General features: G+C 39.6%; 1 protein-coding gene across 1 annotated transcript; it reads left to right on the top strand.

Moving 5' to 3' along the window:
• Positions 1–18,297: 18,297 nt before the first annotated feature.
• On the top strand, positions 18,298–69,541 carry HTR4 (5-hydroxytryptamine receptor 4). Its single transcript, XM_060146373.1, has 7 exons — positions 18,298–18,392; positions 19,488–19,613; positions 20,891–21,091; positions 44,642–44,795; positions 45,726–45,767; positions 48,414–48,982; positions 69,451–69,541. The coding sequence occupies exons 1-7, from the start codon at positions 18,298–18,300 to the stop codon at positions 69,539–69,541; spliced, it is 1,278 nt and encodes a 425-aa protein (XP_060002356.1).
• The last annotated feature ends 2,548 nt before the right edge of the window (positions 69,542–72,089 follow it).

The raw sequence follows: 72,089 nt of genomic DNA, 5'->3' as shown, positions 1-72,089 counted from the left end.
CATTCTCAGTAACCTTCTCAATATAGCATTTCAGCTATACAAGTGGATTAAACTTGTAATATGAGAAAAAAAAAGAATTTGTCATTTTGTCTTTGGATGAGTTGAATTCTACCGTCCAGTGTTTTCCCTCACTGGTCCCAGTCACACTTTTTAGAGCTACTTGACAGTATTTCAGAGACTAGAGTTAGGTACCCCAGCACCTTTGAGTCTTTTGGTCCTTAGGCTGAAATCCCCATTTCCTCAGCTGCTCTGCTTGTAATGCTGGGAATAATTCGAAGGGCTTTTTAAAATTCTGGTAAACTTTGTCTAGATATTTTTGTATCTATGAATAATTATTATCCAGGACAGTTCTCAGGGTAGCCTTAGACTTCTAGCAACTTTAGCATGCATATCTTTAAGATCCCATAACCTGCCTGGGGTGTGTCATGTTCTAAGGTAAGAAGGGTGAGGGCTAGTGAAAAAGTGTTAGGATCAGTGGATTGACTATCCTGAAAGACTGAAAGAATTGCTAGAGTCAGACTGCTGAAGGAATGAGTTCTAAAGATAGGAAATGATGGTTGGAGAGTGAGATATTTGAAATTGAGATTGTTGGGAGTTACAGCTATTGGTAATGACAAGTTCAAGGTTTGAACATTGGAGTGAGTAACTGAGGAAGTATGGAACACAGCTTACTGAAGAACAGGTTTAGAAACTTGTAGTTCTCAAAGGAGTTTCCAAAACATTATTTAAGAGGTAGCATTTATATTCATCTGTATTCCAGACTATGTATTTTAACTTTTAGATTATCTTCATAAATTTTGCCACTGATTATGAAATTTTCTCTAACATATTGGAACATTTATCCTAGTACATCATAGGTTCTGGAGTTAGATCTACATTCAAATCTTGAATTTACTGTTTACTGGTTGTATGACTTTGGGCACATCAATTCAAATCTTTGAGCTTCAGCTTCTTCATCTGAAAATTGGATAGAGTAGTAATACCCATCTCTGTAGACTTGTTGTGACAATAGAATGAGTTAATGCATGAAAAAGAGCATTCTTGCTGGCACGTGGTGGCACTCAGGTAATGATAATAACTATTCTTTACCCCATTATTATTAAAGCAGAGAGGCCAAAGAGGCCTGAAGGATTGGAAAGCTGCCACAGTCAACCATAAGGGAATATCCTAATTATATTACATTACATTATGTTACATTACATATTACAGCCTAGCATTTATTTTCAAGCTAACCAAAAAATTAATTTTTCTATCTAAGAAGTTTCTAGCATGGAAGCGTTCCTACCCCATAAATTATTGAGAATGAATAACACACACACACACACACCAGAATTCCACAAACTTGATTTGCAAATATTGTCAAATTAGATATTTATAAGATAATGAAATACAGCTTTTTACAGAAGATGTGTATTACAGCTGTTAAAAATCCTTCAGGACTATGAATGAGAAAAGCTTGAAGCTAGAACTTTCTAATTTTCTTGATAGACAAGTGGTATGCTGCCTCTGCCCCTGCTCTTTTATTTCCAACCTTTGACATTCACTGATCTTCTTTAACTGCATATTTCCAGGATTGATAAATCAGGAATACTTCAGTGCTTTCATTTAGACAAGACACCTGAAGTTCAAGAGAACAAAACAGCCAAGCTCTTGAAAGTCATTACACTTTGCTAGACCAGTGATTCTTGACCATATCAGGTCAGGCACTACTCTGCCCTTTTTTAAACAAATATTTTGTAATACCCCTTGACTATACTGAAATGAGATCCATGAGTAATATAACCTGTCTATTCACAATTAAATTATGCACATACTTCCTTAACTGCAATACAAAATAGCAATAAAGCAAAAGTTATTTATAATATAGTATTTGTTTCATTATAAATCCTCAGACTTGTCTACAGTAGGAAACATAATAAAGTAGTCAGATATGTGTGGCTTGTACATTAAATCACTGTGAATGCAACAACTACTAATGAAGTCCAGCACAGGTGTGTTGGGTTGTCAACTCTAATACGAGTACCACGAGTGGCATCACTGTTGGTGACATTTAGAGAATCCCTGTTCTGAACAAAATGAAAGTGTAATTCTCCTTCATTTAGTGTATATAAATTACCATGCAAAAAATTATTTATGTTTATATGTAAAAGGAGTTAAGTGCTAAATTGGGTAACTATAAACAAATTTTTCACTTATACAGATGGCTGATAGGACATTCTAAAATCATGGAGAATGTGGGATGTGATTTTTTAAATGAGAGATTGTCCTTCATATTGTAATGTCACCTGTCCTCTCACTAAATGCCTATAGTGTTCCCCAATCATAACCACAACCCACGGCCCCACAAGTATCTCAGAGAACCTCTGGGGGTGTTACCACTTCTACTGAGAATCATGTTCTAGGTATGTTGACTGGAGTACATATAATTAAAAGGTTTTAAAATTTCTAAGGCCAAAGTCCATCCAAATATAACTCACAGTTGTCCCTCTACACTCTAGACATGTCAAAATGTAAATCTGATCATGTCATCCTTAATGCCAACCTTCTTTAAACAATTTGTGACTCCCCACTGAACTCATAATGAAGACCTAAATACTTAGCGCAGCCTGTGGTCCCCTCCTGATCTGACCCTTGTTGGCCCCAAGTGCTGGTGGCTCTCCTGGCTCCCAGCACTACAGTTATGTTGGTCTTCTTTCAGCTGCTGGAATAAATCACATCGTTTTCACCACTGCACTTTCAGCCCTGGCCCCTGACATTTCATACTTTTTTTCAGTCAACTCTTGCACTTCCTTGAAATTGCAGCTCAATGATCACACCCTCAGAAGAGTGTTTGCTGATCTCAAAACAGGGTTAGCACCACCACGTATACCTCTTCTCATAGCCTCCACAGCAGGGGTAATTTTACGTATATGTATAGTTGGATTCATGTCTGTCTGCTCTGGTAGCCTTTGAGCTTACTGAGGGAAGGAACCATGCCTGCTGTCTCTTCTCAGTGACTGAAATACTTAGCCCCTCACATATTCCATTGAGTGCATACACAGATGACTGAGTAGACAAAGGGATGGTTGAATGAAAAAATGAGCAAACATATGCCTATAGCTAAGCTGACATTCCTGGGTCAAGCCTAGTTGGGTCAGTGAGTTTGTTTTCTAATCACAGCAGAGCTCACACCCAACTGCTTAGAGAAATTAATGCTCTCATGTATGACTTATTTGGCAAGAACAATATGTTAACCTTCTAGTGTGAAGTGAGAAGGGGTGTGGTTGAGAAGTGCAAGGGAAGATGAGATTCACAGCAGAGGGAGTAGTACTTCTGTATTCTTCAGCTGAATAAGTAATAAATAAATCTATTCTTGTCATTTCAAATTCCGATAATACCCTGAATGAAAAAGTTTCCCATTATCTTCTAGTCCTCTGCCCAAAACATTTATGATTAACAATTGGTTGTACATTCTAATGGCCATAACCTCTGAATTTAATTATATATATATATGGATAGATGCAGACATAGCTCTCCTTCTCTCCCTGTTTTAATTTTCCTTCAAATATAATTTTATTTGGATATAAAATATGTAAAGTCTTGTGGAAAAGATAGCATGTTCGATTTGTAAAGTAGATGACTAAAGTACCTGAAAGCAGTACTTTGGTCAAAATAAATAACGACATGTTATTTGTTATAGATGAATTGTGCCTCCCTCCCACTCATATGTTGAAGCCCTAACCCCCAGTGTAGTGGCATTTGGAGATGAGACCTTTGGGAACTAATGATAATTGGATTTAGAAGAGGCCCTCATGGTGGGATTAGTGCCCTTATAAGAAGAGATACCAGAGCGCTTGCTCTCCCTCCACTGTGTAAAGACACAGAGAGAAGGCAGCCTTTTGCAAGTTAGTAAGAGAGCTTTCACCAGGAACTGATCTGCCAGCATCTGGATCTTGCACTTTCCAGCCTCCAGAACTATGAGAGAATAAATTTTTGTTGTTAAATTTTTGTTGTTTAAGTCACCCAGCCTGTGGTATTTTGTTATGGCAGCCTGAGTGGACTAAAGCATTATTGTAGCAGGTGATATAACCATAATTTCCAGGATAATCTAATGGCATCATTTATTCCTTAATTTAAACAAATATTTGTTGAGTACCTACTATGTGCCAAGAAAACAAAGGCTCTGCTTTCATGATGCTAACAGTCTATTGGAGAGTAGGGGTGAAGGGGTTGGGAGATGCATTCAGTAGACACTAAAAAGCAAAGAAACATATGCTAGATAAATGCCATGAAGAAAAATAAAGCACTGGAAGGAATTTTACAAAATTCAGATGTAAGAAATGCCAGATTTCTTTTAATCTCTAAATTAGTAAACTTTTTAATGAACCTTCAAATGGGTTTCAAGGGGAAATTTAATCTCAGACATTTTGTGGACTTCTTCCAGTTTCTGGGACAAGCTGGACCTTTTTTTTTTTAGTCCACTCTGATTACCACACCAGGCTAGTTGTCCACTTTTACCTGGTCCAAGGAAGAAAGGAGGTTTTGCTGCTTCCATATCAAGCTTGACACTGGGGCCTTTGATTATAGCGGTTGGTCTCTATGGGTGCCGAGAGGGAGTGTGGTGTTCCCTTTTGCTGTTCTTGGAATCTGCAAACCCCTGCTTTCTCCTTGTTATAGCTCTACAGATCTCCCTCCCTCCTTAGTTAGCTACTTCTGCCTTTAGGTCAGGTGACTATGCTCTGGTGCCAGAAACTGCTGCCTTCAGCTCTGCAACTTGAAAAACCCATAACCAATGTTGCTGATAACTCAAAACACAAATTTTAGTTATCTTCTTACAAGAGAGAAGAAAGATAACCATTCATTCCTCCTAGTCTTTTTTTTGTGTGGTTTTAATAAAACGGTCACAAGTTAAATCTCTCAACAGTTATTTTCCTGGACCTTTATGTAAATACACATTTTTATAAAAAGTTGAACTTGTGATTTACTGTTTCATACCTGCTTTTAGCACTGAGCAATACTTATGAGAACTTTCCCCTGTTGTTAAATATTCTTTTCAAACCTGGATTTCAGTGGCTGTGTAAATATTAAATAAATATGAAATTGTTGATACCCAAATTTAGACAATTAGGTTATCTCCAGTTTTCCTAATTAGAAGCAATATGGTTGTGAGTTATAATATATATATATATATATATATATATATATAAATCTTTAAGAGCAGCTCTAATAATTTATTTCTTTAGGATAAATTCTTAGAAGTGGAATTATTGGAGCATGAATGTTTTTAAGATTCTTTTTACATTTGTCATAAGCATAGTCTGGACATGCATTTATGAACTGTAATACAATACAGTTCTTAGATTTGCCAGGTGGGAATGCTCCAGCAGTCATTTTTGTTTGTTTGATTTTTTGTTTTGTTTTTGTTTGTTTTAACATCTTTATCGGAGTATAATTGCTTTACAATGTTTTGTTAGTTTCTGCTGTATAACAAAGTGAGTCAGCTATACGTACACATATATCCCCATATCCCCTCCCTCTTGCGTCTCCCTCCCACCCCTCTAGGTGTTCACAAAGCACCAAGCTGATCTCCCTGTGTGATGCAGCTGCTTCTCACAGCTATCTGTTTTACATTTGATAGTGTATATATGTCAATGCTACTCTCTCACTTCGTCCCAGCTTACCCTTCCCCCTCCTCGTGTCCTCAAGTCCATTCTCTACGTCTGTGTCTTTATTCCTTTCCTGCCCCTAGGTTCTTCAGAACCATTTTTTTTTTAAAGGTTCCATATATATGTGCCATATAGTAGGAGCTTAATCAATATCACAGTCTCCCCACTTCCAAGGAGGAAGTTTTAAACCTAGAAGCAAAGAAAGTAATTTGCAATGGAGAAATGAGGGTTAGGGTAAAGGGCATCTTTCAAAGTGCTGTAGGTCAACTGGTCTTCAAAATTGTAGTCCCAGACTAGCTGCATCAGCGTCACCTAGAAACTTGTTAGAAATGCAGATTTGGGGACTCACTCCAGATGTACTGAATCAGAAACTGTTGGCGGGCCCAGTGCTCTGTGTTTTAATCAAGCTTTCCAGGTAATTTTGGTGCTCCCTTGTGATTCTGGAACACCACTGCTTTGAAGCTCTTATTATGAAAATGTTTTATATGAATTATTTAATTTAGTCCTTCTGTTTTTTTAAAAAAAGCATTTTTAAGAAGAGAAGCATACTGTTAAAAAAAAAAAGTTAACTGGGCCACCTGAAAAGTTATTAAAAACCCAACGTAACATAAGCCAAATAATAAGAAATTCTTTCTCCCTCAGAAAAGACTTCTACCTAATTTGAAAATATAGGATTCCAGGTAAGTGTACATCTAGAGCATATCTGGAATGTGGAAACAAAGATCACACGAATCAGAACAGAGGCTATTTATCCAGAGCTTGCTATAGCAAGTCAGCCATCATCACTTGCATTTAGCAAAGACTCAAAGTCAGGAGGCGGAGTAGAAAAGATTATAGTGAAAAAAACAGGGCTTCAGCTGTGCTCTAACCAGAGGTTGTTGACCTAGGAAAGCAGGAGGTGCACAAACAAGAAGTGGGACATCTAATGTAGTTGCTTTGGGGAGCATATTTGGCTTTCTGTGGTTAGTCTTGAGCTGGAAGCAGGCAGGAGGAGAAAAATAAGGAAGCTAGCAGTCATTGAACAAGTCCTGACCTTCCTGGGCTGGTTGCCACAGAGATTGTCAGCGTTTTATTGTTATTTATAGGGTCTGGCTATTGTTTGTATGTCAGTCTCTCAAGAAACCTAGAAAGAAAGGGCACATATATAAAGGAATGATGTATGCTTTAAAAAGGTTACAGTTACATTATTTATCAAGTTTTTTGGTTATAGGGAAAAACAGTTAACATACTCATGGACCCTACTATTTCTGTTTTGATTAACAAGGCATTTTGAACATTAATTTATATAAGAAATAGTGCCAATCCAAATATTATCCGAATTTAACTTTCCTACGTGTATTCCAACTGTCACGGATTTTGTTCATGGGGAGTAATAGAGGTAATGAAGACAATACATGCATGACATAATTAGTGGTAAAAAAACAACATATTCTGTCAAAGCAAAAATTGCACTGGACAAAGTTAACAGGTAAGGATGACTTCTTTCAAAGCTATTGCAATAGAGAGAGAGCCCAGAATATAATCTGAGCTCAGTTTCACTGAAATGACAGTCAGGAGAGGCTTTCAGAAATGGAGTGGGGGGCAGGGACCCTAAGCCATCTGTGTTTGCTAATTGACCTTTCCCAAAGGAAAGAGGAGGTAGTTTTACAACTTGGAGCAATGTGCCCACAGAAGGTAGGAAGATAGGCTTCTACCCTTTTATAGAGACTGGAGATGGGGGCTTTCTCTTCCTTGATGATTACATTTCAAAGGGATGGTTACCAGACCCTTGCAGAAGAAGACATCCTAGCTTGGAAAACTGGCAAGAGGCTTTTAAAAAGATTTACATCCCAGGGCTTCCCTAGTGGCACAGTGGTTGAGAGTCCGCCTGCCGATGCAGGGGACATGGGTTCGTGCCCCGGTCCGGGAAGATCCCACATGCCGCGGAGCGGCTGGGCCCGTGAGCCACGGCCGCTAAGCCTGCGCGTCCGAAGCCTGTGCTCCGCAACGGGAGAGGCCACAACAGTGAGAGGCCCGCGTACCGCAAAAAAAAAAAAAAAAAAAAAAAAAGATTTACATCCCAAAGGGTCAGAGAAAGAATTTACAATTACAAGTTTTCTGAAGTATAACGCTCTAAGAAAAGGGAAGCCAGAGCCTAGAGTCAGGAAGAATTCTATCTAAAGTTTAGTCAAGCTGAGTGAAAAGTTAAGGCCCTCTTGTTCAACACCCAGTCTTTTATTGCTATAGAAAACACCAGGGACCTTACACTTAAGCTTAATAAAATTCACACTGAGAAGAAAACATCCAGTTTTAGTCAGACTCTCATTTAATTCAGAGTGTTTTTGCATTCTTTGTGCTGACTGTTGATTGGTAAGAAAATGAACACTGTTTGCTGTAATTTAAATGCAATTATTTCATAAATGATTGTGCAGTGGTGGGCAGGATGGGTGATGAAAGCCCTCAGATAGGGAGTATTTTGAACTGCTTGGAATCCTTAATGGAGGTACTGTGTGTATTTTCAAGAAGAGCGTTTCCTGTGTGGTTGACACAACGGTGGCAGAGGAGAAACATTCTGCAGAGATCATTGGTCTAGTGATGGAGCTCTGTTGTCAAACATAATTTTATTGCAAAGCTCAATACATAAAAAGAAAAGGAAGAACTACTATAGTTATGCTGCCTCCTTGCTTCGCTTCGTTCCCAGAAGTGGCCCTGCGGTATTCCCAGGGAACTATCAAGAAACACATTTTTTTCTCACTTGACACTTTCTTTGCACTTGGCTTCCACAGCAACACACTCACCTGGTGCTCCTCAGGCACCCCAGTGATGTCTCCTCTGCTTTCTTTCTCAGTTTCCTCGGCTGGTTCCTCCTTCTCTACTGCATATCTCAGTATCAGAGTTCATCAAGACTCTGGCCCTCTTCTTGAGTGATTGCATCCTTCCCCAAGGCTCTAAATTCCATTAAAATGCTGGAAATCCCAGTGTGTATCTCTGGCCCCATCATCCTTTCTGAGCTCCAACGTGAGTATCCATTTGCCTACTTGACATCTACACCTGAATGTTTTATACATATCTCACACTTAACATGTTTTCCCATCTCATTAAATTGTACCATCGTTTACTCAGATGAGCAAATCAGAATTATAATTTTCATTTCTGCTTCTTTCTATCCACTCATGGAATCTTTTGTTCTTACCTATCCCTTTACTTCTCAAATATACCCACTTCTCTCCATCTCCACAGCCACCACCCTATTCCAAGCCATTGTCTTCCCTTACCTGAACCCTGGCAAGGGCCCCTGACAAGTTTACTTACTTTCTCTCACATTTACATCCCCACTGTCACTTTTCTCCTTAAATCACTTTATTGTTTTCTCATTTGTTGTCTAATAAAACATGAACGTCTCACCAGCACATCCAAAACCCTCTGGATCCAACTTCTGACTACCTTTTGGAGCTCATTTCAGGTTCTTTATTCTGTGTTCATTCTTCTCTGATAGTACACACCAGATGTCTTTCCTGTCTCAGGGCCTTTGCACTTGCTCTTCTCCTGGTTCCTCTAACTCATGGATCCTTCATGTGTATCAGAAGAGCTATATCCACTGTCCTCTGATTGCATGTTTTCCCTTTAACCTAGTTGTTCTCTATCACCATCATGCCAATGTCCTTGATAGTCTTACTGCCCCAAGTGTGATTCACGAACCAGTGGCAAGAGCATCACTGATGCTCTTCATGAGCCTATGTATGGGCTTGTGAGGAATGCAGAACCCCAGACCCCACATCAGACCAAATAATCAGAATCTGCGTTTTAATAATATCCCCAAAAGATGCATATAAACATTAAGGTTTAAGAGTGTAACTTTGAAACACTGATCACAAATTGTATTTCTTTGTTAGTTGTATACTTGCTTATTGTCTGTTTCCATCAGTGGTGTGAATTCCATGAAGGTAGGGACCTTGTCAACCTTTACTGTTGTATTCCAGTACTTAGCATAGGTCTTGGCATATGGTTGGTAATAAATACATATCTGATAAATGAGAGATTTATTCTAACTTCCTCAATTGATCCAGGATAAAACTGAGGCTCAGAAAAGGGAAGTGACTTTTTTGAAATTACATAGCTATTGTTAACGAAGCCAGTGCAAAAAAAAAAAAACAGAGAGAGAAAAGTATTCTTGACTACTTAACAAAGTTTATTGTGTGTGTGTGTGTGTGTGTGTGTGTGTGTGTGTGTGTGTGTGTGTGAGAGAGAGAGAGAGACCTTGAAACCAATTATTCTGGATGATATAACAAGGCATAACCTAAAACTTCCTTAGCTATTGTCCCTAATGGGCTTCTGATATTAATAACAGTGATTACTTATTTATACTATACTTTGTCATTTACAGAGTGTTTTCACGTATACTAACCTATGTGAAAATTTACCCAGAATTACTGTCATGTTTTCATTTATTAAGAACAGAGAAAGTGGTAAACAGAGCAAATTTGTAGAATTTCTTTATTCATGGATCAAGAGATCACTGGAAAAGGAAAAAAGAAGAGAAAGTAAAATTTCTCATAAGAATAACTGTCAAAGAACTGATTTAGTGGAGTGGATAGCCCTTTGGACAGATAAGAATTGTCTGGTGGTGGTTGACAGTAGTCTTGGAGGGTATCAGAGGTAATCCAAGGATCTAACATAGAGTCAGTAGAAGTGGTTCATAATTTATTTTAATTATCATTACTGGACTTCCATTTAGTTCAATGGACAGTTCCACCTAATTAAAAATGCTATGGTTACATTTTGCTCTTCACTCACAGTTTAAAGTTCAGCTATTTCTAGCTCCTAATTGGCATGCCACAAATAAATCATAACATTGAACTTGCAGTTCTCTGAGCCTGACATTCCCACCTAATTTGAAATATACATTCTCTGGAGCCAGAGGTGTTCACCTCAGACTCTGAATCTGTTCTTTTCTCTTACAAGAGGAAAGGCAGTGGAGGGGAGATTGTTCTCATGGTGAGGGTGTGGTTGATGGACAATCCATGTTCTGAGGATATGTTAGGATCACTGTCCATAGACAAGAAAGGGACCTAAAATCATCCAGTCCCACCTGCCTCCTGTACAAGAAACTATACAGCATCCTGATACAGGGCCATCCATGTATTCTTCTTTTTTATTGTGATAAAATATATATAACATAAAATTTACCATTAATACATAAAGTAACCATTTAACATGTACAATTCAGTGACAATAAGTTCATTCACAATGGTGTGCAACCATCACCATTATCCATTTCCAGAATTTTTTCATCACCCCAAATAGAAATTCTGTACTCATTAAATAATTCCGCATTCCCCTCTCATACTACTTTGCTTCTCTATGTATTTGCCTATTCTAGGAATCTCATATAAATGGAATTATACCATATTTGTCTTTTTGTGTCTGGTTTATTTCACGTAGTGTAATGTTTTCAGGGTTTATTAATGTTGTAGTATGGATCAGAACTTCATTTTTTTTTATGACTGAATAAAATTCCATAGTATGTATATACTACATTCTTTCTGTCCTTTCACCTGTTGATGGACACTTGAGTTGTTTCTACCTTTTGGATATTGTGAATAATGCTGCTATGAACATTGGGGTGAATGTATCTATTCATGTCCCTGCTTTTGATTCTTTGGGGTGTATACCTAGGACTGGTACTGCTGGATCATATGGTCATTCTATATTTAGCTTTTTGAGAAACCACCAAACTGGTTTCCACAGCAGTTGCACCATTTTACATTTCTACCAGGAATGCACAAAGGTTCTAGTTTCTCTACATTCTCACCAACATTTGTTATTTTTCAGTTGTGTTTTGTTTTTATAATAACCATCCTAATGGGTGTGAAGTGGTATCTAATTGACACCTAGGTATTCGTAAACACTTCCTGAGCCAGGGCACTCAAAACAATACCAGAAAGCTATTGTGGATCATCCATTACTAAATCTTGCCTCCCTCTAGCAGTGATTCTCAACCTTGGTTGCACATCAGAATCACTTGGGAGCTTTTAAAAATTCTAATATTCAGGCTGCAAACAAGACTAATTAAATCAGCGTCTTTGAGGATGGGGGCCTAACATCAGGATTTTCTAAGGCTCTTCAGGTGATTTCCGTAAGTAGCCAAAGTTGAGAACCACTGTTTACAGCCTGCTCACTGGTCCTACGTAGTCACACAACCTCAGGTCATAAAGTGTGACAACCCTATCACTGAGCCTTCACTGACAACCCCCATAAAATAGCCATTTCTTCACCCCGCCACTGAGAGTTCTCTCTTCCTTTCTCTCCTTGATTTCTTGCCATAGTTCATATTACTAGCTCACTTCACATATTTTCTTGCTTATCTATTTATTGCTATCTGTTTTGCTTATTTTTGCTTCCCTAAGACTACAACAATGCTTAATGCAGGATAGGTGCTCAGAAAGTATTGTTGAATGTGCACATCCACCAGAGGGCAGACAGCAGAAGCAAGAAGAACTACAGTCCTGCAGTCTGAAACAAAAACCACCTTCACAGAAAGATAGACAAGATGAAAAAGCAGAGGGCTATGTACCAGATGAAAGAACAAGATAAAACCCCCAAAAAACAACTAAATGAAGTGGAGATAGGCAACCTTCCAGAAAAAGAATTCAGAATAATGATAGTGAAGATGATCCGGGACCTTGGAAAAAGAATGGAGGCAAAGATTGAGAAGATGCAGGAAATGTTTAACAAAGACCTAGAAGAATTAAAGAGCAAACAAACAGAGATGAACAATACAATAACTGAAATGAAAACTACACTAGAAAGAATCAATAGCAGAATAACTGAGGCAGAAGAACGAACAAGTAACCTGGAAGACACAATGGTGGAATTCACTGCTGCGGAAAAGAATAAAGAAAAAAGAATGAAAAGAAATGAAAACAGCCTAACACACCTCTGGGACAACATTAAATGCACCAACATTTGCATTATAGGGGTCCCAGAAGGAGAAGAGAGAGAGAAAGGACCCGAGAAAATATTTGAAGAGATTATAGTCAAAAACTTCCCTAACATGGGAAAGGAAATAGCCACCCAAGTCCAGGAAGCACAGAGTCCCATACAGGATAAACCCAAGGAGAAACACGCTGAGACACATAGTAATCAAATTGGCAAAAATTACAGACAAAGAAGAATTATTGAAAGCAGCAAGGGAAAAATGACAAATAACATACAAGGGAACTCCCATAAGGTCAACAGCTGATTTCTCAGCAGAAACTCTCCAAGCCAGAAGGGAGTGGCATGATATACTTAAAGTGATGGAAGGGAAGAACCTACAACCAAGATTACTCTACTTGGCAAGGATCTCATTCAGATTTGATGGAGAAATCAAAAGCTTTACAAACAAGCAAAAGCTAAGAGAATTCAGCACCAACAAACCAGCTCTACAACAAATGCTAAAGGAACTTCTCTAAGTGGGAAACACAAGAGAAGAAAAGGACCTACAAAAACGAACCCAAAACAATTAAGAAAATGTTCATAGGAACATACATATCGATAATTACCTTAAACGTGAATGGATTAAATGCTCCAACCAAAGGACATAGGCTTGCTGAATGGATGCAAAACCAAGACCCATATATATGCTGTCTACAAGAGACCCACGTCAGACCTAGGGACACATACAGACTGAAAGTGAGGGGGTGTAAAAAGATATTCCACGCAAATGGAAATCAAAAGAAAGCTGGAGTAGCAATACTCATATCAGATAAAATAGACTTTAAAATAAAGAAGGTTACAAGAGACAAGGAAGGATACTATATAATGATCAAGGGATCAATCCAAGAAGAAGATATAACAATTATAAATATATATGCACTCAACATAGGATCACCTCAATACATAAGGCAACTGCTAACAGCTATAAAAGAGGAAATTGACAGTAACACAATAATAGTGGGGGACTTTAACATCTCACTTACACCAATGGACAGATCATCAAAAATGAAAATAAAGAAGGAAACAGAAGCTTTAAATGACACAATAGACCAGATAGATTTAATTGATATTTATAGGACATTCCGATCAAAAACAGGAGATTACACTTTCTTCTCAAGTGCGCACAGAACATTCTCTGGGATAGATCACATCTTGGGTCACAAATCAAGCCTCAGTAAGTTTAAGAAAATTGACATATCAAGCATCTTTTCTGACCACACACTATGATATTAGAAATGAATTACAGGGAAAAAACCGTAAAAAACACAAACACATGGAGGCTAAACAATACATTGCTAAATAACCAAGAGATCACTGACAAAATCAAAGAGGAAATCAGAAAGTACCTAGAGACAAATGACAATGAAAACATGACGATCCAAAACCTATGGGATGCAGCAAAAGCAGTTCTAAAAGCCTACCTCAAGAAACAAGAAAAATCTCAAATAAACTATCTAACCTTACACCTAAAGGAACTAGAGAAAGAAGAACAAACAAACAAAACCCAAAGTTAGCAGAAGGAAATAAATCATAAAGATCAGAGCAGAAATAAATGAAATAGAAACAAAGAAAACAATAGCAAAGATAATAAAATTAAAAGCTGGTTCTTTGAGAAGATAAATAAAATTTATAAACTGTTAGCCAGACTCATCAAGAAAAAGAAAAAGAGGGAGAGGACTCAAACCAATAAAATTAGAAATGAAAAATGAGAAGTTGCAACAGACACCACAGAAATACAAAGCATCCTAAGAGACCACTACAAGCAACTCTATGCCAATAAAATGGACAACCTGGAAGAAATGGACAAATTCTTAGAAAGGTATAACCTTCCAAGACTGAACCAGGAAGAAATAGAAAATATGAACAGACAAATCACAAGTAATGGAATTAAAACGGTGATTAAAAATCTTCCAACAAACAAAGGTCCAGGACCAGATGGCTTCACAGGTGAATTCTATCAAACATTTAGAGAAGAGCTAACACCCATCCTTCTCAAACTCTTCCAAAGAGTTGCAGAGGAAGGAACACTCCCAAACTCATTCTATGAGGCCACCATCACCCTGATACCAAAACCAGAAAAAGATACTACAAAAAAAAAACTTATAGACCAATATCACTGGTGAATATAGATGCAAAACTCCTCAACAAAATACCAGCAAACAGAATCCAACAACACATTAAAAGGACCATACAACATGATCAAGTGGGATTTATCCCAGGGATGCAAGGATCCTTCAGTATATGCAAATCAATCAATGTGATACAACATATTAACAAATTGAAGGATAAAACCATATGTTCGATCATCTCAATAGATGCAGAAAAAGCTTTTGACAAAATTCAACACCTATTTATGATAAAAACTCTCCAGAAAGTGGGCATAGAGGGAACCTACCTCAACATAATAAAGGCCATATATGACAGACCCACAGTAAACATCATTCTCAATGGTGAAAAACTGAAAGCACTTCCTCTAAGATCAGGAGCAAGACAAGGATGTCTACTCTCACCGCTATTATTCAGCATAGTTTTGGAAGTCCTAGCCATGGCAGGCAGAGAAGAAAAAGAAATAAAAGGAATCCAAATTGGAAAAGAAGAAGTTAAGCTGTCACTGTTTGCAGATGACATGATACTATACATAGAGAATCCTAAAGATGCCACCAGAAAACTACTAAAGCTAATCAATGAATTTGGTAAAGTTGCAGGATACAAAATTAATGCACAGAAACCTCTTGCATTCCTATACACTAATGATGAAAAATCTGAAAGAGAAATTAAGGAAACACTCCCATTTACCACTGCAACAAAAAGAATAAAATACCTAGGGATAAACCTACCTAGGGAGACAAAAGACCTGTATGCAGAAAACTATAAGACACTGATGAAAGAAATTAAAGATGATACCAACAGATGGAGAGATATATCATGTACTTGGATTGGAAGAATCAATATTCTGAAAATGACTGTACTACCCAAAGCAATCTACAGATTCAGTGCAATCCCTATGAAATTACCAATGGCATTTTTTACGGAACTAGAACAAAAAATCTTAAAATGTGTATGGATACACAAAAGATCCTAAATAGCTAAAGCAGTCTTGAGGGAAAAAAATGGAGCTGGAGGAGTCAGACTCCATGACTTCAGACTACAGTACAAAGCTACGGTAATCAAGACAGTATGGTTCTGGCGCAAAAACAGAAACATAGATCAATGGAACAAGATAGAAAGCCCAGAGATAAACCCACGCATCTATGGTAAACTAATCTATGACAAAGGAGGCAAGGATATACAGTGGAGAAAAGACAGTCTCTTCAATAAGTGGTGCTGGGAAAACTGGACAGCTACATGTAAAAGAATGAAATTAGAACACTCCCTAACACCATACACAAAAACCAACTCAAAATGGATTAGAGACCTAACTGTAAGACCGGACACTACAAAACTCTTAGAGGAAAACATAGGAAGAACACTCTTTGACATAAATCACAGCAAGATCTTTTTTGATCCACCTCCTAGAGTAATGGAAATAAAAACAAAAATAAACAAATGGAACCCAATGAAACTTAAAGGCTTTTGCACAGTAAAGGAAACCATAAACAAGATGAAAAGACACCCTCAGAATGGGAGAAAATATTTACAAACAAATCAACGGACAAAGGATTAATCTCCAAAATATATAAACAGCTCATGCAGCTCAATATTGAAAAAACAAACAACCCAATCCAAAAATGGGCAGAAGACCTAAATAGACATTTCTCCAAAGAAGATATACAGATTGCCAACAAACACATGAAAGAATGCTCAACATCATTAATCATTAGAGAAATGCAAATGAAAACTACAATGAGATATCATCTCACACCAGTCAGAATGGCCATCATCAAGAAATCTAGAAATAATAAATACTGCAGAGGGTGTGGAGAAAAGGGAACCCTCTTGCGTTGTTGGTGGGAATGTAAATTGATACAGCCACTATGGAGAACAGTATGGAGGGTCCTTAAAAAACTAAAAATAGAATTACCATATGACCCAGCAATCCCACGACTGGGCATATAACCAGAGAAAACCATAATTCAAAAAGACACATGCACCCCAGTGTTCATTGTGGCACTATTTACAATAGCCAGGTCATGGAAGCAAGCTAAATGCCTATCGACAGACAAATCGATAAAGAAGATGTGGCACATATATACAATGGAATATTACTCAGCCATAAAAAGGAACAAAATTGGGTCATTTGTTGAGATGTGGATGGATCTAGAGACTGTCATACAGAGTGAAGTAAGTCAGAAAGATAAAAACAAATATCGTATATTAACACATGTATGTGGAACCTAGAAAAATGGTACAGGTGAACTGGTTTACAGGGCAGAAAGTGAGACACAGATGTAGAGAACAAACGTATGGACACCAAGGGGGGAAGTGGTGGGGTGGTGGGGGTGCTGTGATGAATTGGGAGATTGGTATTGACATGTATACACTGATGTGTATAAAATGGATGACTAATAAGAACCTGCTGTATAAGAAAATAAATAAAATAAAATTCAAAAAAAAAACTTTTGGGTTATTTAATAATGAAGCATTCAGAGAACCCCTTTAATTTTTTTCCTATTTATTTTAACAAAATTTTCTAAGGAAAATTTATCATAAACATAAATAATTTTTAAAGCATGTTTTAAAGAGAATATTCTATATACTTAAAGCATCGTCTCTTGGTTAATTAGCTGTTTTAGCAAAGAGGGTATATTTTGCTTTAAGAAGTTTTCTTTATAATATGTAACTCTTATACAGTTAAGAGTTGTATGTTAAACGCAGCAAAAAAATAAACAACAACAAAGTATTGTGGAATGAATGAATGAATGCATAAATCTACTCTTATTTCAAAGGACCGTCCTCAGATAGTTAAAAATAGCTTTTATGTCTCATCCTTGGGTCTTCTCTTGTCTAGGTAAAAGCTTTTCTATACCTGCAGTCTGTCTTCAAAGACATTGAAGAATAAACCTCACCATTATGAACACAGTGTCTTTCACTCAGCAAGTAATTGTGTACTTCCTATGTACCGCATCCACCTTTACACTACACATGCTGTAGATTAGACACCGTGCCAGGTGCTGGGAATTGTGGTGAAAAAGATAAGCAAAAGTGAGTCTGTGGGGGTAGGGCACAGACAATAACATAAGTAATTTCAGATAACAATAAATGTTATAAAGAAAATGAAAAATGTTTGTTGGCTGTGGCACATTAAATGGGAGTTAATTTTAATCTGAGACCTGAATATTGAGAAGAAGCATTCCAGGAAGAAGGCACAAGTGTAGAGACCTTGAGGGGGGAACAAGTTTCAGAGGGGCTCTGAATCAGAGCTTCTGAGAAGGACAAGGAAAAGAGCATTATCACCTCCTTTATTAGACACTTTACCTCAATTAACATGGCCTAAAATCAAAATAGTTTTGGATAGCCAAAACATGCTACTGAATTCTTTTTCCTCATTGAGTTAAATCTTACTTGTCCATTTTTCGTACTGTCGATAGTTGGAATTTAGGTGTGGAAGGGTGATTTAAATGGACGTACCTCAAATTTCTTTTCATCTGAACCCTAGTCATAAGGACTTAAGTGAAGCAATAAAACCACTTGTGAGCAGAGTGGAACTTTCTGACTCCTTATTCCAGTTGTCACCTTGTCTTCCATGCCAGGCCTAATGGAAAAAGTTTTGGACAAAGCCAGAGTCCAGACTTCATGGGCTGCTGTGATTTGGGACCAGCAGCCATCTTGGTTTTCAGTCAGAAGAGCTCAGTAAAGACAGATCTTTCTTGGTTCAGTGGGACCTGTGTTCCTAGTGGTGGCCTACGGAACAAGCAGCTTCTCCCAGACTAGCCACTAATGTGCTCTGAGAACTCCGTTCCCCTCTCTGGGCCTTAGTTTCTCTGTATTGAAATGTGCGTTTGGGTCTAAGAGTTTTAAGATCCTTTGAAACTTCATTTAAAAAGAACATTTTACTACTCTATTAAAAATGAAACTTTTCCTGTAGCTTCTGAATAACCTGCATTCATTATGCTTTTATTGATAGGGGACACTCACTTCCAAGTTAGTAAGAGAAAATGCTGAGTTGACAGTAGGAGGGCAGGGTTTATAGAATCAAATCAGTTGCTGAAATTTACAAGAACACAAATTTGAACTGTTATATTGGGCACCAAAAGAAATGTAGTTCAGGGCAGTGAAAGGAGTCCCTGAGTTTATTGATTGTCTGCTGTCTTTCCAATGGGCTTTGCAGAATACGGGATCAGTTTGTCCAGGTCAGCCATGTAAGAACAGCCTTCAGCCATGACCTACTCCTTGGACAGCCCACATGCACACAGCAGCTTCTGCGTGGGCTGGGATACGGTACTGAAAACAGGGTGGTCCTTGTATTCACACAGTGGTTCAAGTTACTGTCATTCAGTCATTCAAAGTCATCTTTCCTGCATTCGATAAATATGAATGATACATTGAAATTGAATTTGTCAGTGGATAAAACAGACGGTGTCCCTGCCCCATGGAGCTTACAACCTAGCTGAGTAGGTGTGCCAAACAAGAATCAACCAAAAAACATTTCTGAGCACAAGCTGAGGTCAGTGCTCTGAAGGAAAGCCTCAAGTTCCCTGATGGAGAATCACTGTGCAATCTCAAGATAGTTAATCCACCTCTCTGAGCCTCCTCATTATGTAGGAGTTAACCAGGATAACATGTAAAGTGACAAGTGCAGACATTGGCATATATTAGGTGCACAATATATGTGTGTTGCAGCTTTGATAGTGAAGTTACCTTCCTGAAGATGAATGAGGAAAAGACTAATTTTCTTTCCTGTGTCTCAGAGTTTCCTTCAATTCTTTGTGTTTGTGTGTCTTCCAGTTCCAAGGAGGGTTTCGGGTCAGTGGAGAAAGTTGTGCTGCTCACATTTCTGTCGGCTGTTATCCTGATGGCAGTCTTGGGGAACCTGCTGGTGATGGTGGCTGTGTGCAGGGACAGGCAGCTCAGGTGAGTCACGTGAGGCAACCTCATGAGGAAACCTGGGTGGAGTTCTGGGCTGTCCCTGGAAAACTGAGGTCTGAATTTATAATTTCCATTATAATTTGTAATTATGAAGGGAAAAAGATTCATGGGAATGATGTTTGGAAAATAGAGCATGGAAAAAAATCACGTATAATCCCATAGTTCTAACATAACCAGTAGTACAAGCACATAAGTGAATTTCTATCCTGTCTTTTTTCCTCTGTTTCCTATGTTGTTTTTTCTGTAATAGTTGTGATCACTCTATATATAATTGCTGAGAGCACATCTAATCTAACCTCCCCACTTTATTAATTGGTTCAGAGAAAGGGTAGATGACTAGTAGTTGATCTAGGATTTAAACATGGGTCTTCTGCTCTTTCTGCTTCATCCTTGGCTGCATTTAGAATCACTTGAAGACCCTTTTAAAATTACTAATATGTGGCATGAGTATGTCCCATGCAATATTTGTGATATATTAGAAAATTATTCATTGTTTATCTGAAATTCAGATTTAATTGGGCGCCCTATATTTTATCTGGCAAACTTGGGGGTGGGTAAGTGGGTTAATCACACAGAGTCCCTGGACTAATTGATCTGGGGTGAGACCTGGGCATCAATACTTAGAAAAATTTACTAGGTGATTCTAGTGTGCAGGCTAGATTAAGAGCCACCAAGCCGTAAAGGGGGATAAAAGATGCAGTCCTATCTCATCTGCTGCTTCCTCTTTAAGCAAGACATGCTCTAATCAAGAAAGTGTAAAAGCTAAATTCTAACAAGTGTGGCAAATGTGAGGCACATGGTAGTCAAAGAGTGGAAGACGGTGGAATTTGACACTTTTTTTTAAGGGGGCCCCTTGGGAGGGTGTTCTGAGAATGACTAAACCGAGGCCTAAAGGGTAGATGGAGTGTAGCTAGGCCAACGGTGGGGAGAGAGAGCACCCTGTAAAAACCCTTGAGACTCAGGGACTCTGTGCATCGGGGGCTCAAGTCAGGCCATTGTGGTCACAGGGGAGGGCAAGAGAGGGCTTCTGGTGCAAAGGGGTCTGGAGAAGTCTGAAGTGACTGGACCACGCATGTGACAGAAGGGGAAACTGAATCTCACAGAATATGTTGCACATCTGACTTTTCTTTCCTTTTCTTCCCTCCCTTCTTTCCTTCTTTCTTTGCTTCCTTTCCCGCCTCTTTTCTCTCCTACTCCTTTCCCCCTAACCTCCTTCCTTCATCCTTCCCACTGCTTCCTCCCTTATACTTTTTCACCCACAGGAAAATAAAAACCAATTATTTCATTGTGTCTCTTGCCTTTGCGGATCTGCTGGTGTCAGTGCTGGTGATGCCCTTTGGTGCCATTGAGCTGGTTCAAGACGTCTGGATTTATGGGGAGATGTTTTGCCTCGTCCGGACATCTCTAGATGTCCTGCTCACAACGGCATCGATTTTTCACCTGTGCTGTATTTCTCTGGATAGGTAAGGCCAGAGCCATTTGCGTAGTGGAGCTCCGTGCTGGAGACAACAGCCGGATGGCTATTGGGCTGTGTCTTTCTTTCTTCCCTAATTCATTAGAGGAAATGAATCTCAGAGAGGTAAATCTGGCTATTCACGTATTCATTCACTCTCCAGCTTTAGCACAGCACCCTTTTTAGTCAGGCATTCTCTAAGGTGCTGCAGATGTAGAGATTAGTAAGGCCAAGAACCTGCCTGCAAGGAGCTTACAGTCTAAGCTGCAATCGTGTTTCCCACAGATAGAGCCCTAAGTTGTATACTGATGGCACGAAGAAAATTCTGAGGATGCTGAGAAGCAAGAATTAATCTCTCTGCCCAGTAGGCAGCAGGGTGGTTCAGAACGAGAGTATTCTGTTTGAACATGACCTTCTGAAAGTGTGTCTGTATCATCATTTTGTGTGCATATTTAGGTTTGTGCCTGTGACCGGGGAGCCTCTTTTCCAGAAAGTCAAAGGTGATTATAAAATCCCAAATAATTGTTTGCTTTTTGGACCCAAGCTAGCATTTCATTCTTGTTGCATAAATGTGTTCTTCTTCTTCACATTTGACTTCAGGAGGCCTAAAGATTTCTATCTTTGCCTCATTTGTTGGAGGTGCATGTTTACCATTTGTATCAGCACTTTTCATTTTCCAATTCCTGCTTATTTATATTCAATAATAAAGTCAGAATGCAGTTGAAAAGTCATACTATTACACTAACATATGCTGCCATCACTGTAGTCATATCTTAAGGGTAGTTCCCAAAAGAAAGTGTGGTGTGAAATATCTCATGTTAGCAGAATTGCCAGGGACAATCTCTTACTGTCTCTTGATTAGTCCAGAAGACCCAGCTTTCCACCTAGTCTTGGGATAGGTCAGTGTTTCTTTATTAGAGGAATAGGAAGAATAGTTGACTTAAAATTAGAGATTGTGCTATACCTAAAATATATACCTTTTACTGATGAACCTAGTGGCAGGGCAGGAATAAAGATGCAGACGTAGAGAACAGACTTGAGGAAGGGGAAGAGGTGGGGGGGGAAGGGGAAACTGGAACGAAGTGAGACAGTAGCATTGACATATATACACTACCAAATGTATAATGGATAGCTAGTGGGAAGCTGCTGCATAGCACAGGGGGATCAACTTGATGCTTTGTGACAACCTAGAGGGGTGGGATAGGGAGGGTGGGAGGGAGGCTCAAGAGGGAGGGGATATGGGGACATATGTATATGTGTAGCTGATTCACTTTGTTGTACAGCAGAAACTAATACAACATTGTAAAGCAATTATACTCCAATAAAGATACAAACATTTTTTTAAATAAAACAAAAAATGTACCTTTATACACTAAATCAGAGTTTTCCCAGTTAATTACTCATGCTGTTAAAGATCCTTAGGGACTGAAACCAGCTGAGGGAACAGCAAATTCATCTCCAATTTTATGGAACAGGTGCTTATTGATTAGAATGGCATGCGTAATGGCCTGATCTATTTAAATTGTACATGTTCTCTCTCTCTTGCTCTGCCAAGAACGTATAGATGAATGTACATAATTTAAATGCAATGTATAATGAGATTCCACTCTACAACTAGAGAGGGTAACATGGGTAAAACAGAACTGTTGGTTGGCAGGCAGAACCATAGTGTCACAATTTGAAATTTGTGTTTATTAGCTTATTTGCAACAATCTGATTTCAGTGCATGAAAGACTTTTTAAGACAGTCAGTATATACTGTAAAAAAAGTTCACATTAGAAAAAATAAAATGTGAGGAAACAGAAAATATATGGACATCCTGCAGGGTAGCCTGCATGTGATCGTTGCCAAAATAAGTGGTGAGACTAAAAGTATTATAGGAACTTGGAGAAGGCAAAGTTGAGGAGATCAGGGCACCTGGAGGTAACCTTGAGGTTTGGGCAAAAAGCCTGAGTGGGTGGGGAGTGAAGAATGGGGGAAAACGTAGAATCATCTTCCTGATGTGGATGGTTTTCTCTGGGCAGCCTTGAGAGAAGAATTGAAGGTTTCCTAGGAAGATTTGGCTTCAGAGTTCCAGGTTGACTATCACCTTTTGAAACCATGAAATTTTCCCTGAGTAGGCCTCAGTTGTCATGAAGCAGTATGGGCTGGTAATTAAGAACCATCGGCTTTAGAATGGAGGTAATCCAGGTTCAAATCCCAGCTCAGCCAGCTTTTAGCTCTGAGAATGGTGATAAGTTACTAAGCCTTGCTGAGCCTCGGTTTTCTTACCTCTGAAAATGCGGGCAGTAGCACCTATTTTATCGGATGGCAGTTAGGGTGAAGTTAGATGATCCATTTAAGGCATAGCATTGGCCCAGCTTGGTGCAGCCCTCCATGTTAGTGGGTGTTAGTTCCAGTTTCTTGTAACTATCCATACAACTCATGATCTTTCTTACCAAACTTGGACCTCCTGCTCAATGCATGGCTTTTCCAGCAGCTGCCACATCCAGAAACCAGGTAGTTACTCTAGACGCGGTCTTCCCTTATCCCCTACATTTAAATAATGACAAGTCCTACTGATTTTCCTTCCTGCACAGATCCTAGTCTATTTCTTCCCATTTCTGTCATCCTAGTGCAAGCTAATATCATCTCTTGTATGTCGCTGCAACAATCTCCCATTTTATCCCCACTAATTTATCCTCTATTTTATCCCTGCTAATCCGCTTGATACTTACAAGATCTCAGTGATCCTTTAATACTGCAGCTCTTATCCCGTTGTTCCTTTGCTTAAAACCCTTCAATGGCTGTTCATTGCATCGAGGATAAGACCAAATTCCTTGACCTGTAGGGTTTTGCACCATCTATTTCCTGTCTGTGTTCCCATCCCCATGTCATGCCCTTCATGCCCTTCACCAGCTTCACTCGACATTTTTTCTCTTTTTCCAGTGCTCTGTGCTCAGCCACTTCAGCCTTGGCTCATCCCTCTGCCCAGAAAGCTCCTTTGCTCCCTCCTCTCTTGAATGTCTTTCACATTTTAGCTCAATCCTCTCTTCCTTGCAAAAGTCCTCTCTGAGCCAATCAAAACCATCCTTCTCCTTTGAAAACTTAGTGCAATTGTGATTAAAACCACAATTGATTTTTCTTCAATTTTTTCTTAAATGTCTCTATCTCCCCCAATGGGAAAAAGATCAAGGACATGAATAAGGACAAGGCTCCTCCCCTCACAGAACTTACCTTTTAATTGGGAGATTGATAGTTTACTAGTAATTACATAAACACTGACTTAGGTATTTTGTAAACACCATTGAACAAATGGACCGTTCAGCACATTCTCTTTTTTTAATAGTTCTGCCAATAATTCCATTTCCTTCTCTGATAGTGGACATCAAAATTCTAATACTGTAAGTTAAATGGAGTCAAATGGTTTTGTTTTCTTCTGGGAGTCTTGGAAACTTGCCATTTATCTCCCATCATTTCCTGTCCCAAGAGTGACATTCTCATTGAGGTAGAAGGTTCACTCTGGATGTTACAGGACATTTTAGCCTGCAAGAGTATGATTTATTTACATCTAGCTTCTATTTTGCTGTATTCCTCCCAGCATGACAATTGGGCTGCCATGAGACAGCCTGAAGTACAGAGTGAATGTCTCAGAGAGGTGTGATGTTGCTGCTCGCCAAGTGACTCCTAGCAAGGTATCTTGTCCTTCTCTCTAAAGCTGCCCTCAGTCTTTGGGGGTGACTGATATAGGGTAGTGCCTCTCGAGCAAGAATGCTCACCTTGATTCCTAATTCCACCCAGATGGCAGACTTCTGTATCAAAGTAAAATGCAAGACTTCATTAATATATTATTGAATGCATTTCTCCAACCACCATCTTCTATCCACTGTGCTTCCTGGTGCTTTGAGAATCGAAACCTATTAATGAAAGTTTATTGACTCATTAGAAGTATTTTCCAAAATATGATTTAAATACATGCATCATATAGTATGGGTCACGGGAGGTCAAAAGCTGCATTAAAGCTTTACATACAGTTGATTATTTTAAATCTGAAGTTACTGTGAAAATTAAAACCAACCAAGTATTTGTAACAGAGTACTGGTTTTTAAGTGGAACATAATGCAGCCATTAAAAACCATGAGAAATAGCTCATGTGTTGTCCTAGAAAGATATCACTGGTTTATTATGTGGGGAAGAAAAGCAAGTTTCAGACTTTAATGTTTAGAATAATTCCACTTTTTTTTTTTTTTTTTTTTGCGGTATGCGGGCCTCTCACCGCTGTGGCCTCTCCCGTTCTGGAGCACAGGCTCCAGATGCACAGGCTCAGCGGCCATGGCTCACGGGCCCAGCCGCTCCGCGGCATGTGGGATCTTCCCAGACCGGGGCACGAACCCGTGTCCCCTGCATTGGCAGGCGGACTCTCAACCACTGTGCTACCAGGGAAGCCCTAATTCCACTTTTATAAAGTAAATATATAGATGTTTGTATCTGGGTGTACATGAATGAGTGAGTGTGAGAGAGAGTAGGAATGAAATTGTACCAAACTATTAACAATGGTTATATGGGCACAGTAGGGGGTAGTGTTGGCTAGGCTGGATGGTCGTTTGGATTTTTGGTGGGAGCCTTCATTTTTACTAATTTCTGAAATATGTATTCAGTTTTCTCTTTACTAGAAGTTAATACTTCTTGAATGTAAGCAGGTCCACAATAGCCTTTTAGCTGAAAGTGCTCCTGGGACAGCACATTCCTCAAATCGCTGAGAACATTTTGACTTTAGTGTTAAAAGTTCCCTCTGAGGTCAGAACAAGGTGGGGAGCATGGACATCTTTCTGACCAGTGAGTTCTCTCTGCCTCCTCACAAAATGCCCTAGGATCTACCCCCAAGGGAGCCTTCACCATCTCCTGTTGGCAGATTCTTCCTCGCGAGGACCCTCACCGTCATCTTCGATCACCCCACCCCAGTTCATGACCTTGTGTTTGATCTATTCCGGCAAGATCTTTTATAATCATCACAGTTTTTAAAAAATCATAATAATAATACCTGAGCATTGTAAAAAAAAAAAAAAGTTATTTCACAAGTAAAAATGTAAAAATGTCCCCATTTCTTCCTCTCCACTTCCACCGCTGTACACCCTAGAGAGTTAACAAGTGTAAATAGTACCCCCCTCTAAATCCCAATCATTTCACATACAATAAGCAGACTTGTTATGAACATGTTTTTAGTTTATTCAAATGGGTTTATTAAATAAGACTTTGAAGACGGCTTTCTCTGTATATATCCTAATGAATTGCCTGAGTATAGTGTTTTTACCAACTTGCTTCTCGGATGATGTATTACTGAGGTCTTTTTCAGCATCATGTAACAGAAGATAAACTGATTGGTTCATAGCTGAAAAGTCAGGCTTCAGACATGGCTCTGCAGGGCTTGAACATTATCATCTAGTCTAGCTCTCTCCCTGTGTCTCTGTCTCCCTCTCCTTTTTATCTCCTCCTTTCCTTCTCTTTCTCTCTGTGTCTCCCTCTCTGTCTCTATTTCTCTATGTCTGTACCCATATTTATATCTGTCTCTTTGTCCCTATGCTGTTTTGTTGTTGGATTCTTTCTCAGGCTGTGTTCAGAAAAATAGCTATAGGCAAACATATGTCTTAAACCATCCTTAACTCATGAGTCCAAAGAAGAGAAACAAATGCTATTTCTCATTGAAGAACTTTGGTTGGCTTTGCTTGAGTCAGACACTCTCCTCATGACTAACCATCGTGGGGTGGGGATGACACATCAGGTTGCTGGTCAGAGGTGAGGCACTGTGACTGCCAGCTTTACCAGAAGCATATGTTGCAGGAAAATGGCATTTCCTTCTGGAAAGAGGGATGTTGGGCAGACAAGGATAGCAGATATCAACTTCTCTTAAGCTGACCAAAGGACTTACAGGTATCTTTATGGAGCCTCTACAACATGACAGAGGTGTGTCATCCCCAAGTCTTCTTTATATTATGCCACATATTGCTAGATCCTTCCACTGGCTTCATATGCCATACTTCTCAGACTTTTAACCATTCCTATCCTCTTTCTCTGATCATGCTGTATTTTGCCCTGCATTTGGCTCAAATATAGTTCCCTTTAAAAAAGCTATTTCACTTCATTGAGGGTACCATCATCTATAGCATTGCAAGATTTTCTCTTTGATATGTCCATCTGAATTGTCACCCTTCCGCTTGGCAGCCCAGGAATTTGATGTGTTTTATCTGCAAAAATCCTCCAACAGTTTCTCAGTCACAGATTTTCTTTTAAAACAATTTTGCTTGTACAGTAAAACATACAATTCTGACTTAAAGATTGCATATTTCATCCTGTGCTGGAGATAAGTGTGCCTGCATTTCTTAACGATCTCCCTGGAGCATAACTCAATTTTGCAATGTATAAATGAAAAGTGTCTGTCACTGTGAACTTGTGTCACACAATTACATTTGTTTTCCCAATAGGATTGAAATACATTTCTGCAAGGAGTGGGGATTATAAGTTTCCCCTTCTCACATACTCTTTGAGGTTCATGCTTTGTATGTAATAATAATATTGGTTGAGTTTCATGCTAGAGGATATGAAATCTTATTTTTATATTAATTTCATCAAATACTTATTGAGTGCTTACTAATTGCCACAAGGTGAGTAGAGCACTGGAGGTGCAGTGGTGAACAATCAGAAAAGCTCTGAATCACAGAGATTTTAGTCTAGTGGAGAATACAGATAGTGAATAGGTAATTATAGTAAAATTGGTGGTCATTGAAATAGAATAAGGGGAAGTCAAGGAAGTTGTTGGAGCATGTGACCTCCAGTGCAGGGAAAGCTTTCAGAAGAAGTGATGCTGAAGCTGGGATCTGTAGATGATGTAGATGCCAGTAGGTGAAGGGGGAGAGGGTGAGGTATGGGGAGCGACAGTTCTAGACATCAGCATGTGCAAAGCCCCAGAGGTTTTTCAGTTTCACATTATCAAATATAGGCTAAATTCTTAGCTTATCTTTCAGTCCTTTCCCCAGAATTATCCTCAGTCTTTGTCTTTCGTATCTCTACTCCCACCCATGAGTGGTCTGTTATCATTTCCTGAGTATGGTGTGTTTCCTCGTAATTCCATGTTGCACCTGTATCTTGAGTTTCTTTTCTTTTCCTGGTGGACCATCCACCCTTCTTCAATACTCACCTTCTCCACTAACTGGCTGAGCTTCATTCCCAAAGAAAATTTGTTATTTCTTTCTCTGAGCTCCCATAGAATGTTAAATATTAACATAGCAGTTATCACTCATTTTAATAATTGGTTTATTTATCTGTCTCACCCTAGACTACCAGCTCCTTGAGAGTCAGCCTTTATCTCATCTGTTTCTGTGTTCTTCTTACAGATCCCCAGTAGCTGCTCCAGGCATGTTCAGCTGAGCATAGAATGCTCTCAGATGTGACTTGTGGTTTGATATGACTTTAGTGTTAGCTTTTCTCCCCTTTTAGAAATCTTGATATATAGATATATAAGAACGAGGCCTGGGGTGCTAGGTTTCCTGGATTCAATCCCAGATTGACCAGTTACCAACTGTATGATCTTAAGGAAGTTATTGAAATTCTCTGAGTTTAATCTTCTCATTGGCAAAATTGTATTAATTATAGTATATTCCATTTGGAGTTTGTGAAGACTAAATTACTGATTATATGCAAAGAACTTAAACTAGTATGTGGCAACTAGTAAGCATTCAATAAATGTTAACTACAGTTATTATTCCATTATTGTTTCCCTTTCCCAATGCAAATTCCTGGTGACTCTTGTGGGTGCCTTCCTAGACACTGATACTTGTCTTTTTCTTCCTATTTGCATAGCTGAGTGTCCTTCAAGGTTAGACCCTCAGCCTTCCAGCCCTGGGTATCTCCCTTCTCTTTTTTGGAGACCTCACCCATCCTGTGGCTTTGCTTGCCTGCCCTCATCTCTCCTGCAGTCTTGTCCCATGCTGGGTCCTCTGCCTCTGTTGAACAGCTAGCTGCCTGTTCGACATCTTGCCTTAAGCATCTTTCTGTCTTCTCAAACCCAGTGTGCTCAGAATGGAAATTTCCATCGTAAACAGATATCCTTTTCCACTTTGTACATCAAAGGTGCATTTATTAGTCAACTTTTAGTCATTTAAAGGTAATTCTCTGAGGACATCTTTAATTTATTTACCATGACCAGCTGGATGCCAAGTCATAGCTATATTTTCATAAATATCTTTCAAACCCATCTTCCTCCTCTTTATACATTTTTTCATCCCATTTCGGATTATTGCAGTAGCTTCTTAGTTATTATTCCTGTGTGTTATCTTATCTATCAGGTTAATCTTTAAATATGTCTTTTTTCTTGTGTCCTCAGCTAAAAAAGCTTAAAGGGCACTGCATACTTTCCTTCCTCTTCCTAGATAGGGTTACTTCTGTCTAGCCTTGCTTTTTGTCAGCATTACTACGGCATGGACTTTGGCAAATGTAGGTTTAAGTCCCAGTTTTACCATATCCTGGCTGTGTGATGTTGGGCAAATGGATTAAATTCTCTGGGCCTCAGTTTCCTTATATTTAAAATGTGGATGTTGAATGTTGCCTTGCAGAGTTGCTGTAGGAATTAGATATAATGTAGAATATACTTCTGACACAGAATATGTTCTCAAAAAATAGGTGGTGTGTATAGTAGGAATAGTAGTAATTGTAGCAGAGAAGGAAGTGTATAATTATTACAGTTAGAAAAATGCTATGTCACAGATATCTCCAAGGTACTATAAAAAACGAGGATGGAGTTCCCTGGCAGTCCAGTGGTTAGGACTTGACTCTTTCACAGCTGGGGCCTGGGTTCACTCCCTGGTTGGGGAACTAAGATCCTGCAAGTCACGTGGCATGGCCAACAAAACCCCCCCAAAAAACAAAAAAACCAGGACAGAGATGGAGAACCAATCCATATCTCTGACAGAAGGGAGTCTCTCCCCTTTGGTCCCTATTCATGATCTCATGTTGATGCATGCTAGATTTTTTATGTGACAGCTCCTGGCTCTGAGAAACCAAGGGTCCTCTTAACGGTTGGGCCTCGGACTGGCATACAACACTTCCAATGTACTCTGTTGGTCAAACAAGTCTCAGGGCAGCCCTGTGGGAAGGGGGCAGATGCCTTACCTCTGGATGAGAGAAGTGGCCATCCTTTTTTTTTTTTTTTCTTATTTAACATCTTTATTGGAGTATAATTGCTTTACAATGGTGTGTTAGTTTCTGCTTTATAAGAAAGTGAATCAGTTGTACATATACATATATCCCCATATCTCTTCCCTCTTGCGTCTCCCCCCCTCCCACCCTCCCTATCCCACCCCTCTAAGTGTTCACAAAGCACCGAGCTGATCTCCCTGTGCTATGTAGCTGCTTCCCACTAGCTATCTATTTTACATTTGGTAGTGTATATATGTCCATGCCACTCTCTCACTTCGTCCCAGCTTACCCTTCTCCCTCCCCGTGTCCGCAAGTCCATTCTCTACGTCTTTATTCCTGTCCTGCCCCTAGGTTCTTCAGAACCATTTTTTTTTTCAGATTCCATATATATGTGTTAGCATACAGTATTTGTTTTTCTCTTTCTGACTTACTTCACTCTGTATGACAGACTCTAGGTCCATCCACCTCACTACATACAAATAACTCAATTTCGTTTCTCTTTATGGCTGAGTAATATACCATTGTATGTATGTGCCACATCTTCTTTATCCATTCATCTGTCGATGGACACTTAGGTTGCTTCCATGTCCTGGCTATTGTAAATAGAGCTGCAATGAACATTTTGGTACATGACTCTTTTTGAATTATGGTTTTCTTAGGGTATAGGCCCAGTAGTGGGATTGCTGAGTCATATGGTAGTTCTATTTGTAGATTTTTAAGGAACTTCCATACTGTTCTCCATAGTGGCTGTATCAATTTACATTCCCACCTACAGTGCAAGATGGTTCCCTTTTCTCCACACCCACTCCAGCATTTATTGTTTGTAGATCTTTTGATGATGGCCATTCTGAGCTGTGTGAGATGATACCTCATTGTAGTTTTGATTTTCATTTCTCTAATGATTAATGATGTTGAGCATTCTTTCATGTGTTTGTTGGCAATCTGTATATCTTCTTTGGAGAAATGTCTATTTAGGTCTTCTGCCCATTTTTGGATTGGGTTGTTTGCTTTTTTGATATTGAGCTGCATGAGTTGCTTGTATGTTTTGGAGATTAATACTTTGTCAGCTGCTTCATTTGCAAATATTTTCTCCCGTTCTGAGGGTTGTCTTTTCGTCTTGTTTATGGTTTCCTTTGCTGTGCAAAAGCTTTGAAGTTTCATTAGGTCCCATTTGTTTATTTTTGTTTTTATTTCCATTTCTCTAGGAGGTGGGTAAAAAAGGATCTTGCTGTGATTTATGTCATAGAGTGTTCTACCTATGTTTTACTCTAAGAGTTTGATGGTGTCTGGCCTTACATTTAGGTCTTTAATCCGTTTTGAGTTTAATTTTGTGTATGGTATTAGGGAGTGTTCTAATTTCATTCTTTTACATGTAGCTGTCCAGTTTTCTCACCACCACTTATTGAAGAGGCTTTCTTTTCTCCACTATATATTCTTGCCTCCTTTATCAAAGATAAGGTGACCATAGGTGTGTGGGTTTATCTCTGGGCTTTCTATCCTGTTCCATTGATCTGTATTTCTGTTTTTGTGCCAGTACCATACTGTCTTGATTACTGTACCTTTGTAGTATAGTCTGAAGTCAGGGAGCCTGATTCCTCCAGCTCCGTTTTTCTTTCTCAAGATTGCTTTGGCTATTCAGGGTCTTTTGTGTTTCATACAAATTGTGAAATTTTTTCTTCTAGTTCTCTGAAAAATGCCATTGGTAGTTTGACAGGGACTGCATTGAATCTATAGATTGCTTTGGGTAGTACAGTCATTTTCACAATGTTGATTCTTCCAATACAAGAACATGGTATATCTCTCCATCTATTTGTATCATCTTTAATTTCTTTCATCAGTGTCTTTTAGTTTTCTGCATACAGGTCTTTTGTCTCCTTAGGTAGGTTTATTCCTAGGTATTTTATTCTTTTTGTTGCAGTGGTAAATGGGAGTGTTTCCTTAATTTCTCTTTCAGATTTTTCGTCATTAGTGTATAGGAATGCAAGAGATTTCTGTGCATTAATTTTGTATCCTGCTACTTTACCAAATTCATTGATTAGCTCTAGTAGTTTTCTGTTAACATCTTTCAGATTCTCTAACAGTGACAGATTCTCAAACAGTGACAGCTTAACTTCTTCTTTTCCAATTTGGGTTCCTTTTATTTCTTTATCTTCTCTGATTGCCGTGGCTAGAGCTTCCAAAACTGTGTTGAATAATAGCGGTGAGAGTGGACAACCTTGTCTTGTTCCTGATCCTAGAGGAAATGCTTTCCGTTTTTCACTGTTGAGAACGATGTTGACTGTAGGGTTGTCATATATGGCCTTTATTATGTTGAGGTAACTTCCCTCTATGCGTACTTTCTGGAGGGTTTTTCTCATAAATGGGTGTTGAAATTTGTCGAAAGCCTTTTCTGCATCAATTGAGATGATCATATGGTTTTTCTCCTTCAATTTGTTAATATAGTTTATCACATTGATTGATTTGCATACATTGAAGAATCCTTGCATTCCTGGAATAAACCCCACTTGATCATGGTGTATGATCCTTTTAATGTGCTGTTGGCTTATATTTGCTAGTATTCTGTTGAGGATTTTTGCATCTATGTTCATCATTGATATTGGCGTATAGTTTTCTTTTTTTTGTCACATCTTTGTCTGGTTTTGGTATCAGGGTGATGGTGGCCTCGTAGAATGAGTTTGGGAGTGTTCCTCCCTCTGCTATATTTTGGAAGAGCTTGAGAATGATAGGTTTTAGCTCTTCTCTAAATGTTTGATAGAATTTGCCTGTGAAGCCATCTGGTCCTGGGCTTTTGTTTCTTGGAAGATTTTTAATCACAGTTTCAATTTCAGTGATTGTGATTGGTCTGTTTATATTTTCTATTTCTTCCTGGTTCAGTCTTGGAAGGTTGTGCTTTTCTAAGAATTTGTACATTTCTTCCAGGTTTTCCATTTTATTGGCATAGAGTTGCTTGTAATAATCTCTCATGATCCTTTGTATTTCTGCAGTGTCAGTTGTTACTTCTCCTTTATCATTTCTAATTCAATTGATTTGAGTCTTCTCCCTTTTTTTCTTGATGAGTCTGGCTAATGGTTTATCAATTTTGTTTATCTTCTTAAAGAACCAGCTTTTAGTTTTATTGATTCTTGCTATCATTTCCTTCATTTCTTTTACATTTATTTCTGATCTGATCTTTATGGTTTCTTTCCTTCTGCTATCTTTGGGATTTTTTTGTTCTTCTTTCTCTAATTGCTTTAGGTGTAAGGTTAGGTTGTTTATTTGAGATGTTTCTTGTTTCTTGAGGTAGGATCGTATTGCTATAAACAATACAATGGAATTGCTTTTGCTGCATTCCATAAGTTTTGGGTCATCGGGTATTCATTGTCATTTGTTTCTAGGTATTTTTTGATTTCTTCAGTGTTCTCTTGGTTATTAGTGTATTATTTAGCCTCCACGTGTTTGTATTTTTTACAGATTTTTTCCTGTAATTGATATCTAGTCTCATAGCGTTGTGGTCGGAAAAGATAGTTGATATGATTTCAAGTTTCTTATGTTTACCAAGGCTTGATTTGTGACCCAAGATATGATCTGTCCTAGAGAATTCCATGAGCACTTGAGAAGAAAGTATATTCTGTTGTTTTTGGACAGAATGTCCTACATGTCCATTCTTGTTTAATGTATCATTTAAAGCTTGTGTTTCCTTATTTATTTTTATTTTGGATAGTCTATCCATTGGTTAAAGTGGGGTGTTAAAGTCATCTACTATGATTGTGTTTCTGTCGATTTCCCCTTTTATGGATGTTAGCATTTGCCTTATGAATTGAAGTGCTCCTATGTTGGGTGCATAAATGTTTACAGTTGTTATATCTTCTTCTTCTTGGATTGATCCCTTGATCATTCTGTAGTGTTCTTCTTTGTCTCTTGTAATAGTCTTTATTTTAAAAAGTGTATTTTGTGTGATATGAGAATTGCTACTCTAGCTTTCTTTTGATTTCCATTTGCATGGAATATCTTTTTCCATCCCCTTCACTTTCAGTCTATATGTGTCCCTAGGTCTGAGTTGGGTTTCTTGTAGACAGCATATACATGGGTCTTGTATTTGTATCCATTCAGCCAGTATATATCATTTGGTTGGAGCATTTAATCCATTTACATTTAAGGTAGTTATCAATATGTATGTTCCTATTCATATTTTCTTAATTGCTTTGGATTTGTTATTGTAGGTCTTTTCCTTCCCTTGTGTTTCTTGCCTAGAGAAGTTCATTTACCATTTGTTGTAAACCTGGTTTGGTGGTGCTGAATTTGCTTAGCTTTTGCTTGTCTGTAAAGGTTTTAATTTCTCCATCGAATCTGAAGGAGACCCTTGGTTGTAGACTTTTCCCTTTCATCACTTTAAATATGTCCTGCCACTCCCTTCTGGCAGAGGGAGACTCTGCAGAGTTTCTGCTGAAAGATCAGCTGTTAACCTTATGGGGATTCCCTTGTATGTTATTTGTTATTTTTCCCTTGCTGCTTTTAATATTTTTTCTTTGTATTTAATTTTTGATAGTTTGATTAATATGTGTCTTGGCATGTTTCTCCTTGGATTTATCCTGTATGGGACTCTCTGCACTTCCTGGACTTGGTTGACTATTTCCTTTCCCCCATATTAGGGAAGTTTTTAACTATAATTTCTTCAAATATTTTCTCAGTCCCTTTCTTTTTCTCTTCTTCTTCTGGGACCCCTATAATTCAAATGTTGGTGCATTTAATGTTGTCCCAGAGGTCTCTGAGACTTTCCTGAATTCTTTTCATTCTTTTTTCTTTATTCTGCTCTGCGGTAGCTATTTCCACTGTTTTATCTTCCAGGTCATTTATCTGTTCTTCTGTCTCAGTTATTCCACTATTGATTCCTTCTAGAGAATTTTTAATTTCATTTATTGTTTTGTTCATCATTGTTTGTTTGCTCTTTAGTTCTTCTAGATCCTTATTAAACGTTTCTTGTATTTTCTCCATTCTATTTCCAAGATTTTGGATATCTTTACTATCATTACTCTGAATTCTTTTTCAGGTAGACTTCCTGTTTCCTCTTCATTTGTTTGGTCTGGTTGGTTTTTACCGTGCTTCTTCATCTGCTCTGTATTTCTCTGTCTTCTCATTTTGCTTAATTTATTGCATTTGGGGTCTCCTTTTCACAGGCTGCAGGTTCGTAGTTCCTGTTGTTTTTGGTGTCTGCCCCTAGTGGGTAAGGTAGGTTCAGTGGGTTGTGTAGGCTTCGTGGTGGAAGGGACTGGTGCCTGTGTTCTGATGGATGAGGCTGGATCTTGTCTTTCTTATGGGGAGGACCACGTCTGGTGGTGTGTTTTGGGGTGTCTGTGGACTTATTATGATTTTAGGCAGTCTCTCTGCAAATGGGTCGGATTTTGTTCCTGTCTTGTAGTTGTTTGGCATGGGGTGTCCAGCACTGCAGCTTGCTGGCCGTTGAGTGGAGCCAGGTCTTAGCATTTAGTTGGAGATCTCTGGGAGAGTTCTCGCCGATTGATATTGCATGGGGCTGGGAGGTCTCTGGTGGACCAATGTCATGAACCCGGCTCTCCCACCTCAGAGGCTCAGGCCTGACACCTGACCGGAGCACCAAGGCCCTGTCAGCCACATGGCTCATAAAGAAAAGGGAGAAAAAAGAGAACGAAAGAAAAATAAATAAATAAATTTAAAAATGTTATTAAAATAAAAGAATATTATTAAAAATACAAAAAATAGGGCTTCCCGGGGGCACAGTGGTTGGGAGTCCACCTGCCGATGTGGGGGACGTGGGTTTGTGCCCCGGTCCGGGAGGATCCTGCATGTCGCAGAGCGGCTGGGCCTGTGGGCCATGGCTACTGGGCCTACGCATCCAGAGCCTGTGTTCCGCAACACGGGAGGCCGCAGCAGTAAGAGGCCCGCGTACCACAAAAAAATAATAATAATAAAAAAATAAAAGAGTAATAAAAAGAAAGAAGAGAGCAGCCAAGCCAATAAACAAATCCACCAATGATAGCAAGTGCTAAAACTATGCTTAAAAAAAAAAAAAAGGACAGACAGAACCCTAGGATAAGTGGTAAAAGCAAAGCTATAGTGAGAAAAATCACACAAAGAAGCATACACATACATACTCACAAAAAGAGAAAAATGAAAAAATATATATATATATAAAAAGGAAGAGAGCAACCAAATTAGTAAACAAATCTACCAATGATAATAAGCTCTAAATACTAAACTAAGATAAACATAAAATCAGAAACAAATTAGATGCAGAAAGCAAACCCGAAGTCTACAGTTGCTCCCAAAGTGCACTGACTCAATTTTGGGATGATTTGTTGTCTATTCAGGTATTCTAGAGATGCAGCGTACATCAAGTTGATTGTGGAGATTTAATCCGCTGCTCCTGAGCCTTCTGCGAGAAATTTCCCTTTCTATTCTTTGTTCGCAGAGCTCCTGGGGTTCAGCTTTGGATTTGGCCCTGCCTTTACATCTAGGTCACCTGAGGGTGTCTGTTCCCCACCCAGACAGGACCGGGTTAAAGTAGCAGCTGATCAGGGGGCTCTGGCTCACTCAGGCCTGGGGGGTGGGAGGGGTCTTTAGCTGATCTTGGTTGGAAATTTGGGCTCAGTGATCACCCAAGATGCTGTCTTCAGCCATCTCAGTTAGAAGAACTGGGCCTGGATTAAGTCTATGAGAGGATACTACATATAATCAACCCCTTTGATTGTAGCCAGTATGGTCTTATCGTTTCCATTCACCTTTAGGGACCAACTCATTTACCTTTTGTTTCTTAGAATCAACTACTAAGAGAGATTTTGAACCCAGTGGCTTCTATTTTATTTGTTAAATAATTTAGAGTCCCTGGTTCCAAAATGTATTTAACTTTGTTTACAGTAACATGCATGAAATAAGTATATGTATACATATAAGATCAGAGGGTCTGAGAATAAAAATAGTAATTGCTATTTATTAAGCTTTATGTGCCAGGAACTTCCTAAGTTTTAAACGTATTATTTCATCAATTCCCACAGCCAGTCAATGAGCTGGACATAATGATCTCCACTTTACAGATGAGGAAACTGAATCTTGGAGAGGTTAAGTAACTGATCCCAAGACCACAGAGTTGGTACCCAGATGCAAAAACGTACGATGACTGCTAAAATCTCCTCTGATTCTGAGAGTCTAGGGTTCCAGGTTGTTCTGTTTGCTCTTTCTGCCTTCACTGTGCTTGGGAGGGCAGGAAGTGAGGAGGAAGAATTTTCCTTAATTGCAGGTAGAGTGGGGAAGAGATTAGCATGGAACTTAAAATACATGACTGCCTTCTAAGAGTTGTCAAAGTAAATTGTGTCCCCAGAGACATTTAAAAGCAATTTGCTCACACATTTACACATGGCTGTGGTTGGGGAAGCTGATGGCTGGTCTACCAAAGTGGGTTTTAATGGAGTTTTGTGAGCAATACTTAGAACTGTTTTGCATAAGATATTACTTTGTAAATATCCTTGCTACATTTTAGTTAATCCTGACCATCTGGAACCTCACTTGTCATTTGAACATTTACTTAACCACTGTGTAAAAGTTTTCTAGTTAAAAAAGAATGCCAATTGTCCAATGGAAGTCTAGAGAACAGACCTAATAGATTAGTCCTGAGATGAGACAGAATTGGTTTTTCTGATGAATACTATCCACCTAGCCTGTGAACCAACCACTCTGTCTCTTGAGTTTGTTGTAATTCAGCTCCTTTGGTAGAGCAGTGTTGATTGTGATGGACATTTTCCAGTTCGAAAAGAACTTTTGGTGATTCCTCCGAGTATAGCACTCCTCTAAGACAGTAGTTCTCAAAGTGTGATCTCCAAACCACCAGCAGCAACATCACTTGAGAACATATCAGAAATGCAAATTCTTGGGCCTCATTCAAGATCTGCCTACAATCAGTGTTTCAACAAGCTCTCTAGGTGATTCTGAAGCACACTATGTTGGAGAACCATTGCTCTGAAATCTGCCCTTCAGCCAGTTTTCTAGGCTTACTTCTACTTCCATATAAACACTCTACCATCCAGTTAACTTGTACTCTGTTATATTTATATGGGTATGTGGATACATGCATGTATATTTATAGATGGATATATATTTATATATATACAATTTCTGTGTCCAGGTCTTTGTCCATGCTCTTTATAGCAACTGGATTATACTTTCTCCTCCACTGTCCTTGCCCAGTCTCTGAAACCCAACTTAAAAGACACTTATTGGAGATAGCCTTTCCCCATCCCTCTACTAGATATGACCTTTCACATCCCAAAAACCTGGTTCCACATTTTAATGTAATTTATTTTAATTGGTAGTTATTCAGGGTTTACTATTTATTCAGCCCTTTTGTGAGCATTACTCTATATCTAGCATTGTACTAGACATTGAGGATACAATTGTGAACAGGCAAACATCTCTGGAACTTATAAATCAGTTAGGGGTAGACTTTTCTCACCTCCTGTCCTAGATCATAGCTCTGAGAAGGTGCAGGTGTCTTGTACTGCTGGGTGTCCCACAGGTTGTGTTAAGTTATGGCAGGCAGGATAGAAGGTGACGTTCTTTCTTTTCTGGTCTGTATAGGATACACCAGAGTATTATGCTCTCCTTGTGGCTCCCACTCTTAAGAGGGAATGGCACACTGTAACATACAGAGGACACAGAGCCCCTGCTGTTGGTGAAAATCACCTCCTCTAAACCGAAGTTTCTCAAATGTGGCACTACTGTTCTTGTAGACCAGATGATTCTTTGTTGTAGGGGGCTGTCTTGTGCCTTGTAAGACATTTGGCAGCATCCCTGATCTTTACCCACTGGTTGCCAGTAGCATCACCCTTTCCAGTTATGGCAACAAAATATGTCTCCATACATTACCAAATATCCTTTGGCATGCAGAATCAACCCTGGTTGAATACAACTGTGAATATTTTTACCTGCAGAAAATAAAACTTAAGAGGAATGTAGAAGCTCTCTTCAGATACCTGTAGGAGTACTGTGCAGAAGAAGAATTAGAGATAGAAATTTTAAATTGAGACAGAGGGTAAAACTGGAAGTTACAGAAAATCCATTTTGGAGGAGACCTTTTTAACTTCAGGAGAGCCTTGAGTTTAGAATGTACTGTTGTACGACTTGGTGAATTCCCAGTCCTTAGTGCATTCATGCAGGCTTGGATATACCTCATTTTAGAGGGGACTTGGGGATTTCAGGATTTTGAGGATCCTTCAAGTTTTGAGATTCAATGTTTTTATGTTTCCAAAGTGGCTTGTAAAGAATTAGAATAATCCCTTGGGGATTTTGGGAAGGTGGCAGAGTGAAGTGATAGTAGTGAAATTAACCTTCTGACCCTTGTGTCAGGCTGCCTGGGCCAGATCCCAGCTTCGTTCTTACCACCAGTGGGACCTTGGACAAATCTTAGCACTTCTGTGTTTCTGTTTCCTCATCTGTGAAAGGGGTGCATTTATAGTTCCTATTTCAGAAGTAGTTGTGAGGACCAAATGAGATGATACAGGTAGACCTCTTGGTAAGTAAATGAAAAGTAACTCTTATTATTAACTCAGCAAGTGTGCTTTGCCTAAACTCCAAATAACTTGCAAATTTAACTAGCTACTTCTGTGTATTTGTGTTGTACATGTGTTTGGGAGGCAGTTCATAATAGGACAAATATATTTGTCGTTAGCACTGGTAATATAATCCAAATGTAAATATTAAAAAGCAACCATGATAGGTAAAGATCGAGTTTTCTGATTTCTATCTGGTCCTTGATCTGTAGACAAAAGTTAGCATTTTAAGGGTCAGTTAACACTAGAACTCAATTTTATTATTATTATTTTTTTGCGGTACGCGGGCCTCTCACTGTTGTGGCCTCTCCCGTTGCGGAGCACAGGCTCCAGACGCGCAGACTCAGCAGCCATGGCTCACGGGCCTAGCCGCTCCGCGGCACGTGGGATTTTCCCGGACCGGGGCACGAACCCATGTTCCCCTGCGTCGGCAGGCGGACTCTCAACCACTGCGCCACCAGGGAAGCCCTAGAACTCAATTTTTATTAATCATTTTATTGAGTGATGTTTGTTTTCACATACTTAATTTACACTCTTGAATGCAGCCTTCAAGAGGATGTTTATTTTTCAGATCCTTTGCTAGAAAGCAAAGATTGGAAAGATATAAGGAAAGAAATTAGAAGAATATGAGGTGGCTTATTTATGGCAGCTGTCTCAAGGATGCCAAGGCCTTGGTAAGAATCTTGGGCCCATAAAATCGAGTGCTCTAATTTGAGCTCCAGATAAAAACCTTATATTCTCTACTCCGTGCCACTTAAAAATCATATTATTTTTACTGTAAGATATAGCACCAGATTGAAGATGTAGAGGAGAAGATTTAAGTAAAACACATACATAGACAGAATTTGGTATTTTTCTTATTCATCCTTACTATTATCCACAATTCAATCGGTATAATTTGAAGAAAATGAAATTCTTTTTTCCTTTTACTTATTGCTAACTTTTAAGGTAGGAAATGAAGGATTTTTCCCAGGCTTGCCCAGCCACCTCACATCATGCAAGAGTAACTTTCTACAGCTCTCTGTGCAAGAAACCATGGCTGTGTCCCACCTTAGCCCCCTGGGAAATGAGCTGTCCAAGGAACTTTATTGCAAGCACTCATTGTCCAGGGCACTGACTATGTATGTAAATGCATAAGGGATTGGTAGCATGTGTACTACATCCACAGGATTCCCCTTGAAGTTGAATTTCAAAAGGAAACCCGTCACCATTATTTATTTCTCTGTAGCAGCAGCTCCTAATAGCCTAGGGTAATGCAAATTAAAGCATAGAACATTTGGACAGCAGAACTTGGGGATTTCTTATTGTTGACAGGATATTCATCATGCCATGGGAATCAGTCAGTCACCCTGCCAAGTTAGACTTAGAAAGAAAGGCTTTCATAAAAATGTTATGAGCACCAATATAACCATGTATTCAAATACTTTGAATATAATCTACATGTTCTTCTATAAATTCTGTTGTCTTCCCAACATAATCCTCTAAACATCCATATCTACTTATGGAGGTCAGAAGAACGTCTTGCTTCCTCAAATATACCTTCTGTCCTGCAAGGTGTTTAATTTGGCTTTGTCTTTTTGAATTTTTAGATTTATATGACAATGGAGATCCAACCCAAATTCCTAAAGTCTTATCTTTACCCAATATCTTGACATCTGTTCCAAACCTCAAAAATTATAAATTATACAGCAAAGGTAGGGGGGATATCTATTGGGTTAGCCAAAAAGTTCCTTTGGGTTTTTCTGTAAGATGTTATGGAAAAACCCAAACTAACTTTTTGGCCAACCCAATATTTTTCACTTATCCCTTGATTGCCTTCTTTGGGTTGGTAGATGAAGGGATGCTATAATTTGAGCTATGATCTGGAGGTATATTGAATAAAAACAAAGGTATTCTTACTTAGAACAAAGCATCTATGAAGGACATATCTGGCATTCGAAACCATTTTTATTGAGGCAAGGTACTTTGGTTGCAAGTAACAGAGGCTGCCTTTAGCCAACTTTGTTAGCTTTTGCTAGGGCTATCATAACAAAGTACCATAAACTGGGTGGTCTGGAACAACAGGATATTTATTGTCTTACAGTTCTAGAGGCTAGAAGTTTGAAATCAAGGTGTTAGCAGGGCCCTGCTCCCTCTGAACCTGTAGGGAAAGGATTCTTCCTTGTCTCTTCTAGCTTCAGTTGTTTTGCTGGCAATCTTTGGTGTTCTTTGGCTTGTAGAAGCATCATTTCAATCCTCTGTCTTCACAATGCCATCTTCTCACTGAGCATATCTGTCTGTGTCTAACTTTCCCTTTTTGAAAGGATTTCAGTCATGTTGGATTAAGGCCCACCCTAATGGCCTCATTTTAATTTTATTACCTCTCTAAAGATCCTATTTCCAAATAAGGCCGTATTCCAAGGCACCGAGGGTTTGGATTTCAACATATCTTTTGGGAGATGGGGACACACTTGCACACATAAGATCAACTTAAGCAAAAAGGAAATTTTGTGGGAAAATATGAGGTAACTTATTTAATTGAAGGAAGAGCTAAAGAATGAGGACCCAAAGGGGCAAGAGCACGACTGCCCAAAGATCCAAGGAGCAGGAGCTACTCTCAGCCCCACCAGGAAGCTGCTGTGGGAATAGAGGAACCTTCTCTGACTTTGCCATTTTTGCATCACTCTGCATGACATTCAGAGTCCCAGGAAAATGTCTGATTGGGTCACTCCCCGGCTGGAAAAGTCAGTCCCATCATTTTTTTTCCCAGCTACATGACAGCAACAGAGAAGAGAATTCCCAAAGGATTTGGGATGCTATTACCAAGAAAAAGGAGGAAAAATGGTAAATGTACAAAACCAATATCTAATCTAGGCCCTCTAGCAGGAAATAAGGAAGGGAGCAAAATTTGAAGAAAAAAGTATATTTTTATGTACTCCAAATTCATCAGCTCTATGTTAGTAAACCTCTGATGATTGTTAATACAGCCATTCAAGGAAAACTTGCCACTGTGATATAATTTGCCTTTCTTAAATAAGTGATGAGTGTGGAGAGAATTCCAGCTAATCATGGTTCTTTCCGTTACTGAGTTAGCTTTAGTTAGATTTGGCTACCATGTCAGTTTTACAGGTAGAGAAAGTTAGTTCCTGAGTAATTCCCTCTCCCATTGTTTGGTCTGTTGTTCTATACTCTGGTCCAGATCAGGATACCCCACTGTCTTGCTGGCCACAGGGAGCTCCCTGGTACAATGTGGTTAGCTACTCTTTGATGCCCTGTAGGGAAGGGTATAATCCACTTGCAGCGCCTGAGGCACGCTCTTCTCATGCTTTAACACTAGGCTCTCCTTCTCATTGCACCCTCTCTCCCAACTCATCCTACCACCACCTTTTCAAAGAATATAGCCATTGTTCTATTAGTTATGCTTTGAATTAAGAAAAGAAAGGAAGAGGTTGTAAAAATTAACAAAGTGAACTGCATAAAATGAGGGATATAAGGGGGTGGCTCATCATTAAATGGTGAAAAATCTTAAAGAATAGACTTAGCCCCCAGGCTGTCTCTATGCATTTTTTCTTTGACTCTTCCAAAGACAAATGGCTGATAGAACTACCGTGGTATTTTCCCTGTTGCCAGTTCAGTGAACTTCCTGGGCATGGAAGTAGTGATCTCCATGACTGGAACAACATACAAGGAGCAATCTGGGAGTTAAAGACCAGATCATTGAGTTTGGCAAGTTGCACCTCTCTCTGGAGATAAGAAGAAAGTTAGTACTCTAGGCAGAATCTGGGCTCAGGAAAGCGTGAGCAGAGAGTCCCATGAGAAGATTGGACCCTGATAAATGGGGATGAGATGGTCTCTACCAGTAGGTAGGAAATGATGGAGCAGGAAATATTTGGAACTTGACATTCTTGGCATCAGAGAAACAGTTAAATGGTTCAGCCCAGAAGTAACACATGTCAATTCTGTTCATGACTCGGAGGCCAAGTCACTCGGCCCCACTTAACCACAAGGAGGTCAGGAAGTGCATGTGCCCAAAAGGGGGAACTGGACATACCTAGCAAACAGCAGTAATGACTTCCACTTGTCAAAATGCAAACTCCAGATTCCTCCCTAACAGGCTCTAATTCAGGAGATCCTTGGAATCTGCATTTTAAGTAGGTCTCCTGAGGTGAGTCTGATGCAGGGGAGAAGGGCGGAATTTTTGGACCACAATTTAAAGAACACTGACTTAGAGCATCACCTCAGTATAGGTAGGTGATCAAGAGGATGGGGACAAGTTTGAGATACTGTTCTTAGAGCTCAGATATAGGGCCAACCCTGGGTCACCTCAAGTTGTTATCAGAGAGGACTGCATACATCTAGACACTGAGGCCCAGAGAGCTGGACAGAAGCTCTTAAAATGCCCAGGCATGAGGGTAGTGTTGGATCCGTGTCTGAGACTAAGAAGACCCTCAGGTATATGTTGAGCTTCTCAGATATTGGGAGAGGAAGAGGGATATGGGACCAATGCCTGGTTCTCGTATGTATGATCTAAAGTTTATATTTATAATAGTAGAAACTCTTTGACCAATATAACATTTTATTGTACCATTGCTTTTTTCTTTCCTCTGTTCTTTTCCCACTTCTCTCTCCTTCTCCTTCCCTTCCTCTACTACCCACTCACCCCATTTCCCCCCATTATTTTCTCTTCCTTCCTTATTTTTATTCTCTACCTCCCCCTCTAATTTTCCTCTTTCCCAATATCTCCTCTGCTTATTGCCCTTCTCCTTCATCCTTCTCCCCTCTTCTCTCTCATCAATTATGCTCCCTCCTTCTCCCTCTCATCCATCCTTTCCCTTGGCACCCCCCTATCCCCTCTCCAGGTATTATGCCATCTGCTGCCAGCCTTTGGTCTATAGGAACAAGATGACCCCTCTGCACATCGCATTAATGCTGGGAGGCTGCTGGGTCATCCCCTTGTTTATCTCTTTTCTCCCTATAATGCAAGGCTGGAATAACGTTGGCATAATTGATTTGGTAAGTACTCGTGCAGACCCCACTGGTTTACTGTCTGACTAACTTTGTTTGCTTGGGATTCTAAATAAACAATGTCAGGTTAGGTGGATATTCTAAGAAAGATCCTGATAGTGGTCTGAGTAACAACAATAACAAACAAAAAAAGCAGGCTAACATTTTCAAAAGCTTACTGCATGCCAGAAAGTACACTATGTACATATAATCCTTACAGCATCCCTTTGGGAAAAATACAATACTTTTCCCCCATTTCACAGATGAGAAAACTCAGGGTCAAAAAGTGAAGTAACATGCCCAGTGTCACACAGGTATTGAATAGCAAAACAGGTGTTCAAAGCTTAGCAGACATACTCCAGAGCCTGAGGGAAGTGATGTGCCCCAAGAGGCCTTCATCTCATTTCATGCTGAGATCCTATGAGGCTTACAGTGACCCACAGAAAACCTGTCAAGGAGGTGGGGGCTTCTGGAGAATGTTTGGGCCAGAAGTCGAGAGAACTGGACCCTGAGCTCAGCTCCGTCCCTGACCCACTTCCTGAAAGTCTGTGATGAGAAAATTCATGGGTCCTCAGTGGGAACAGTGTCTTCCAGTGGTGCAGGAGAACAACACGTGGCACAGGTGCCAGGCTTCTGCCAAGCCCTGTCTAGATGCTCATGAAGAGTTTCCAGCTCTGACATACTATGTTTTTAATATCAAACTTGTAATGAAGATCGAAAGCTGTGCTCTGGATCCATTAGCAGGTATGTATATTCCCTAAGGAAGTTGTCAGGCAATCACTTTAAAATGGATCCCAGGACCGTGTTGTGGTAGGGAGGGGAATGGGGAGGAGAGATTGAGAGTGAGCTCTGGCCCAAGAGGACCAGTCAGAGTAGGAGCTGCCCCTTCCTCTCTCCATCCCATTCCTAGCCCCTAATCTTGCCTTATTCTTTGTCCAGGAAAGGATATCCAAACCAAGGCTGGGCCAGGATTTGCATGTGGTATGTCAGAACGAGAGTTCCTTGGGCTTCTGAAAGAAATGCTGGGCACAGAGGAGTGGAGAAGTGAAAGGGGATCCGTACAAGGGAGACTGTATTGATATTTTCTTAAATCCTGTCCCTCTTCTTTCAAACTTTCATTTTTATCATTCTTGGGGGAAATGAGATTCAAATTTCCAATAACCAGTAGAATAATAATTATAATGGCCAACAAATGTTGAACACTTACTGTGTGCCTAGCCCCGTGTTAATTTAATCATTATTATCTCGCTCAGGCCTCACAATAATAGTATATGTAAATCCTGTCATTGTCCTCAGGAAACTGAGGGTCAGAGAGGTTAAGTCACATTGTTAGGGAGTGGTGGTGACTATATCTAAGCCCAGACTTACTGGACTCCAGAGTCTGTGTTCTTATGTTTGTGCTAAACTTAATCCCTAACGGAGAAGCCTTTGGAAGCATAATCTTCTGTGCATTAAAACTTGTAACAAGGGTACAGCACTCTTACCTTCTGACGTAGAACTTTCAAGGAGAATAACCTAGGGAATTTTGTTCATTTGTGAGAGTGAGATAGAAGCATCCCCTGTTTACTTCATGTAACTGAATGGGGCATCTGCTTACTGTTAACGTGCCTAGTATTTGCTCCATGGTATTATGATTGCATTTCATATCTTTTTACTCATTTGCACATTGAATCTGCCTAGAGGGAAACTAGCATAACCCAGATGTTCATAACACATGTACAGTTGATCCTTGTTATTCATGGTAATTAGGGTCTATAAAGTTGCTGCAAATACTGAATTAGCAAATCATGAATCTTTGTTCCTAGGTGAAATATAGAGTTAGATTCCTGTGACTTAAGGCAAGTAATACTTAGATAAAAAGAGATTTTGTAATGATTAAAAATGTCAGTTCAATAGGAGGATATACTATAACCTTACAATATATCAATACTATAGGACAAGATACTAAATGTGTACACAGTGAATGAAATAGTGTGTTATGTATCAAAATATATATGATACATATCTCTGTTCATGTGTATCTTCACACTGCATGCATGCTGACCTCCGGAAGGGAAGAGTCATTGGGTTACACAGCTCTCTTCAGCCAAGGACTATTTCTAGAGAAGGCTGGTAACTAACAGCTGTCAGCAGGCAGAGTTTATAGGTGGAAAAAAAAGTCTCAATTCTTAAGGGGGATCTAGTATATCACAGTATCCAATACAAATGAGGTTTATGCCAGGAATTTAACACAATCAATGTAATTCACTGTATGAATAAAAGAAAGAAGGGAAAACCCACATGATCATCTCATTACTGCCAAAAATGCATTGACAAAATTCAATATACAATCATAATTTTTTTTATGATGATGAATGTGTAAGTATACACAGAAATTTTATTTATTCTTTTTTTTAACATCTTTATTGGCGTATAATTGCTTTACAATGGTGTGTTAGTCTCTGCTTTATACCAAAGTGAATCAGCTATACATATACATATATCCCCATATCTCCTCCCTCTTGCATCTCCCTCCCACCCTCCCTATCCCACCCCTCTAGGTGGTCACAAAGCACTGAGCTGATCTCTCTGTGCTATGCAGCTGCTTCCCACTAGCTATCTATTTTACATTTGGTAGTATATATAAGTTCATCAAACTAAGAATAGAAGGGAACTTTCTCAAATAGAGTGCATTGACAAAAAACTTACAGCAAGTGTCATACTTAATAGTAAAATATTGAAAGCTCCTCTCCTGAAACCAGGACTGTAACAATGGTGTCCACTATTACCCCTTTTATTCAGTATTGTACTGTTGATCTTATCAAGTTCAATATGCAAGGAAAATGGTATTAAGACTGGAAAGGAAGAAGTGAAATTGTCATTATTTGCAGATCACATGAGTATTCATGGAAAAAATTCAGAAGAATCTAAAGATGAAATATTAGTTACTAATTTAACAAAGTTCCTGGATACATAGCCAATATACAAAAAATTTTCACTGAGTTCTGTGTATTAGCAACAGACAATTACGAATAAGAATTTTAATGTAGTACTGTTTGCAATGGAATAAAAATAGAAATACTTAGGATTAATCTAATAAAAGATGTGTAAGATATTTACACAAAAATGTAAAATATTACTGAAATTCTAGAAGACTTAGGTAAAGGGAAAGAATTATCATGTTTGTGAATTGGAAGACTTAACATTGAAAAACTGTTATTTTTCCTCAGTCATTCTATTCTAACTCCAATCAAAATTCTAAAAGATTTTTATGGAAATTGATAAGCTGATTCTAAATTTTATATGGGAAATACTGAGATATAAGAATACCCAAAGCAGCCAAAAGTATATTCCTTTTCTGCTATCATGGTTCTATGTGCTGTAGGCTTACTAGAAGAAAAAGAAAAGCTTTGCTGATAAACCTTCTTTTTTATTTCCTTTCCCTTCACCTTTTTCTTTTATTCATCCTTCCCTTTCCTTCACTATTCTTCTCCCCTTCTTTCTACCTTCCAAACCCTCCTTTTCTCTTCTTTTTTATCCTTTTCCTTTTCTTACAATTTTTCTCATTCCCCTCCTGCTTCTTCCTGTTCACTTTTTCCTTCCCTTTCTCGCTTCCTTCCTCATTTCCCCTCTCTCTCTAACTCTCAGATAGAAAAAAGGAAGTTCAACAAGAACGCTAACTCTACGTACTGCATCTTCATGGTCAACAAGCCCTATGCCATCACCTGCTCTGTGGTGGCATTCTACATCCCGTTTCTCCTCATGGTGCTGGCCTATTATCGCATCTATGTCACAGCTAAGGGGCATGCCCACCAGATCCAGATGTTACAACGGGCAGGAGCCCCCTCAGAGGGCAGGCCCCAGCCAGCAGACCAACATAGCACTCATCGCATGAGGACAGAGACCAAAGCAGCCAAGACCCTGTGCATCATCATGGGTTGCTTCTGCCTCTGCTGGGCTCCATTCTTTGTCACCAATATTGTGGATCCATTCGTAGACTACACTGTCCCTGGGCAGGTGTGGACCGCTTTCCTCTGGCTTGGCTACATCAATTCTGGGTTGAACCCCTTTCTCTACGCCTTCTTGAATAAGTCTTTTAGACATGCCTTCCTCATCATCCTCTGCTGTGACAATGAACGCTACCGAAGACCTTCCGTTCTGGGCCAGACTGTCCCCTGTTCAACCACAACCATTAATGGATCCACACATGTGCTAAGGTGAGTACTTCAGGGCTTGTTAGACTTTGCTCATTTGCAGGACTCAGAAGAGGTAACTTTCCAGTTTTCTGTTTCCAGATAGATTATTCTTGAAAACTTGTGCAGTACTTTCAAAGGTTAAAAAAAAAAATTCTACCATCCGTTAATGGAATAGAGTAAGGGCTCAGGGTAAGGGCTCAGGCACTGGGGGTGAATGACCTACATTCAAATCCAGCCTCCATAGTTCTTTGATTTGGGGAAGTCATTTAACCATTCTGAACCTTAAATTCATTAAAAAAAAATGAAAATCATAATCACGATTTCTACATCACAGGCTTTTTTGAGGGTCAAATTAGCTAATATATGTAGAGCACATAGTACAGAGTCTGACACATAGTAAGAACTTAGTAAATATTATCTACTCCTACTTATAGGTAGTATTTTAGGATAGTGATTAAAAGCATGGTAAAATAGTCTTTATTTTGACTCTCAGTGCCACTGCTAATCATTTGTATAATCCCTTTTGATTTTTATTTTCTTCAACTGTAAAAAATGGTAATAATAATGATACCCATCTTATAGGGCTTTTATGACAGGGATAATGTATTCATATAGAGCCTGATACATAGTAAGTGCTCATAATACTACTAATGTGAATAGTAGCATATAACCTGATACCCTAAGATGACCATAAAATAACATGATAAACTAGACTAAAATAAATAGAATGATAAATATGCAATAGTAATGTTATGTGATACATGATATATTGGAAGTATGGACAATGTAGAGTGGAGATATGAGTAGGAAAGAAGCTGGCTTGGTTAAGGGAATCAGGGAAAACGTCACAGAACAGCATTTTATAAGAATTTGAGACTTGGAGGAGATGTCAAGGAAGGCATTCCAGACAGAGAACAGCATGAGGAAGGAAATGGAATATGAAGGAGTGTGGAAATGTCAGGTGGTTTACCCAAGGTCACGTAGGTTGACGGAGGTGGGAGTAACTTTGAAGTTCAGTGACTAGGCATGATGCCTCTTTCCAAACTGAGAATTTTCTTGCTACCCTGGCTTAGAGTTGTTCTCAGCTCTGTAAAGCTATGTGTGATAAATACATTCATCCTGTAGCAAAGATGAATTGTCAACGACAGTTTTTTCCTTTGCCCTGAGATGCACAGGAATTTCCAAAGAGCAGTTCCTTCTTTGAGAAAAGCATTTAATTTCTCTGATGATGACAATATTTAGCTGTTCTGGCAGCTGAAAACTGGGGACTTTTCATCTGCATGTGTAAGAAAAGAAGAAAAAAATAGGAATTGCTATGAAATATCAATGCTTTGCCTCAGAGACTGCTCAGAAGCATGAATTCAATTTTCTGCTACCAGTGTGGGCAGCCTTGTAGCTAAAGCCTAGTATGATGTTGAGATTCCAGCTGGTGGAAAGGCCTCAAAGGATACTCCTATAGGCTGTCATTCTTTCTTAATTATTGTGCCTTCGTCAGTGTCATAGAAAGCATCCAACAGTAAAGTGTATGTACAAGAACTTCTGTGCGGGTGCCAGCGAGTTTTTAGCTATTTAAGCTTAGCAGTTGCCCGAGTACAGGCTGCCGACTACTTACAGAGTATGCTCCAGCAGTGCATTTACTAAGTCAGTTGTTTAGAACTGGTACCTTTTCCCGTAGAAACAGTCATAGAAAGAATTTAGGGTTTCTAGGGCATCCCAAGAAACCTATTTTACTAATACTATATTATTTTATCCCTGCTGCTTTTGGAAATCTGCAGCATGATTGTTAAGCAGAGATGGCAGTTTAGAGATGGCTTATGTGTATATTTCACACTTTATTCCTTACATTTATTTCTTCCTGAGGTCATGAGAAGTACAGAAATTTGGTCTGAGGTGTTTTTCTGTGGGGGTGGCCTATACATAGAAAACTATTTGAAACTTGAATCCACTAGAGTGTAAGCCTTGCAAGGACAGGAATCCTGCCTGTTTTATTTCCTGCTACATAACAAATAACCCCATATGTTTCTTCATGGGTAAATTAACAAACCATAAAATTAATTCTCCAGATCAACTGTTTTAACTTAACACAATCTAAGGAAAATGTGTGTTTTTCTTAAAAGTCCCACAAATAGGACATCAACAAATTCACATGAATTCATGAAATATAAAACCAAAACAATGAAAAGTAAAATCAGCTTTTATCCTGCTAATCCTACCCCTAGCCTCAGAGACAAGAATTACCACTAGTCTGCTAATCTTTTCAGTGCATTTACAAACATTCATAAAAACATACAAATTCATAGATTTTTCTCCCTTCATTTTACATAAATAGAGCCTTCTGTGTGTATTTTTCTGCACCTTGCTTTTTATCCATTAACAATATATTTCAGAGATCATTCCACATCAGAACATATAAATCTAACTCATTCTATTTAACTGTTCCATAATCTTCTGTACTAAAAATACATATTAAACTTTATTTAATTATTTCCCATTAGTAGATATGTAGGTGTCTCCAATCTTTTGCTGTTACAAACTGTACTATTTTTAATGCCCTGGAACACATTTCTTTGTACATATGCCATTATTTCTCTCAGATAACTACCAAAAGTGAAATTGCACTGTTGACATGTATGTGCATTTAAAAATGTTATGCTTACCATGAAATTGACCTCCCAGAGCACCATAGTGCTTTGCATTTTCATCAGCAGGGTGTGAGAGTATCTGCTACTCCTTCCCCTCACCAACACTGGATACTAAGCATCTTTTATGAATATACTAATTTAAAATATGCTCTTTCGTTTAATTTGCATTTCCCAGATGACTTGATAGATTGAACCTCTTTTAAATTAGTTATTGACTGCACCTTCATATGTTTGGTACTTTATCTGACAACTTTGTTCTGTTTTTCTGATTAATTTCTGGATGCTCTTTATTATATTCCAAATATTAATCCTTTGTTATATAATTTTCAAATACATCCTCCCATCTTCTGCTTGGTTTTGAACTTTGTTTAACTTTTGTCTTATAGAAGTTTCAGATTTTGAAAAAACTATTCTTATTTGACCTCTTACAGTTGACTCACTTCCTTCTTGAAAAATTTTCCACATTAATTTTCCTAAACACCATACTTGTCTGGTTTTCCTCCTAACTCACTAGCAACTCTTTCTTAGAATCCTTAACAGGTTCTTCCTTCTCTGTCTGGCCTCTCAATGTTGGAGTTCTTCAGGGCTTGCTTCCTTATACTCTCCTCAAACTACATTCTCACTTGGTGTGATTTAACCATCCATAGCTTTAAATACAATTGTCATGCTGTCAGCCCTCTCTTTAATTAAAATCTCCAGGTCATAGCTGCCCTCTAAACTCCAGACCACAAGATCCAATTTGCTTCCTTGACAACCCCAGTTATGTGCTTCTTTGGAATATCAAATTTCATGCATCCAAAACAGAATCCTCCTATATCTCGTACCCCAACTGCAAATTTCCTGAGTCTTCCCTATCTCCATAAGTAGAGCTATCATCTACCGTGTTACTAAATCCAGACACTTTTTTTTGTAGTTCTGATAGGAAACTAGCATGTTATAAGGCAGACTTAAAGATTTTAGAAAGGAGAACCAATCAGCCGGTATTGGAAATATGGAGTTAAATTGAAATAATGTAAAGTTCAACCATAGGAGCAAAATATAAATCACAGAAATGTAAGATGATGCCTGAACAAGTTTATAGCTGCATATATAAAATTTGGAACTTGATAAGTGTGCCTTCAATTTCCTCATCCAAGGCATCTGTTGACAAAGTACTGGGCAGGCCACCAGAGACCTCCTTCCATATTAATGATAATGATTGTGATTCCTAACATAATTCCAGAAAAGACTGTGCCAGTTACTGTATTTAAGAACTCTGAATGCATCATTGCATTTAATTTTTACAACACTCAAAGAATTTGATATTATAATTATCGTCATTTTAAAGATGAGAAAACCAAGGTTTAGAGAGGGTAAGTAACTGGCCCAAACTCACACAAGTAGTAAATGATGAAGCTGGAATTCAGACGTAGGTCTTTCTGATTCCAGAGTTCAGTTTTGTCCAGCCCACTTAGAGTTAGGAATAGGGTTACCACTTCTCATGTTTATCTTGACTCTTTGGATAAATTTGGTGAAATATTTATCAAAAGGTCAACTCTACCGTCCTGCTTATATTTCTCTATCTTGTCTGCAAGCCGTGAAGATTAGTAACTTGTTCAAATCCAGGCATTTTTCAGTCTCTTTTCTAAAAAGGAACTAAGGTTAGATCAGGTGGCCCTATTCTTAGTAATCTCAGATTGAGTCCTGTCCCTGGGTACATGTTGACTATTCAAAGAAATAATCAATTTAATACAAGCTCACCTCAGGGTAGGGACTAAACTCTACTATAGAAATCACCCTTTTCACATTTTTTCAATTGGATCATTTGTTCTTTTCTTCTACTTCTGAATGGCAGTGGCCTGTTTACAGTACTCTTTTTCATGGCATTTGTGCTGCTTTTGATTATAGAGTTCCTTATTTGACTCCTATAAGGCCAATTATTCCTTGAGGGTAGAAACTATGGCTTTCTTTTCTCCATGTACCATATAGCCCCTCACACAGTATCTGCAAAATAGTATATAGTCAAATGATCAGTACATTTTTACTGATGAAATATCTTCATGATTATCTTCAGGTTTATGAAGGATTCACATGCTCAAAATTGAAAATTATCTGTTTTTTCTTTTTTTAATCTTCCCTGAGGCTCTAAAAAGTATAGAGGACTTAGTCTACAACCCAAGACTCACATTGAGGAAAGCCAGTTCATGGCAGCACTATGAGACTATGAACTTTTTTCTCTTAAAATCTTTTTGAGAGAATGGAATTGTACTTTTCCAGGTTGAATTAAAAATGAGCTAGTCTGGCCTCAGTGGTTTAGAATAGTAAGTTTCCCATGCTTGGCCCTGTCCTCATAGCCCTTTGACTTACATGACATTTTATTATTAAACAAGCAGTTGGGTAGCCAGTGAAATAAAATATGCTTTTGCAAGACATTTTTAGAGGACTCTGATCACTCAGATTGTACTAATTACACACAGTAGCAGAGATGTCTGCAGTTGTGTTTGGTTGTTTTCTGTTGGATAATTGTCTTCTTTGGGAATATCCAGCCCACAATCAAAATAGAAGTGAAGATAACACTTGGTTGGCTGATGAAATAGTTTGTCCTATAGATATGTACATTACATAGTCTTTTTTTAAAATTAATTTTTGGCTGCGTTGGGTCTGTTGCTATGCGTGGGCTTTCTCTAGTTGCGGCAAGCTGGGACCATTCTTCATTGCGGTGCACAGGCTTCTCATTGTGGTGGCCTCTCTTGTTGCGGAGCGTGGGCTTTAGGCGCACGGGCTTCAGTAGTTGTGGCACGTGGGCTCAGTAGTTGTGGCTTGTGGCCTCTAGAGTGGAGGCTCAGTAGTTGCAACGCATGGGCTTAGTTGCTCCACAGCATGTGGGATCTTCCTGGACCAGGGCTCAAACCCATGTCCCCTGCGTTGGCAGGCGGATTCTTAACCACTGTGCCACCAGGGAAGTCCCGGGTACATAGTCTTTTTAAAAAATAGCTTCCAAACATTAATTAGTGTCATAAAAATGTTTCTTGGGGCTATTTTAATTTGTATGCACACATATATAAGAAAGAGGCATAATGCCAGCATGTGAGCAATGGATTCTAACAGGTTCATCCTGTGTATGAACTGATTCTTAGTGAATTTGGAGCCAGCGTCTCTCTCCTTGTCACGTCTTTAACCTGATTCTGTAACTGTGTTTTCCCCATCTGCCAACATCTCTCCTAGTCTCATAGAAGTTACTTTTGCCACTCCAGGAAACTCACATCAAACATAACAGCAGAGAAAGGAAGAAATATCCTAATGAGAAAACATTGGCTGCTTTCCTACTCAAGTTAGGAATAAGACAAGAATGCCTTGTCATCTCTGCTGTTCAACATTGTGTGTACAAAATCCAAATGACAGAAGGAAGAAACATGATAATTTTATCTGATGTTAACCAGTAAAATATGGGAGAATATTCCTTTGGAAGCCTGGCCTCAGCTCAGTCATTCTTCAAGCCAAGTGATACTCCCTACTTGGGAGGCATAGCGTGAACATATAGACTGTGACTACACAGAGTCACGTGGGTGACAGGTGATAGGAATAAGCCATATTGATTTGATTTGAGGTTAAATAGGGATTTGATTCTGGAATTCTTTGTTCACTGGATAAACGCCAAGGATTTTGCCAGTCTTGTTCACTGCTGTATCCTCTGAGCCTAGTAAAGTACCTGGAACATCATGAGACTTGACAAGGGAATGAAGGAATGCTTCTGTTCCTTCTCCCCTGGCCTAGCTTCTCTTCTATTTAGCTGTCTCCATGCTGATTAGCTCTGAGGATCCATGGCAGAGTAGGGACTCAGGGTGCTGACAGTAACTTTAGACAGAGATTTTTCTGTACGTGAAATCCACTGAGGATTCCAGCTTTGGCTTCTTGGGTAAATAATTCCTATCCTGCCTATGTCACTACCTCACTGCGAAAATCAAACAAGATAATAGATGTGCAATTGCTTTCCTAACTGCAAAGCTCTGTCCTCATGGGAGAGATAAGTATGTTGTAAGAGCAGACTATTTATAAGTTAGGTAACACAAGCAGAGTTTACATGCAAAGTTTAGCTTTGTGGATGGGTTTCTCTATTCATGCCAGGCTTCAGCATCTTCCCTGGTTCTCCAAGTATAGATCTTGCTCAGACTTAGGTCACTCACCTGATTCCTAAGAAGGCTGAACATTTCTTCAAGCACTTCCCAAAGAAATTCTTACATATCTAACTTGGCTCTTGGCTGTCATCCTCTGTTCTCCACCCTCAATCCCCCGATGAAAAGGTTTTCCATTGACCTGGAGGTCTCTAGACCTGCCCTGTCCAATAGGGTAACCACTAGCCACATTCGAAGAGCTCAGTGGTTACATATTGTAAGTGGCTACTGGATTAGACAGTACAAATGTAGACTATTTCATTTATCGTAAAAAGTTCCAGTGGACAAAACAGCTCTAAAGCTGTTCTAAAGGTTCTAAAGCAATTTGAACCTTCTCTCTTGAAGGAAACAATGTATATTTTCCCTCATACTTATTAACTCCTGTTATCCACCAGAGCTTAATAATAAATAAACTGATTCTAGTGGATGAGCTATATTAAGTCTTTAACATTTCCATGCATAAGATTAGTATATTCAGATTTATATGTGGAATCAATAAAGAAAAATATGAAGATAGGGAAAAAGTGAAAGTAAGAAAGAGGCAAAGAGAATGAGGTTCCCCCAAAAAACAGTAGAAGGAAAAAAAATTCTTTCAGGTCATTATTGCCTCTTGTTATCAGAATTTATAATTGTATTCATGTCTTGTTTACTTCTTTATTATCTATCTCCCAGTTAGACTGTCAGTCCCTGAGGGCAGATAACATCCATTTTATTCCCAAAAGTTCCCCCAGGGTGTAGCACATTGCTCAGTTAATACATTTGCTGAATGAATGAATGGATGCCCTTATCAGACCCTATCTAGACCCTATTGTTCACATGGACAGTGTATACTGAAATAAATTTTCACCACTTAAAAATTTTTTTTTGTTAATTCCTTAACTGGAATAGTTTTTGTTTGTTTTGTTTTTCCACTATGTAGACACTTGCCAACTTTCTAATTCACCCCATCAGAATTCCCCATTTAAATAAAGGTTTTCACGTAGTAGATTGGAAGATTACCCATGGATGAGGAAATAATTTAGGTTTGATTTACTTTGGATCCTTAGAGGTTTCTGCTTAGAGGTTTTTGGCCTTTGCCTTGAACTTTGGAGGCTACAATTGGATTCAACATTTGCCTCATTGTTTTGAGCCAAAGCAGACTTATCTGGGTAAACCAAGGCTGGGTGAGCATGACCTTGCCTTCTCTCCCCCAGTCTCCCCCAGGGATGGCTGCATAATTCGCAGCCCCAATGCAAAATGAAAATGGGGGGCCCCTGGTTCAAAGGGCAGGAACACATTTCTGTTAAAAGTATTAAAATGGAAATCCTTTTTCCTTCCTCCTCAGTCTTTCTCTCAACTTGTCATGTGTATTTTATTTGCTATTTACCTTTTCTCTAGTAGAAAAACAAAATGCAGTTTTAAAGTATTAGCAGAAAATTTACCGTCTGTCTTTATATTGTGCACTGACAGTTTTAAATGCAAAAATAAGAGCATTTAACCTGTGTGTGGAGTCACCAAAATTATACAGATTACACAAATTGTATTTTGTAGTTCAGACATGCTTATGTATTTTATTTTTACCAGACAGTGCACAAAACTAACGCAACTGTTTTTATTTCACTTCTTGATACACACACATTCTACTAACATTCTCCCTTCAGCTTACTGGGGAGTAAAGAAGGAGTGAAGAGAAAAGAACCATGATTTGCTCTATCATATCCTTTCTTTCTATGTCAGTATTTTCAACATAAGTGCTTGGCTAATAGAGGAAGGCAATGCATGTGGAAAAGACTTGGTAGGGTTCCTTGATGGTTCCTTTTTCTTAGAAAATCACTGCCTCCTTTCTGCATCTGGCAAGTTCTGGTTCAAATGGAAAACATGGGCTCTCAGGGCCACCAGCCATCTGCTTACTCAGTCATAGATGTGTTGATAGGAAACATGAGTGCAGAATTGTAGTGGACCCACGATCTGTGGGAATTCAGCAAGACTCAGCAAATACAAGGTAAGCATGTTACAGAAGCTGCTGACAGAAAGACGATGGGAGAAAGGAAGATGCTTTATATACATTATGTATTCACGTTGTGTTTGCTTTGAGTCTTAGTAACTATGTATGGTTGGTCTACCAGAATTCTGTGCTCACAGGGCATCACTAACGTGAGAGGCAGCAAGGAACTATGGTGTACACACATACTGCACGTGTCATCTCTGCTCACATGCATGCTTCATTGTCCCTCAGAGATCACAAGTTCAAAGATAAAGTTATTGAGAATTCCAAGATGAGGACAAGCAGAACATTACACCAAGCTCTGGGTTCCTGTGTGACTGCTTTGGTCACACAGCCATGAAGCTGGCCCTGTCCTCAGTCCTTCCCCAATCCCAACCTGAAGGAGATCTCACAAAACATTGTTCTTGTTGAGATCACACCGGGAAAACAGTGAGAATAACATCAGAAGAGCTCCACTTGCTTCATCAAATACTCAGGGTAGAAAAGTTAGTGCTGTTTGCAGAGTGTACTTGCAAAAGTTCGGTAATCAAGTGGCTTAAGCTGCCCTCCAGGATGCCTACTGCTGGACTAAAGTGCTGAGGCCTAAAACATCATCCTTTCCACTGTCTCTGACTCAGAGGAAGGTGAACTTTGGTAAGTAAACAAAGGGGCATTGGACCCAATGTAGCATAATGGCTATAGGGGCTGGAGTCTGTCACATCTGGATGTCAGTCCTGTCTGAGATCTGTCATTTACTATCTATATAATCTTTAGCATGTGACCAGACATCTCTAGGCCTCTGTTTCCTCACCTGTAAAATGGGAATAATATTAGAACCCATCTCCTAGGGCTTTTGTTAAGGTTAAATATGATAACGTATGTGCAGAGCTGAGCCCAGCTTCTGTTACACAGAAAGTGCTCCATGCACGGAAGCTGCTGTAACTGTTGTTATTATAATTGTAGATATAACATTGTTCATATCTTGGTTAAAACAAACAACTTCTCCAGTTATATTCTCAGCCTCCTGATAAGCATCTCTTAAGAAATGAGTCAATAGAAATCTCTGTGTTCTAAACACTGCTCCTTAAACAAGGAACGCAGAGCTCCCTCTGTTAGAAGAAAAGCCAGAAATGAATGAAATTAAATTAATTACACTGTTTATAAATAATTGTTTAAACATGAGACAAGACCTGTTTCCTGGGTACATCATGCCCTGTGCTGAACAGTTGGGACTCTTATTTTGAATATGCCTTCTGGCTTTTAAATTACCTGTAGGCATTTCTTTGATCCGACATAAAACATGCTAACTTGTCTAACAAGTTGGTTACAGTCTGTGTGTATTTGTTTTCCCCCTTTGGCTCTGCAGGTGCTCTTGTTGCTAGGTTGTTAGGGTTCCATGTACCAGCCCTCTGAGATTGGTGCCCACTGTGCATGTCATACTTCAGGGCAAACCCCAAACCACACCCAGCTGCAGTGGTGCTCAAGGTGGTTTATCAGAGGTCAAGAATAGAGGCAGTGTGATGTGGGGCTCTGACCCTTGACCCTGGCTGCACACTAGAGTCACCTGGGAGCTCCTGGGTTCCACATGTAGAAATTCCATTTTAATCGGTCTGGTTGGGGACCAGAAATGCGTATGTTTTAGGAGCTCTAACGTACAGCAGGATTGAGAACCATCAGTGTTCTCAATGGACACTGGAAAGAGCAGGAAGCCTGTCTTCTAATTCCTTACTGATTGCTGTCATTTCTCTCAGCACCAATAAAATGAGAAAGTTCACATAGATAATGCTTCAAGTTTAGGTCTAGCTCCATGTCTTAAACTATTGAGATAGTCTGGATTTAAACTGGTAGTTCTCAACTGGGGACAGTTTTGTTTACCAGGGGACATTTAACAATGCCTGAAGGCATTTTTGGTTTTCACAACTGGTGGATGCTACTGGCATCCAGTGGACGGAGACCAGAGATGCTACTAAACATTCAAGAATGCATGGGACACCCCTCCCCAGAGAATTCTCTGGTCCCAAATTTCAAAATAAATCTGTGGTTGAAAAACCTTGCTTTAAACCAGTCCTCTGGGATTTGTAACAAAGAACCTCCTTACCTCTGCCAGGGGACAGCAGGAGGAGAGGTCTTTGATCAATGCCAGGAGTTGTGTGTGCTTTTATCTGCCTACTACAGTGCAGCCCCTGCATCCCTTGGCTCCTCTTAATCCACATCCACACCCAAGACAAGACAAGGGGGAAAAAACCCTGTAAAAGGCAATTATTTCTGAGAGGAAGGGCCCTGAATGTCCGTGGTTAGAGTGCCAGTAGTAACCTTTCAGATAAACCCTTTCTCCGAGGCAGGCTCTGTGAACTTGTTCCCTTACAGCATGCACTTGCCAGAGACACAGTCCTCCCAATTTAGTCGGAGCAGCTGTTCAGGAAGGAATTGCCTCCAAAGCACACTTAAGAGACCTACTAGGAAACCATATCCCTGTGTAAATGTGTGCTTAGTCCACACTGTAATGATACCTGACTCTGGCCCATAGAAGTGGTAAAGCTGCTTCTTACTCTGGGTGTCGACAAACTAGAGTGTCTCCAGGAGAGGAAAAACATCATGATTTTCTTTGCAGAATTCATGAAGGAATGGGGCATGATGAGTTTAGGGCTCAAAGAAGATTCAGGTCATGAGCGTTGTTTTTAATATCTCTGAAGGCTGTTTTGGGAAAGAGGGATCTGATTTGTTCTGCGTGGTCTCAAGGGAAAGAGGTAGGTACAAAGGATTGAAGTTTTAAGAATGCATGTTTCAGCACAAAATGGAACGGATCCTCTTACTAAGTGTTGATGGACCATCAGTCACTGGAAGCATTGACTGATCATTTGTCAGCATGGCCAAGGAAGGGGTGGGAGGTCAAAGGAGATATTGTCAGACCCTTTCTTTGTGATTGTGTGAGTTACAGAACCACGCAAGTCCTCCCACAGTGCAGTTAAACATGAGAGAGCACAACCTACTTTAGCCAGTGTAGCACTTTGTTTGGTTGAAGCTGGAGACCTTCTGGAAAGGTTACCAGTGGGAAGAGATGTACCAGAGGTGATATTGTCAATTGCAGGGACCATTTTCTTTTCCTTTATGATTCTTCTAGCAATCTGGCTAGTAGGAAATTTAGACACATCTAAGGAAGGAATCCATTCCTGGGTTCTATAGATGCCTGCTTAGTGGTTAAGCAGTTGATTTTATTCCTGAGATCCTGTTTGAGAAAAATGTTGTCATATCCACCTATCCAGATAAATTTCTGTTCTTTGAGGCTTTAATATGAATGGAATTGCTGTTTAAAGATTTGTAAGGAGAAGGACTGAGATTAAAGAAATATCCCCTCAACCTGGTTTTCATGTTCTTCCTTTTTCACATGGGGACAGTTAAGACCTGGACTTCTCTGGTCTGAAGGTAGTTAAGGCAGGGTCCCAACCTAGAGGAAATCAGAGTACTGATGAAGAAGTTTAGTGTTATGGCTAAAAGCATAGGACTTGGCATTTGATGAACCTCAGTCTGAATTCAGGTCCTGCCACTTTGAACCTGCATGATCCTGGGCAGGTTACTTGACCTCTTGCTGCCTCAGTTTCTTCCTGTGCAAAAGTGGAAGTAAAGGTGGTTCTTGCCTCATAACACTGTTACGAGGCTGGTGTGAGATACTGTACATATAGAGCTTGGGATAAGTAACTTATTGATATATTGTGATCTCCTTATCATAATCATCATCTTAGTAGGCAAAAAAGCAGGAACACTAAGTTGGGAAGACAAGGCTTCTTTTTCTGGAACACTGGTGCATTGTCAGAACTGGGTCTGAGGGGAAACGGTTTGGGGTCAAAATCATCATAATGTCCTCCTCATAAGGTACAGGATAGTTCCTGAGCAATAAGTTCAGAAGCAGAAGGAAAATTACTTCAACTGCAAGGATAGGGGAACTGTGGGGAAGGGAGTGAGGCAGAAAGTTCTAGCTTCTGTGCTCCAAGAAATGCTGTGAAATAATCTCCAACCCTTGAGCAAGGAAACCTGGTGGATGGCTTCTGGTTATATAAACAAATATCTGAGTGTGCTCTGGGTTATATTCAACCAAAGAGCCAAGAACCTGCTTTTTACCAAGTGATTTCTGAATTATTTTCTCATTCTCATTTTTTACAAGATTCTTGGAAACATTTCACAGTTAGAATTGTCCTTGGAGAGCTTTTTGTTCTCTAAGAAATGGGTGAATCTATATTTTGATAAACCTGACAAACAAATATATTTGGTGCCTACTCATGTTCCTTTTATTCTTTTCAAACTTTTATTTCCTTTGCTGGCTTGTATAATGGAATTTTTCTTCTATTTGTGAATTTTCATTGCCTGCTTAGAGTTTCTGACTTTGGCAAAAGGAGTGTGTGTGTGTGTGTGTGTGTGTGTGTGTGTGTGTGTGTGTGTGTGTGTGTGTGTGTGTATGATTGTCATGTATAATAACTAGTTGCCTAAGAATAACTTGGTTTCTTGGTCCAGACGTCACCATCTTTATTATCGTCATCTTAGCATCTACCATTTACTGAACACTGGTTTTATATGCCAGCCATTGTGCTAAGTGCATTACATGTGTCATCTCATGGAATCCTTAATATAATCCATGGAGCAGGTATTAAAATCCCCATTTTACTGATGGGGAAATTGAGACTCAGAGAGATTAAATAACTTGGCTACTGTCCTATAGCTGGTGAGTGGTGGGCCAGGATTCTAACACATGTTCACCTAATTTCAGAGCCCTTGCTGTTAACCACTAAGCTGTGCTCCTTGCTAGTTAATTAATCACTCTTGAAATAATGCAGAACTTTTGATTCTTAGACATGGAAAGGGCTTCAGAAGTGATCTGGTCAAATATCCCAACCAATGCAGTGATCTCTTCTACAACTTATCTAGTAGGTAGTTGTCTGTCTCCCCTCCCAATGAGGGGTAACTTATTATTATCCAAGGCAAGACATTGGCTGGGTTGCAAATTATAATTTTTTTGCCTCTGGTTTTCTTTTGGGACTATGTGTATAATATAACCATAAAGAGAGAAGCTATTTCATGTGTATCGTTTAAGAGAATGTTAAGGCCATTCAAACATGTGGGATTTTAAACTGTAAATGCCAGCTGGATTGAGCTGTAATAGAATAGCCTTGAGCAATATAGTGTGACTTGCAGTGGGCAGATAGTGAAGGGCATATAAAGCCCTTCTTGCCTGACCCAGTCTGGTTTTCCAACTCATTTCCCTTAACTCTCCCCCGACCTAACTCCCTATGCAATAAGCATGCAAGATTGATCAGTTTTCCCTAGATAAGTAGTGAATTCTCCAGCCTCTGGATTACTTCTGCTGTCTCAAATGCTCTTTCTCACTTTGCTGCCTGGCACAAGCCTACTCATTCCTTGAGGCACAGTTCCAATATGAGCTCTCTCAACTTTCCTGATCCCTACCCCCTGAATATTGGAGCTAACCACTTCCTCCTCTGGGCTCTCACACCTGCTTCTCTTTTTCTTGGATGTTCAGCTCATCCTGTGGGATCTTAAGTAACTTTATGCACTTAAAACACCCTCTGCTCACATGGACAGCTTCTCGAGAGCAGGACATTTCCTACCTGCAGTGTCTAAGAGTCGAGGGTGCCTGTTCAGTGAAGGTGCACATTTAGTGAAGCTGGTATGATAAGACTCTGAGTTGGATTTGCCTGGTTCAGCTGGTGGCTCCACCTCTCCCTAGATGATTTGACTTGGGCAAGTTACTACGCCTCATTCCACACAACTTGAGCCTGTAAATAATAAAACCTATGTGATAGGATTGTTGTGAAAATTATATGAGATAATCCATGATTAGTTTAGCACAATCACTGACACATAATAAACGCTCAATTAATATTGGCTGATATTATCACGGATCCATACTTTTCTCCTACATATTTTTAGGTTCTGTCATATCAAAATAGTTCAGCAGAAGAAGCAGGCAGACAGTCTGATCCCCCAGACTCAAAGTTCCAGTCTTTTATTTGTGCTTTAGGAACTGTGGTAGACAGTGGGAAAAAGCCACACAAGGAAATTGGTTTGACCTTTAATTATATGTGCACATTGAGAAATAGAAGTGCATTCGGATTAGAATAAGCCATGCGTACTGACTTGATCTTGCACTTCAGCATGTTGAAACGTGGACATATCTGAGGCTGGTGGTGCAATTAAAGAGCCCCTGAGAATATGTTTTGTCCAGAGCTACAAGGTTAGGCATTCCAAACTGTGCAAAGTTAGCTATCTGGGATTCTTTCTGCAAGCAGCACAAAATAATAGAAAGATCCCAGAGTTCCCACCCTGAGGATGCATTGCTTTATGTCCTTGTCAAGACACTGTCCTCCCTGCAATTAAGTTTTCTCATCTGGTAGGGTTTTTTGTCATTTGCCTGCTATTTTCACAATTTTTACCCATATCAACATTCTGCCCATGCTATTATTTATTTACTATATATCTTTAAATACATTTTTAATTTAAATAAATCTGTTTGTAAATGGAACTCTCTATTATGACCTTAAGTGAAAAATCATATAGAGAAGATGATTTTAAAATTAAATACAATGAAAACAAAACAAATTATTATTATTTGCATAACTTTTTTACTATTAAAATTTAATAATATTGTTTGCCAAAGTCTCTGAGTCAAAGGCCTGCTCTCCATTTTATTAGGTAGTAGAGAATTGTTAAAGGCCTGCTCTCCATTTTATTAGGTAGTAGAGAATTGTTAAAGGCCTGCTCTCCATTTTATTAGGTAGTAGAGAATTGTTAAAGTCAGAGTGGGGCCAAACTGAGTACGTCTCTTTGAAATGAGCAGAATGAGTGAAAGAAGTATTGGATCTCCTTACTGTGATTCAGATTGTTTAACGTTGTGCCTTTTTGTTTGGCATATCACCTGTGGAAAACATCCCATGTTTGGGAAATACTAGATCTTCCAGAGTCAATATTCTCTTCTGGTTGATAGTGATCTAAAGACAAATGAAGAAATTGGCCTAGGCCATCACCTTTTGAGCCATTGAGTTTACTGATAAATTAGCACAAGTTTATGTGCCTACTGTTTATAAACAGTTCAATTAGTTTTTATCAGCTAATTGTAACCAAGCATTCTATTTTTTTCATCACATGAAAAACACCTTAAAAAATATTGCTTTGTGCATCTCTTTACATTTTTTGCCACCTCATTTTCATGATTCATCACCAAGTCTGTCCTCTTTTCATCATCAGTGTCATAAAAGCGAACAAATACCCCTTGTCCACTTTGCTAAAATGGACTCTTTGCATGCATGTCAATGCTTCCTTTCTGATCCCTTGTGCAGAATCGCTGAATGTCTCATACTGCTAGCTCTGGCCCTTCCCACTCACTTGTCCTTTCTCTTACTGCCCCCTGTCTCCAGTGCTAAACTGTGCCTCAGGTGTGAGTAGAATAACTGGACATTCACCTCCTCAGGGAATCTTATACTCCCATGTGCCTAAGAATTATGTGAGAGCACTTTTTAAAAATGCAGATTTCTGCCCTCCCCATCCCACCCCTGCCCTCTCCCCACTCCCCACTCCCACCCTCTTGTCAGAGGTCTGATGTGGATCCTGGGAATCTGTATTTGCCATAAGTACCCAAGACAATTCTGATGCACACAGTCTCTGAACAATTTTGTGAAAGATGACTTAACTAGTGATCTCTCTCATCTTCTCCTCTTTTTCCTTCTCCTCCTCCTCCTCCCTCTTCTTCTGGAACAAAGGGAATTGTAACTCTGTTTCATCAACCGTTAATATTAAACTTCATCACAAAACTCTTCCCACTGTACAAATGATTTCCATGTTTCCCAATGGACAGAATTCCTGATTTGGGAGGCAGAACACCTGATTTATAGCACTAGATCCACTGTTACCTAGCAATCAATCTATGCCCCTACATTGTACCTACTTTCCTTCCTTACACGTTTGTGTTGAAGATTAAATGTGGAAAATGATACAAAAATGCTTCATAAATTGTAGAGGATTTTACTAAAACTATTAAAACAAGAAGCTGCATCTTAAGTCTGTTAAAATATCAGAGATTCTTTTTTAATGATGTTTTGCATCAGAAATTTTGAGCGGCTCTGCCAGTGTTTCTGATCAAGCATGTGTTTAAGGAAGGACAGTTGTGGTCTCGCTGCATTTTAAGTTGTGGCATCTCAGGCGCTCCCTATCCTATCCTAACGAGATACATTTAACAGCTTTGCAGTGTAACTTCACAGATTCAGAAATTGAGGTCTTTCAGATTCTTTAATACAAATCCAAAAATTATCCTCCCTGTTTCCAGCGAAACCTCTTCCCTCCACACAGAATATAAAGTATCAGATACTAACAAAAGAATATTAAAGCCAAATTTGAAGCAATTACCCACAGCTTTGGAGAACAGTCCCACACACAGCTGGTACCCAATAAGAAGGTCTGTATTTGTCACCCACCATCTCTGCTCCTCATAGAATCAGAATGTCAGAGCTGCAAGGGATCTTACAGATAATCCTCCTTGTTTAAAGAACGGGGAAAATAAGGCACAGGAAAGGGACTAAGTCCTCAGAGGCATGCATGGATGGAGGCTAAAAAGGCATTGGAATCCAGGTTCCTGTCTTCTGGTTTATTGTTCACATTGCTGAGTTAGTAGGGTGGCCTTGTGGTTGAAAGTGAAAGGGGCTCACTGAGTGTTAAAGCTGTGCCTCCTGAGTGTGATTCATTGTATGGGTCGAGGTCTCTTGGGGTGCAGCATATTGCACCATGACTTTGTATCCTGAATGAAGACCTAAAAGGCAGATGATATTAAATTGTTAACTGTGAACAATTAGACTAGTACAGGAGTGTAAACTGAGACTGACACAGGCCAACCAGGACACAAGATCACCCTAGCATTATTCTCAAGTCTCCTTTTTCCCTACTTAAAGGGAGTTGGTTGTGAGTCCTCCATGGAGTTAAGAGGCTGGGCCATTTTCGTTTATTCATGACTTCTCTCCTTGGCAAGGGCTATATTGATGTTGTCTGAATAAAAAGGAGTGGTACCAGGCACCCAATAGCAATTCTGCAGAAATCTCAGTCTTTATTTGAATATTTGGAAGGATTATATGACATAACCAATATAACATTTTGGAAACACTTCCCAAAGAACCTCCTCCTTGATCCCCAACTGCTCTGGAGCCTTCCACTTACCCAACTCAATGCTTCACTTTAACCCAGATCTTCCTGCTTTGTCTTGCATCCTCTCTCCTCATTCTTCATTATGTTTATTCACTTAGCCCCTTCCTCTGCTCTCTCTACTTTCCTCCTGACTCTGCAGGTTCTTTTTCCTTTTCCACCTAGTCTCCCTGGTTCTGAATCACAGAAAATATATACACCTCTTGGCAAAGATGTTCTTTTAGTGGGTAAGAGGGGTTAGCAGGAAAGAGTCCCATATTAACGTCCCAGTTACATTGTGTTTCAGTAAGAGGAGGAGACACATCATACTGTAGGCTTCCCAGGGGAAGAATAGATATAATATACACCCACGTACATATTCCTTTTACCCTGAGTCCATCATAGTGGGACAAAAAGATGCTAGAGACAGCAGAACATGAACACTGGACTTAGTGGTGGTTCTCAAGATGATGAGTGACAGTGTATCAGGACAATTCAGAGCCCAGACTTTGGAATCAAAATTGACTGGAATGTAAGTCTGATTCTGCCATTTATTAACTGAGTAAATTTGGGCAAATTATTTAAACTGAAACTCAGTTTCCTTGTCTGTTAAATGGGTTTAAAATACATGAATTAATGGATATAACACACTTAGCCCAGTGCCTGGCACACAGGTGCTGCCCTAATGGGTGGTGGTTTTTATTGTTGCTAATAATGATAATAATAAGTATGATACAAAGGGAATTTGGCCAGTGAGAAATGAGAAACCCTTCCTTTCTCCCTCCCTCCCTCCCTCCCTCCCTCCCTCCCTTCCTTCCTTCTCTCCTTCCTTTCTTCCTTTCTATTCATTCATTCTTTCTTTTAATAGATATGTTCAGTGAATAAAACAGATAAAAATGTGGGGCATATGTAAAGACATTAGGCCACATCTTGAGTTTTCTAGAGAGCTTATACTTGAAGAATGGCATGTGGAAAATCTGGCAGAAGGAATGTATAACCAAAGATGAATCAAAAGGTATGTTTAGAGCAAGTAGAAAACCCAGAAATAGCTGTCATTATTTAGGGACGAAATCTTGCATATTCTGCTTTAGTAAGAATAATCTTGCAACTGGAAAGAAGAGCACATCACAGGGAAAAAGTTGCTGCCTGGGATTGATGGAAAACTTTTAACTGTCTCTGAGCCAAGATGTATTATTTCTCACGGGATTAAAGGAACTGGTTGATAAGACCTCTGACTGGAGCTCTTTTGTGGACTCAGGATATGATGGCAGCCTGGAGACCAGTAAATATTGTCCCAGTTCTTAAAGAAAGATAAAAGCTAGACTGCAGAAACTATAGACTCATAGCTTGAAATAGACCTTATCAAAATTCAAAGACAGTTATTATACAAATGATTTGTATGCAAGAGTCAGTGTTGTTTCATTAAAAAATAATTCATGCCAACTAATTTCATTATCTATTAGGACAGATTTACTGCTTGACAGAGACATTTCAGCAAAGCATTACACAAAACCTTCCATGGGTGGGTCCATTCTCAGGCACACGGATTGTTACTGTCTGCTGGGAAGGCAGTCTGTGGTGGGGTACCACAATTCTCTGGCTTAGCCCTCTTCAATCAGTAGCTTTTTCTCTTGACTGAAGATTGAAGATCTAAGAAGATCTTCAAGATCTAAGCTGAAAAATCTAGGTAGCAATAGATTATCTGATCTTCCTATGTGTTGGTAAAATCCTTAAAGTCTAGCTTGAGTCAGTGCTAAATAATCCTATCTTGAATGTTGAAATTGTTATGATTTAGAATGATCTCAATTGACTAAAATGATACCAAATCAATAAAATGAAATTAAACTGAGACACATGTCCTCTATTTTGGCTAAATGAATGAATGAGTGAATAAATAAATAAATAAATAAAATAAACTGTACCAATGTAATAAAAAACCACAAGAATTGACAGCTGTTTGTATCAAAAAGATAAAAGTTGGCAATGAGTATAACATATAAGCCAATAGCATATTACCATTGTCAGAAATGAACTTAATGTTGACTGCATTCATAGAAGTAAACTAAATTGATGATGAAAAGTATGTGACATAAATCAGGCTCACTGTGTAAATTTGGGCTCTTTCCTGGTACTATATTTCAAGAGAGATAATTATAATAAGGATTGTGTTTAGAGGACAGTGCCCATTATGGGCAATAATCTGGAGACCATAATATATAATGAACTATTAAAGAAAATGGAAATGTGTAGCCTGGAGAAGAGAAAACTTGGAGGATATAATTAGTGGAGGGAAGAATTTTGAGTGGGCCTGGAGGGCATAGTAGTTCCACAGGGTAGAAGCTGTAGGAAGGCTGATTTTGGCAGAACATTAATAAGCTCTTGCCAATAACTAAAGTTGCTCAAAAATAATATGGCCTGGCCGGTCAGTGGAGATTCCTAAGCAGGGGCTAAACAACTACCCATCTGCATGGCACAAGGGGCTTTCCTGCAGTGGGTGGGCTCTTTCACCAGCCTATCTGTCCATTCCAACTCTGAGGTTCTGTGATCTTCTCCCCTCTCTAGGGATGCAGTGGAGTGTGGTGGCCAATGGGAGAGTCAGTCCCACCCCCCAACAACTTCTTCTTTGGTGGCTGCTCAGCCCAGTGACACTTAGGCCCCTGGGGCAGTGACCCTGAAGACAGCCATCCCTCCAAGAGAGGGCCAGGTCCTAAGCTGCTGCTCGTGCCTGACTGTGCCCGGTATTCTCTTCACCCAGCATCCATCCATTGGTGCAGGCACCCCATGCCCATTGGGCTTTTCCTCCAGGATTCCAGCAGGTGGCAGGGGACAGGAGGGCTCCCTTGTTCACTGGGGGTTCTCCTCCAGAGATCCCCCTTGAAGGGATCTTTTTATTTCCTAGCACTCCCTCTTCCTGGCTTCATAGTCACCCTGGCCTCATAGTCTCTGTTGTCCCCAGTATATCCCCTTACTGTGCCTGGTTTGTCTCGCTTATGTTTCAAACACAATCACTCACTGTGTCCTGTCTCAGTCATAGATGTCCGCAAATATTCCTTCTTTGCTGTGCCTGCTCATATAACACTGTCAAAACACATCCTCCCTGCACCTGCCTTGGTCAGAGTTGTGTTCCAAAAGCACGCATCTCTTGCTTGTTTGTGTCTGTCACCGCCATGTTCAAACTACTCACCAGCTCATCTGTGTCCTGCTCTGTGCCAGACACTAATACACGTTCCTCCCGGAATGTGGGTCCAAATGTGCATCCTCCTGGCCAGCCCCCCATACCAGTCACAGACTTCCACTTGCTTTACCTTATGTCCATATCAGTCCTTCTCTTCAGGACATGCTCCATTTATTCACCATGGAAGAAACAGGGCAAAGATCCTTCAGAGGAAAACAGTCTCTGCAGCAACCTCGGAGGGAAGCTGAAGACAGACAGCTCCCTGCCAGTGCCATGGCCTCAGGCCCTCCTGCTGTGGAATGCTCGCTTTCCTGGAACAAATCCTCTCCTAAAGCGCCTTGGGCAGGGCTGGCGGCATCATAGTGTTTATTGAAAGACTTTGGAATCTTTCCCACGAGCTTGTAACAAAGCCCATGGTACCAATTTATAACCCTTGAATCTGGCCTTGCTGCTCCCAAAGGAGAGAACAATTGGAGGCTCACACTGCCGAGACTTGTCACTCACTGCAGTTTCCCCAGGTGGAGGAGGCAGAACCAAGCAGCGCTTGGGGTGGAAAACAGTGCTTGACTTCAAGTCAGAGGACCTGAATTCCAGCCCTGGCTCCACTCCTAACATGTGGGAGATCGTGACCTATGCCCTTCCATCCCTGGACCTCACTTTCTGCATCTGTCAACTGAAGTTTGGACCAGAGGATCTCTAAGATTCCATTCTGTTTCTGTGACAACAGGATGCTGCTATAGCCATCAGCTACCTCAGAAAGGTGTGGCCTGCCTGCCTTTTGACTTTGTTTCAGAGGAACTAGCCACCTCATTTGGGCCTTCTAGACCCTTGACCTTGCCAGCTTTGCCCTTCAGATAAACCTGGATGTCTTTCATTCAAAGCTAAGTTCATGGCTCTTGCCACCTGCCCCAGAGTGAAGGTCCCAGGGAGGTAAACGCCACCACATCCCAGAGCTGTGTGAGGTTTCAACTTTGGTCTTGGCTGTGATTTGATAGCATCTCATGACTTTATCATACTATCCTTGTTCCTGCTGCTTAAGAAGTCAGGTGTCATTTCCATTGACGTTTACTTTAGTTCTGGAATTGCACCAGACTGGAAAGAGACTTGGAATGAGGAAGAGAAGATTGACCCAAACCATCAAAATACAAAAAAAAAAAAAAAAATTATGTGCCCTGCAAAGGCTTACAATTTTGTTGTGGAGAAAGTCATTCCTTAGGGAAGGGGAAAAGCCTCTAATGAGAAATGTGACTCGGAACTCCCAAATGCTGTTGAGAAAGACTGCGCCACGCTAAAATGCTCCTGGTGTAGGCTGGGGCTCTCACTGATCAGTGGAGCAGATTCATCTGGGGACCTATTCTCGTCATATATGAAGAAAGTTTATTTAAGTCCTTACTCGCACATTGACTCTGGATGGACCAATCCCCTGTGCTTTTTTTAAGTCACTGTTCCTCTGCCGTTAATGAGATTGGGGCATAGGAGGCAACCACCTTTTTGAGGATGATGCTTCTCTAATACAAAGGAGGGAGCAGCAAGGTATTGAGCCCCAAGGCCCTGAACCTGGCAGTGAGACTCATACTATCTGTCTGGCTGCTGCACACGCTGTTCACAACCTCTGTGAGCACACAGTAAGGATGGGTGCAGCAGAGAAGCAGCACAGGCACTAAATCAATTGCTGACTTACTGTGTGACCCTGAACTAATAACTGGACCTCTCTGGCCTCAGAAACAATCTCTCCTGCCTACTTCACGAAGCTGCTGTGGAGAAAAATAAGATAATTTTTGTGAAGATGTTCTGTAAATCATAAAATGACATTCTGTTTATTATGACTTTGGGTTACTGTGGATGCTCCTGGGAGCTCAAGGACTAAGAATTTCTTCACCAAGGGGTGGACCAATTTAGAGAGTGAGCTTTCTATGTTGAAAACTAATACCAAGGGATCATCTTTTTGGGGTCCATTCTTCCAAATTTACCCCTCTGCATTTAGTTATTCTAGGTTACCCAAAACACACAAACATTGAAAATTTAT

The sequence above is a fragment of the Lagenorhynchus albirostris genome, chromosome 3 (assembly GCF_949774975.1).
Source record: "Lagenorhynchus albirostris chromosome 3, mLagAlb1.1, whole genome shotgun sequence".
In the NCBI taxonomy this organism is placed as follows: domain Eukaryota; kingdom Metazoa; phylum Chordata; class Mammalia; order Artiodactyla; family Delphinidae; genus Lagenorhynchus; species Lagenorhynchus albirostris.
The sequence above is the reverse complement of the archived record's forward strand: the minus strand, read 5'-3'. Positions and strand labels throughout refer to the sequence as shown.

What these genes read in the sequence shown, in the direction of transcription:
- HTR4 (XM_060146373.1), top strand. Translation starts at nt 18,298, where the DNA reads ATGGAAAAAGTTTTGGACAAAGCCAGAGTCCAGACTTCATGGGCTGCT. An exon ending in TGCAGGGACAGGCAGCTCAG is followed by an intron (nt 19,614 to 20,890) that starts GTGAGTCACGTG and finishes TTTCACCCACAG; the next exon opens with GAAAATAAAAACCAATTATT. An exon ending in TGCTGTATTTCTCTGGATAG is followed by an intron (nt 21,092 to 44,641) that starts GTAAGGCCAGAG and finishes TCCCCTCTCCAG; the next exon opens with GTATTATGCCATCTGCTGCC.